This window comes from Triturus cristatus, chromosome 1_2 (assembly GCF_964204655.1).
Source record: "Triturus cristatus chromosome 1_2, aTriCri1.1, whole genome shotgun sequence".
NCBI classification, from domain to species: domain Eukaryota; kingdom Metazoa; phylum Chordata; class Amphibia; order Caudata; family Salamandridae; genus Triturus; species Triturus cristatus.
Genome location: NC_140580.1, coordinates 1041079529 through 1041151617, shown reverse-complemented (window position 1 = coordinate 1041151617; position 72089 = coordinate 1041079529).

Sequence of the window (72089 nt, the reverse complement as noted above, 5' to 3'; positions counted from 1 at the left end):
TATTGTCGAATTTCTCCCACAATGTACAGACAGAAGTTCTAAGACTTTATTGTTTGTAAGTTCAGATTCAGCCTTCCAGTGGTCTGGTCAGAGTTAAGTGGATTAGCCAGGCTGCCTTTCTTGAATAGGTGATAAAGAGCCCCTGGGGTTAACCAGCTCTGCTGGGAGGGCAGTGTACTGCTACACAGGAATGCCAGAGTAGGGGGAGGAGTCGTAAACCATGGTAGTCAAAGGGAAGGGGAAGGCCTCAGAGTCATTTACAACTCTTCTCTTTTGACCCAAAGTAAGAACTAGGATTAAAGAAAGAATGAGCAGATGCAAGAGGGAGAGTCTATGGAACATAGCCACCCAGCCAGAGCCAGGTTTAAAGAAAGAATGAGCAGATGCAAGGAGGAGAGTCTATGGAACGTAGCCATCCTAAGGGTGTATTTAGCCAGCTCTTACCTCCCTGCTGGAAAATCAGCCGTTATGAATTTGAAAGATTTGGTGCACTCTGGGACAAAGTAATGCCACAATCTACAGGATGTGGTCATATCCTTGGGGAGTTGCCCAGCTCCCATTGGTCAGGAGTGACCTCCTGCTTGACCCCGAGAACTTGGAATAAGTAACTGAGAGGGGCAGAGTCTCTCGGATCTGCTGCTTGAAACTTAAGAAAGCAAGACGTTGCCATGCTGAGAAGTTGGGGTGCAAATTCTAAGACCTGCCCTCTGAAGACTGCACCAGCTGAAACAACAGCCCTGTGGACTACCTTGCTGTAAAAGAACTAAAGAGTGGACTCCCTGCAAGCTACAGGTTATCAGAGCTCACCTCGAACACCACCACCAAGGATCCTCAACCTGGAGAACTACCAGTGGATTTGTAAGGGTTTTGTCCAAGTGGATTGTGGGAACTGAAATCCTCCACTTTCAAGGACCATCTTGGAGCTTTCAGACCCTTAGAGTGAGTTTGAGACACCTTGCGGCACTTTGGGGAACTTCAGGAAGAAGTTCCAGAAGTTTGGAGAACTTTGGAGCAACTTTGGAAAAAAGCTCCATGGGGGGCAGACTCAATCTGGCTAGCTAGGCCGTCTGCCTTCAACGGTGAGCTGGCCAAGCCATCCCGGTTTGTCCCGCTGAAAGCTCCGTGAATCCGACAACAGAGTTTGACCGGAAGTAGAAGAAATGCAAGGCTGGCGAACCCTCACCGAATCCGGCCTGGTGAAGAGCAGTGAGGGACCCCGTGAGAAAAAGCTCCAGAAAAGTTTCTAAGTCCGAAGGTAAAAACTGTGACCAAGACCTACTGTGAGGGGTAGCCGCTTATGGCTCCATCGCGGTCGGCCTGAAACTTTTACTTTGAGTCGGTCTATTGTGACCAGATATCCCAATATGGTGCTATAGGTTTCTAAGTGCTATATAAGGCTAAATCTTTGAAAAGTCATATCTCCCATTCCCTACATTGGATGTTTGTCGTGTTGGTGTCACTTTAAAGTTAAAAATATTTCCTATTTTTATAAATTGGTGTTGGATTTTTATTATGTGTTGTTTCTTAATTACTTACTGAATTGGTGTTTTTAAATGCTTTACATACCTGTCTTTGAAGTTAAGCATGCTTGCTCACAGCCTCTGTTACCAAGCGTTGAGCATAGGAATAATTTTTTAAGACCTATTCTGAGCCCTATACTGTGTTAGTGGCCTTATTGCCAGTGGCAGACCTACATTTGCCCCTACCAATAATCCACTTTCCAACAAGGGCCTGCTCTCACAGTGACTTATATGGAAGGTTTAGTCCTGGTGAAAGGTTTATTTTATCATGTCGAAATGGTAATTTAAAACTTGACAGAGAGGCTGCAACGGCAGACCTGAGGCATGTTTAATAAGGCTATTGAAGTGTGTGGCACAATAAGTGCTGCAGAGTCAGTTGTAGCTTTTAATTTACAGGCCCTGTGTACATACAGTACCACTTCACTAGGCACTTATATGTAAATTAAATGTGGCAACTGGGCATAAGATATTTTTTCCATGTTTAAAGAAGAGAGCTCAAGCACTTTAGCACTTGTTAGCAGTGTTAATGTGCGCAGAATCCTAAAAGCCAACAAAAATGGGTTCAAAAACCAGGAGAGGTGAAGGTAGAACATTTAGGAGTTGAACCTGCAGATAGACTCAAGTCCATCAAGTATGGAATGTTAAATTGGAAATACAGATAATAATAAAGAGAGACATGATTCCCTTGAGATTGGGTATACAAACAGTGTACAATCAATGTAAGGACTCTCTCATCATTTAACTTTTGTTATATTATTGATTTTAAAGCACTGAAAAGATCCCACATCATTTAATAATAATAAGGCATGGAAACGTTGTATATCGCAGAAATAACTCAATGAGAATAAGAAGTTCTTTAAAAATCAAAAGACAGCTGAAACATTTGCTAATTGTTGACAGTTGCATCCTGTATTTAGAAAAACAGTGAAATCTATTAATTGTATAAATCAAAAGAATACATATAGTCTGACACCTGTTTAAAAGAGAGTAGTAAAGGAGTGTGTGAACAGATGGAGATGGGCAAAGAATAAAGTACAACTAAAAATAAACTATTTACATTTAAAAAAAAAACTTTTCTAAACCGTGATGTTTGTTAAAATCAATGATGTAAGAAATACAAAGAAGATGTAAGCCATTTGAATAATTATTCTGTGAAGTAATCAAAGTTATGTAAATAGATTTATTATTAATATATGATCAGGAAAGGGGTATATCACATTCTATACCCCCTCAGTAACCATTTGGTATTAAAATAGACAAACTATGGATTGACATTCACTCATTCGAACATGTATTCATCTAAGGGAAACAACTTTTGATGAAAGACACTTTGGGCTGATTCACAGAACTAATCTGAGACAAATTCCCAAATTTAGGGGCATATTATCAAGCACGGTGTTAAAAGTATCGCCGCTTTGGCAGAAAACTGCCGCTAAAGTGGCGATAATGGGCTTGATAAGATGCCACAGAGAATTCCAATAGAAGCCCATGTTGACACCAGAACGTAGGCTTCTATGGGAATTCTCAAGGGCATATTATCAATCCCATTATCGCCGCTTTAGCGGCAGTTTTCTGCCGCTAAAGCTGCGATAATTTTAACGCCGTTTCTCAATAATATGCCCCTTACTTCTTATGGTATTCACAGAATCCACTTACGACTGCACTTATGACTACCAACTTTACGTCTGCACTCGGGCCGGACTTTCTGCACCCGGTGCGGAATTTCCACACCCAGAGTGGAATCCAGCACTTGTGCTGGAATCTCCGCTCCCAGGCAGGAATACTCACTTTATGGCCGGTTGAGCATTTTCCTCAATGCTAATCACCTGTCCAAGTGCCTACCATCCACACCATGCATCAGATATAGTCAATTAACACCAGATTGTGGGTATTCCGGCCTGGAAGCAGTGATTCCGGCTCAAGTGTGGAAATTCAGGCACAATTGCGGGATTTCCGCTCCGGGTGCGGAAATTCCACTCCGGTGCGGAAATTCCAGCCCAAGTGCAGAAGTAAAGTTAGTAGTCGTAAGTGCATTCTGTGAATACCATAAGTAGTAAGTTTAGGATTTTGTCTCAGATTAGGTCTGTGAATCGGCCCTTCCATCCTCATTTTTAAAGTGCTAACGTTAGCATCAGGCAAAGTGTCGGTGGAAGAAGGTTCCATGGGTTAAGTACAGAGGAACAGAGAAATCTAGATTAAAGAGTGGAAGCAAGTGAAATGTAATTTGTTACATAGTGATGACAATCTCAAATGTGTAGGAAGATGTAACGTTGAAATAAAAGTGTATTTATAATGGGACAAGAGACAGGAAATTTACATATCGGAATGCAATGTTTGATACATTATACTGAAACCGACAGTTTCAGGACAGTATGGAGAAATATACAGGGAATATGCCTCATCAGAATGGATACAGATAGAAAATTGTCAGTACAAAGGCCCACTTCCCTGAAGACAGCCATCAAAGTTGTCAGTAATTGGTCTACTTTTTGTGAGACATTTGAAGAGTGGTGCACTGGCTGTCTATGGGATCTGATGTAAGTAGCCCACCTCCTAAGCAAGGGCATTGCTGGGTAGCAGAATAAATAGGCAGGGTCGAGTGGTGTGGAGCATTAGTTTGTGGCACTGTCAATAAAACCCCTGTCAAAAGAAGTAAGTTAATCATAATATTCAGAAAAATATCTAGAAAGGATTCCATTTGCAGTGTGTGTTCAAAATAAAATCTAAAGACACAGCTCATGGCTACCTTAAAGGGCATTCTCTGTTCAAAGGTCTTCTGATATTGTCAGTTCTACACTCTTTTCTGTGTATTTCTCTGGCTAGCGATTTGATAATTAGACACCAAGAGGGTCGCTGAGGCCTAGAGTGAATTGGGGAAAAAGAGACATGCTAGTTGTGCTGAATATCTTTGTTTGTTTTTGCACCCAAAGGGGAGCAATGTAAGCAAAGGGGCTTTGTGGCATTCAAAGCGCAAATTATTTCTGCATTTTTAGTGAGTAAATGCCTGGGCAAACTGGGTATGAGGGCAATTAGCTCTCAGCTGGTGATAGGGGCTAGTGCCTAAACAAGGGGATGTCATTTTGCTCTCATGTTAGCTCTACCGCAATCTTGTGGGTTGCCATGTACTGTAGTCGAAGTTATTTATACTTAGGGATGTGTGACATTGCATTGTCCACAGATGTGCACTATTTTTTTTTAATTTGTAATATTTGCAAAACACAATGCTCAGAATTATAAACATTTTAGGGATAGCTTTAACAGCCCTTTGTGGAGAAGAGGAATCATTCCAGGTGCCTCAAGTGATTGGGAAAAAGTCCCTACACGCAACAAGCCCCATGCCTCACCCCACCCCTTCCCTTGCATCATCTTATTTCTTTCCTTCCAAGGTTACCGTGGGAAAGCTACCATACCCCCTGATCCTTCCCAGTCCTCTGCCATACCTTTGTGTCCCTGGCCTGGAGGCAAACTGCGCTGGTGAAACTATGGTGAAATTGCAAATTTTAACTCGGACTTGCAAAAAGAAAAGAAATTGTTGATAATCACCTGACATCATAAGTGATTTTTTTTACTTTGTCTTCAGAAATGTGTACTATCCTTCGAGAAAATTCCAAGTGATCTTAAGTCTACTTTTAAGATGAGGGTCATATTTTATTTTTTATTGCCCTTTACTTACCAATCTTAATTTTTTCGTTTTTTTCTCAGCTGGAATATTATTTCCTGCATTTTTACTTGTAAATAGGTTTTATTACCCTTAACATTAAGCTAAAGTATATGGAGGTCCAAGAGAGATTTTAATGGTATATATTCAGTTTTCACCATCTATTCTGTGTGCATTATGTCCAAAATGCAACTTTGGACCTCTAGTTAGTCCTCACCTGTATATTTGACTCTCACCATGATGTCTCATACGTTATTGGTTGGATTTATTGTATGCAACATATCACTTCAAACTACATCCGAATATTTGTTGCCATCTGAAAATCTTGCTAGTTTAGTAACAATGTATTTTCTGATGATAGGGAACGTAGGATCACAAATAATAGTGTTCACACTCCCTAAAGTTACATTAAGACAAACTAAACGGCTTTCAGAAACAAATACTTGCCTTACGAACTGCGGGGCATATCATCAACGGGCAGCGATAATTACCACTGGCCGTGCTTAGCGATAATTTTGTTATCGCAGGCTATCTCTGGAACTTATCGCCCTGGTAGCGCGTTATTAACAATGCGTTTCTCCAGGGCGATAAAAATTCCAGAGATAGCGAGGTTATCGCCGTTTTGCAGGGAACATCGCTGGTTTTCCAGCGATGTTCCCTGCAAAACGGCGATAACCTTGCTGATACGACCCACAGGGTCGTATCCGCATAATCCACCCCAATGTTAGGGATAGGTAAGTCTGCATGTTAGCAGACGTTAGTTTTTGGAGAAAACAGCGGTTTTCCCCAAAAACTAACGTGTGCTACAATGCTGGGGCAGCCTTGTAAATATCGCGATGTGAACATCAGCGATATTTACAAGGTTGTCCTGCCCAGTGACACCCGCTTTGCATCTCATTAGAGATGCAAAGAGAGGCGTTGGGTAAAATGGTGCTAACATGCGCTAATGCATGTTGGCACCCGCTTGTTAATAGGGCGATAGTTTTATCTCCGCTTTTTTGGCTTTAAAAGCCAAAAAAGCGGAGATAAGGCCCTTGTAAATATGCCCCTGTATTGGGAGACGTTCAGAACTTTCTTCGGGATGGAGGTGCAAGGAAGAGGTCACATTATAGATCTCTTTAAGCTTCCAGTTTTTCTCCAAAGTCTTGGTGGTTGACTCTATGAATCAATTAACAGCAACAAACAGCAAATCTGAGCACATTGACAGCAGTGTAGCCAGTGTGTGATGGGCTCTAGTGCAAGGAAGGAAATGGACCCCCTAGCTGCTGTTTGAATTATAAAATATAACAAAGATCAGGAATGAGTAAGGACCTGAAGCCTCTGGACCCCGGTATCACTTCACCTGCTGCACAAGTGAAAGCTACACATCGGCCAATTGGCTGTGGTATTTTGTCAAACTCTGATGTTGAGATGGCATAGACATATCTGACAAACTGCATGGTGAGTGAGGTGTTGAACCTAAAAGTGAAACTATAAAGATAACCAGCAAAGGTTTCCCAAAAATTGCTGTTAAATGATCACTCGATCTAAGTGCAAAGGTCATTCTACCACAAGATACTTGTTTCTTATGGAGCCCTGCAAGCAATGTTTGATATTATCCAAGGGGAAAGGATTGCTAAATTGACTACAGCAGCTTGGTGGCTGAATGGTGTGTAGGGCTTACTGTTTCATTGTGTCTGACGACAGATTACTACTCTGGTCAAATGTTTAGCATTTTAAACAACTACTTATGAACCACAGATCTTAACTATGATCCGGTGATCCAGCAAAACTGGTTACGGCCCCAGTGACGCCGATCACAGTACATAGAATTGATGTTGGACTAAAGAAGCTTCTGCCAATAACCCACTCTGACCCCCAAAGAGAACAAAGCAAAACCAAAGGGGATGATGGACGGAGTGTTGAACATTGCAAGCACTCACCCCCAGTCAACTGATCTGGGTTTAATCCATCATCATTCTTTAGCTCACTCTGCCACCCCAGTTCAGACATGGCCATATGCAAATCAGTCTGACCCTGTGCCTCATGCGAACAGTCCAGCCCGAACTGCCAAGCCATGTCTTCCCTGGACCGGAAACGAGCATCCTGGGACCGGTTTCTGGCTCATCAGCCAGGCTAGCCTGAATAACAGCCAGTTTCTCCGAATCTGTAATTGTACCTACCATAGGAAATCACGGATAGCTAAGTACAGTGGATATTTTTAGAGGATGCTGTTACCACAGCTTCTTTCTGGGGCTAAACTCTGTGGCCTCACACACTATGTTCAGAAAATAACGTTTTTCGAATGTTTTTAAATTAATTATATTCTTTGAGAAATACTGACCCGTTGACCTATGATCCTATGGGCAATACACAGCCCTAAGCAGGGTTAAACAAGGAGAGGCTCACTTTTCGTAGCATGGCCTGAGCCTCACAGGAAACCTCCGAGAAAGTGTGTGCAAATACAGTCCAAAATAATTCAATGTCACTGTAATGTAGAACAAAATAGATGCCACACCAAGTTGGTTTGAAAGTGTAATAAGCCAATATGAAGAAGATGGTTAAAGGGTTCAAAATTGATAGCAAAAAGAAGGGTAATACCAATAAGGAAACAATCTTACATACAAAATTCTTGAAAAATCAAAAATGTTGAAAGACATTACCAGCAAAAATAATGGTTAGAAATGCTAAATTAGGTTTCAGTGGAAAAGCCAAAAATAATTTAAAAAAATTGGCCAATAGGACATTAGTGACAAAATATTATGAGAAGGTTATCTGTTCGCCTCCAGAATCGAGAAACTTCTCCTTGGTGCAAAAAGGTGAATTTTGCAGATGAAGTTTAACATACTCTGCCAACTGGGCTTATTTCCAGCAAGAAGATATCCACTCCTCAAAGGATCATATCCTGGACTTGGGAGTGGCCATATATGGTACAGAAGGGCACTGGGATGGTACAAGGGGGACCAGGGTCAGTGGTGGGTTTAAGCTCTGTTAACCTTTCGTGGTTTGGAGTGGGAGGAGATGGAGAGAAAGGAACTTTCCTTAGGAGAGACTACCTCATGATGAAGTAGATGAAGTGGACAGTGGAGGCAGTGGCTTCGCAAAAGGGACCTGATGAGGTTGCAGCTTTGACATAGGAGAGTTACTGCAGGGGAGAAATCCACTTGTTGCCCCATGTGACCCTATATGGTATCAGGAATGGTTTCCCAGTAGAGGAAGGGATGCTGAAGTTTTTAGGGCCTTATTATGACTTTGGGGATGCGGGAGCAGGGCCACTACGCTGCCACCATGCCCCCAAACCGCCAAAGCTAAAACAGACCGCCTGCCAGATGACAACTTTTTAAGTCGCTGGTGAGCAGTTCTTTGGCTTTCCATGGAGGTGCCTTTGAAATAGGCACCGCAATGGGAAAGTCAAAGTATGTTCCTACGTGGACCAAAATACATAATGTTGTTCATTTCATTCCATGCAGGAACACGGGGGTGCATGCAGGCAGGGGGACACACCACCTCCCCCCTTGCATGCACCCCATGGTGCAGAGGCACAAGGGGACCCTGTAGGGCCTTATTTATTTCCTCATGCCACGACTGCCATGAAAACTATGGCGGTCAGGAAACTCCTAATATGCTTGGTGGTGAGCGGCAGCACTGCCAGCATTTTAGGGACCTCAGACTGCTGCCCCACCACCAGGGAGCAGCAGTGGTCCTGTGTTGGTCCAACCGCCACAGTGTAACATGGCTGGCGGACCAACAGTCTGGCGGTCTGCAGACTGCCACCATGGGTTCGGAGGTCCTTTAGACCGCCGAACTCATAATAAGGCCCTAAAGCTTCACACTTCACCAAACTTGACAGGTTTGAAAAAAAACCACTGTAAAGTTCTGGGTTGTCCGACTCCACAACTTTGCTCACTTCTGAAAAAACATACCACAAGGATTAAAAGATGGAAAAGACAACAATTAAGTTATATAACCAAAGTAAATTAAAAAAAAGTGTTAGGAAAGCAATGGAAAAGTTAAAACGGACTTCCATAAGGTTGTGCAAAAATCCAGTCTGGGCAGCACGAAACTGGATAGATCTAGGTGGTTAATTAGATCAGAAACAAATAACATCAAAAAGGTGTCCATGAGGCCAACCTACCAATTTTTACCTAAGCATGTCTTTAGGAATTCACAGTCAATACGTTGGTCCACAGACATCTGATAAAACAATGTTAAACTAGGTAAGGACATGTTTCTTCCTTTCAAATGGTTCTGACTGAATAGTCTCCAGACACTCACTGTCTATTTCCAGAAAACATTGCTGGGATGTTCCTTACCAAGAGCATGGTCTTTGCAGGATTAATCCTCACTAAACACGAGGCTGCTTTTGACTTTGCAATGCCAGCACCCCACTTAAGTATGGATCTAGCACAGTTTGGTGGTTTCCTCTGGACATACAGGAAATGTCCTAAGCCTCAGCTTTCATGGGTTCATAGATACATGCAGGCAGAGAGACGTTTCAAGAAGATATAGTCACAATGCGCTTGCAGTCTATTTCTGGAGACTGTCTTGAGGCAGGCCTGGTTCGAGTCATTTCAAGCAAGACTATTCAAGTGGTTGATCTTGCAAAGCTTAAGTATGTCCTCAAAAGGCACTGCAGGAATATTAACCCATTAACCATTACTGGTAGAAAATGTTGAGAGAGAGGAACCATAATCAATAATATACACTCCACTCCTGTGGTGTCTTTAAACTTGCATAATAGGGCTAGCCACTAATAAAGTAACCTTAGTGCCCCTATCTCAATCAAATGTTATTTCTTCACAACCCTTCTCATCCTTAAAATTGTGCCTAAATAAGAACTCTAGATGAGTCCACTCAGCACCATTTTTTTTCTGATAGCATCATTATCTACCAGAACCTGAAAAAAGAGGAGCACAAATTACTTCACCATTTAGAGATCTGTTTCTTGCCTCTAGACCCTGCTCCACTTCTTCAGGTGCATACCTGTATGGATAAGAAGGCAGTGCTGATATTGCATTTATAAAGAATCTCTCTTTCACCCTGCATGTATATATTCATATGTGTCTGCCAACGCATCAGACAAATCCCAGCCCCATGGTTCTGTGGTTCTGTGGCATTGAATGGTTTTCTTGACTAAAATTATTCCTGACCAAAGGTTATTCAGACTGGCTGATGGGGTTAGGCTTAATGACCTCCACTGCCTTTTGCCCCTGCCGGCAGATTCTGCCCCAGGCACTTCAGCATTAGCTAATGGTATTCTGTCCTCTTGCAGGGAAGCAACTATTATTTAGAATTTTTGTTTGCCTGGAAAAATGGCAGGCATTTTTAAATTGGTCGTATCATCAGAAACATATGTTGAAATTAAAATCTGTTTGACAAGTTTGAAAGGTTAGTGCAGTTTAGTACAACTACTTTATGATCAAAATATAAAATAATCAGCTGCTGCCATTAGAAGGTTAGAGACTTGGGTCCAGATTTACGAACCTTTCACACAACACAGAGCAGCCAGCACCCAAAGTTGCTGTGCTGCGTTGCATTGCAAGGAGAGAGGAGGAAAGCACCATATCTACAGAGGTATGGCACTCTCCTCCCCTCTTCTTAGCGCACCATACTACAGAGGTATGGCACTCTCCTTCCCTCTTCTTTGCGCACCATCCTCAGACGTATGGCACTCTCCTCCCCTCTTCTTAGCGCACCATACTACAGAGGTATGGCACTCTCCTCCCCTCTTCTTAGCGTACCATACTACAGAGGTATGGCACTTTCCTTCCCTCTTCTTAGCGCACCACACTACAGAGGTATGGCACTCTCCTCCCCTCTTCTTAGCGCACCATATCTACAGAGGTATGGCACTCTCCTCCCCTCTTCTATGCGCACCATACTACAGAGGTATGGCACTCTCCTTCCCTCTTCTTTGCGCATCATACTACAGAGGTATGGCACTCTCCTCCCCTCTTCTTTGCGCACCATACTACAGAGGGATGGCACTCTCCTTCCCTCTTCTTTGCGCACCATACTACAGAGGTATGGCACTCTCCTCCCCTCTTCTTAGAGCACCATGTCTACAAAGGTATGGCACTCTCCTTCCCTCTTCTTAGCGCACCATCCTCAGAGGTATGGCACTCTCCTCCCCTCTTCTTAGCGCACTATACTACAGAGGTATGGCACTCTCCTCCCCTCTTCTTAGCGCACCATCCTCATAGGTATGGCACTCTCCTTCCCTCTTCTTAGTGCCAGTGCACATTCAGGCTGCCGAGCTCCACGCACCCACCTTTGCACCATAGAGGTGTACGTGTGAGTCTAGCATAGGTCTTGTACTGGAAGGATACCCCTCCAGTACAAATCACTATTCCTACACAAACTGTTAAACGTTGTCTATTTTATATGTGCACTGTCCGATACAATACATTGGCAAAGACGAAAAAAAGGAGAAATAAAAGTATCTCTCCTTTTAACGACTGCTTCAAAGTGGCATTATTAGTTGGCGCAATACCCTGTGTGCTATTGTTAGTTGATAGGGCTTGGCGGCCAAGTATCATTGGAAGCAATATACCGATCTATCTCTGAGCATAGGTTAGAAACACGGGCAGAGAATCTAAAAACACACACCGCTTGTAGGAAGTTGCAAAATACAGTTAGGCGGTTGGCAAAAACCTGCAATGATTTTACTGAGCGAATGGCGGAAGCAGAGACTCGTATATCATTGCTTGAAGACCAGATGGCTACACAAAGGGATGCAGTGGCAGATATAAAAGCCAATAAGGATGATGTGCAGGACAAGTTTTGGAAAATCGTTTGCGCCACAACAATCTGCGCATTTTAGGTGTGCCGGAGGGACTTGAGGGGCAAGATGTCTGAAAATTTGTTGTTGAATTGTTTGAGGAGGCGCTCCCTGAGTTAAAGGAATGGAAGTGGGCACATGAAATCCAACGGGCACATAGATTTCCATCTCGGCAATGGACAGCAAGCAATGGGCAAGCGGTGCAGCAGCCGCGGGCTATTTTGATTTCTCTTAATAATTTCTTGGCCAGGCAGGCATTGTACGATTTGGTTAGGCCAGATAAGAAGAGAACTGGCAAGGGAACTCAATTCTTTGTGAGACCTAATTCCTGCCACTTTACAGTGGAAAAAAGATGACAGTTACGGCAGTTGATCACTCATTTCCAAGTAAAAGGCCTCCAAGTGTTCCTATTGCAGCCGGCCACCTTAAAGACGGTTAACAAGGGCCAGATACGTTTCTTCACTTCTCCAGTCCTGGCTAAAGAATATCTTCAATCTTTGGGATGAGGAGCACCATCTCAGTTCAAGGCAGCTAACGTTGGATTGTGTGGCGATTTAGAGGGGGGAAGGGGGGAAGGGAAGGGGGAAAGGAAGGTAAAAAGGGGAAAAGGAAAATATACAAGGTGTAGATTGTATTAATGTACTAATGTGGCATTGAACATTTCTCTTCTTTCCGTTTTTTGTTTTTTTTCTTTCTCTCTTTGTTGCATATCTTCAAAAAGGATATGGGAAGGGTGAGCACTAAGTGGGCTATTCACCGAGCATCACAGGGCGATCGGCCCTAAAGCCTCTATGATGGGGGAGGGTTTTGAGGGGTGGGGGGGCTCTTTTGGGTGGTGGTGGGGGGTGTAGAGGGTCACATGGGGGGTAAGGGGCCGGGTGGGTACTTCTTAAAGGGGAAAAACTCAGTACATAGTATGTGTTGTAGGAACGATAGGAATGATGGGACATATTTTTATATATTGATGGGCATAAGATTTTCAAATAGTAATGACAGATAGGAGGCTGCGTATATGTACATTTAATGTTTGCGGGTTGAATAATATCCTTAAAAGGAAACGTGTCATAGCAGATCTTCGGCTCATAAATCCAGATATTCTTTGCTTGCAAGAGACGCAAGTCCCCTGGTCCAACCGTAGGATATTATCCGAGTTGGGCTTCACTCTGTTAGCAACTTCCAGACAGTCTACTATGAATAGGGGGGTAGCGATTCTGACCCGTGGGATGGCAGGCACGAGTAGATAGAAGGTGGATAATCTGGGGATGTGGGCCATTACCGAGTGTATCCTAGGGGGCACCAAGATCGTGCTCTGTACAGTATATGGTTCAAATCTGGATGAGGTTGAGACTCTGGAGTTTTTGAATGTTGAGCTAGCACTTTGGGGGACCCCATTGATATTATCCGGAGACTTCAATATACATGGTGATGGCCAGACCTGGGATCCTTATTTTGTAAAGTATACTGGGCGTAAACCCAAGGTATTTAGGGCGCTACAACAGCTCTTGCAGAATCATGGTCTTGTTGATGGATGGACTGCTGTGAACCATGGCAATCCAGGGTACACATATTATTCATCCCCACACAATACATTTGTTCGGCTAGACTATATCTTTTTACCTCGGTCGATGACCGCTGGTGCAAAGATGCAGGTATGGCCCGTGTTACATCGGATCATGGACCTGTGATATTGGATCTCGCTAGCTTTAGTCTTTCAAGGGAGCAGCGATCCTTTACATTTATTAAAAAATTTCTACGAGATGAGGAATTTACCCGACACATTCGAACTTGGGTTACACTGTTTATGGAGAGCAACAGAGGGTCCGCTACCCTACTAATAGTCTGGGACACATTGAAAGCTGGTTTAAGGGGGGGAACACTCAGCTATGGATGGGCTAAGCAGAGACGACAGAAGGTTAGAATGCTTGGTTTGCTTGAGGACCTAAAGAAAGCTAAGCAGGAACTCATACAAGCGGTCAGTGCTAAAGTTGATAGCCAATAAGCACAAATTAAGACTGCACGCTGTAAGGCCAAGATCAATGGGGTGTGGAGTCAGGAAATTGCCATTCAATTTAAAATATATAAGGCAGAAAGATATGAATATGGGGAAGCAACTGGTAGATGTTTAGCCCAGAGAATGCGTGGTAGACAAGCCGCCCAGCGGATAGCAATCCTTGAAGATGGTAAAGGTGGCACAGTTGAGACTACGGCAGGAATATTGGATGTATTCCATTCTTATTAAAAGGAGTCATATACTCAAGATCCAGTCGAGCATGATAATATAGTGAGGTTTTTACAGAATCTCGACTTAACTGAGCTCGGGCAAGTAGAACGAGAAGCATTAGAAGCCCCCATTACTATGTTAGAACTTCAGACAGCATTGTATGGTTTAGCGCCAGGGAAAGCGACTGGTCCTGATAAACTTCCATTGGAGATATATTGGATCTAATTGTGGAAGGCGCCTCAAATGGCGTAAAGTTGCCCTAGATGAGGCAAAAGTTTGGGTTATAGGACAACTTGTGGATGCCTCGCTAAGTGAGATGGAGATGTACTCTTTAGAACATTCTGATCCCTCTAGAGTTACGTCACTGTTCCAGGAGACCCTAAAATCGGTAGGTAATCAATTTGTGGTGCATATACATGGGGGTAGGGTAACTGGGCACCAGAGGCCCAATGTGAAGCAGGGATGGTATACATTCAAATGTAGACAGAAGAAATCTGCCCTTATTGAGGCTGTCAAGGCGAAGTCACAACCCCTGATCCAGCAAGCCAGGAAAGAATATAACTGGGTGATTGCAAAAGCCAAAAAAGAGTGGGAGGATGCATATTGGCATACACTTAGAGAGGCTAGCGCTGGGCGGGATGCTGGTCGCTTTTGGAGCACTATAAGGGCAAGGAACAGGCCCAATAGCGAGCTCATTACTTGTAATATTACTGGGCAGACCTGGTTTGATCATTTTTCAAGCCTGTATTCTTGTCAGCTAGGAATCGCTATTACTTCCGCTCCTTGCAGCTCCCTAATACTACCTGAAGAAAACACCTCATTCCCATTTACAGTTAAGGAGGTTGAATACGCGATTAGCTGCATTGTCTCCCAAAAGGCAGCTGGCCCTGATGGCATCCCTGGGGATCTGCTTCGATCTAATCTGCCGGAATGGGGGAAGCTTATTCATACCCTACTCACTGCAATTGATAAAGGTGCCGCTAGCCCCGAATCCTGGAAGGGGGCTGAGGTCATCCCCATTTTTAAAAAGGGCCAGAGGGAGGACCCAGCCAATTATCGCCCTATAAGCTTATTAGATTCGACCCAGAAGGTTGTGGGGAAGGTGCTGCTTGAGAGAATCCTTCAATGGACTAATGATAATGAGATTCTCTCTGATTATCAAGCGGGTTTTAGGGCTGGCACCGGCACTATAGAGCAGGCTTTCAGGTTATTGTCGATTTATTGGAAAGTGGTTGTCATAGGCAAAGGCAGTCTTTATCTTGCATTCATCGACTTAAAGACTGCCTTTGACCTTGTGCCCAGAGGACAACTATGGAGTGTGCTGGCAGATATGGGGATTCCACCTAATATCTTGTCTATTCTAGTGAGGCTACATGAAGGTAACTTCGCGCAAGTGAGGTGGGGAACCGAGGGGCAGAAAACGAACAGGATACCGGTGGGGAGAGGGGTCCGCCAGGGATGTGTTCTTGCTCCAACCCTTTTCTCACTATATATGAATGGGGTTGTTGAGCATCTACTCGAAAAACCATCAGATGCACCATCCCTGGCAGGAGAGCGAATCCCCACTCTCTTATTCGCCGATGACACGCTCGTAATATCAAAGACTCTGGTAGGCCTCCAAGGCCTCCTAGATAAGTTTCAGGCCTTTTGTGACCAACGTGGCCTTGTCATAAATACTGACAAGACCAAGTTTCTAGTGCTAAATCCCCCGAAAAAACGTATCTTCCTTTATAATAGAAAAAACGATCCAATATATCAGTCAGTCAAAGGCTTTATTTCGATAAATCAAATCATAAAAGCCGTACTTAACAATGTATCCCTGGAGAGGGTCACTGTATTCGATTATTTAGATATCCGTATCTCAATAACCATGCAGTGGACCCCTCATCTCCATAAAATGCTGCTAAAACATAAGAGGGTTACAGGGGCGCTGTATAAGGAGCAGCGATCTGCCACGTCCCGACCTATTGCACCTGTTATTGACATTTATAAGGCTAAGGGTGTTAGTTCTGCTCTCTACGGTGCAGAGCTTTGGGGCACATCTAACACAGATCTATTGACAAGGTCTGAGAATAAATTTTTGAGGGGCATTATGTCACTTCCGCAGAGTACCCCAATGATACCGCTGTTGCTTGACCTAGGTTGCCAACCCATCAATGATCTGGCAAAACTCCGGCCGTTGATTCTATGGGCTAGACTGTGGCGAGTCCCAGAACTTGCCAAGTATGCGAAGGGCCTAGCAGAAGTAATGTCAGTGGTGGGATGGCATAAAATACAATGGCTTAAAGATGTTAAACATCTCCTTGGTAAGCTAGGTCTTAGTGAAGCCTGGGATAGTCTGTCCTCTCCCCCGAAAGCGACTATAAAGACCCTCTATTGGAACTGGGTTACCAATAGAGTTAGTACTGACCCAACTCTTGGCAGGCTAACGGGAGAGTTCCTAAGACATAAGGATGTTCCATCTCGGGAACTCTACCTAGATCTGGTATGGAAATCCCATGATAGGGCCCTATATTTTAGATTTAGGGTAGGGTCTCTTCCAGTGCGCGCTTTAACTGCCCATTGGAAGCCCCCGTCCCAGACAAGTCCTTTTTGTTCCTTTTGTCAAATTAGTGTAGAGACTGTACCGCATATTCTGTTTGTCTGTCCGGCCTATGTGCGCCCAAGGCAAGCGTGCCTCAAACCTATATGTCGGTGTATGGGCACTAGGCACTCAAGTGAGGCACTCCGTATTCTAACATCGGACACCCGGACATTGTACGTTTGTGGTCTTTCAAATTTTTTATCGTGGACATGGTCCATTAGAGCCAAAAGGCTAGCATCTAATGTTTAATTTGCTTTTTAATTGAAGGATCAACTTTAAATCTTAAATTTTTAACTTTGTTTTTATTCTCTTTGATATGTTTTGGAAAAAATGTCCATAATTAACGGTTAATTTAAATTTGTTTTTGTATAAATGTCTTTTTGTGCTAATGTGATGCTTTTATGATTTGATTTATCGAAATAAAGCCTTTGACTGACTAATATATTGGATCGTTTTTTGTATTATAAAGGAAGATATGTTGGCTACTTTCATAGTGGCCCAGCACGGGAACCCTCCACCGTCTTGGGACGACGCCAATAGTGTGATCTTCAAAAAGAAGGACAAGCCTCCTAGACTCCCAGCGTCCTATAGACCCATATCACTAATAAACGCAGACAGCAAGGTATATTCTAAAATTTGTGCAACTCGGCTGGCGCAGGTTATACCCCCATTGGTATCTAGATATCAGCATGGCTGTTTGCCCGGTAGGAGTACTGTTAATCATTTACATAGGGGGATTGTGCTATTAGATTATGCTACTGTACAGCAAAAGCAGATAGGCTTAATTTTCTTAGACGCTGAGAAAGCGTTTGACCGCGTATCGTGGTCATTTCTTTGGGATACAATGCAAAAGATGGGGTTTGGACCTCGTTTTTTGCAAGCGCTTCAAATCATGTATAAACGTCCACGGGCTAAAATCTGTACAATGGGTGTGGAAATATGGATTTTTCTGGTCAGTTATGTCCCCTATCTTGGACCCCAACGGTTCTATGTGCATGTTACAAGTACATGTATGTTCCCTCCAGTTCCAGTTATGAAGACGCAAATACATGTGCGTCCACCGTTAACATGTCCTCTGTTGATCCGCCATGAATGGGCCGGATATTCCATTCCTAAGTACGAAAGGCCACCGCCTTTATATGGTTCACTTATGCCATTTTACAGTCCAGGCAAGTAGGCCCTGATTCTGTCATCAAGCTTTTCTTGCTTTCTGTCTCTGAAGCTCCAGTCCGAGCCTGCATCTGTGACCATGAACTTTGTCTCATCCTCTGCGCGGCTCACGATGCCCGACATCAGCTTGCTGCCTGCCAAGAACTGTATTTCACCTTCGGAAATTATCTGCTCCGCTCCCTGCCCAATGCATTCCTGTCTAGTAGTTTAAGTAAACATTCTTCCAGCTACCGAGCAAAAGGCCCGGCTTCTCTGTCCTCATGCAAGTAATTCATAGCCCTGTTACCATGGAATATTCCTACCCCCTCGCATTTAGTGTAGACACTTAGACGCTTGTACACGCACTCACAGTCAGTATAGAATAGATTTTGTTCGAGAGACCTTTCTTTTTGGATAACACAGTTCTTTAAACATAGGAAATTAGATATGATTTGGGATTAGGTTGACATAACCCCAGACTTTTGTCTCCACATGTAGAGCTAAATGTCAAGTCCCTTTCTCCCTCTAGTTGCACGTCTATCACACGTCATGCGACTGCGCACGCATCTCTGCCAAATATTTCTGCTGACATTGCAGGATTCTCCAGGTATCCACCCACACATGACAAATTACCCATTATCATCAAGTGGACGCCCACATGGACGCCCACCTTCACGCCTACTTACACGCCCACATGCTCTTATCTCATTCTCTCTTGCTCTTTTGCTTACGTACAATTGAGAAATGTATATATACTGTACTCTGTGAATAATGTTTGGAGAATATTGAGAATACTTTTGAGCCCCTTTCCAGATCCAATTTTGGTGATGGAAATATTCTCCCTTTGACTCGAGTTATTGGAATAAATCCCTTTATGAACCTGATACCACAGACTCAGCCTCTTGCTTTATGCATGATCTTATTGATATTATGAAATTATGAGAGCGTGATATTTTATTTACCACAGAATGGCGCCCGAACAGTTTAATCTCTTTCCCCACACGCCGGAGATGAAGGTCCAGTTTTGCCCCCTTCCACAGCCGTGATGGACTTCAAGCGCGCATGTCGCGGGTCTTCCCGCCAACTCCCTCAGGCCAACGAAGGGGACAGACTGCGACCAGGCATCCATACGAGGCGGTGAGGAACGCAGATTGTCCTACCCAGAGCCCACCTGCGAGAGAGCTGTGTCCGAGGTATACAGAGGCCCACCAGATTCCGAAGTTTCCGAAGTTTTCGAGTCGAGTCCAGTCCAGTTCAGTTCAGTTCCGTTCCGAGGCCTTCCGTTCCGAGCTACCCGGTGAGTACCATTACTGGGGAGGCGTTCTGGCGTGCACATAAGTTGTGCCGATCCAGACGGGTTTGGGTACACAAATCCGGTCTGCACTGTTTCAGCAGTGTATCTGTACTGTTTAGCAGTATATCTAGTATATCAAGTATATAAATTCAGAATAATTCCGTTAATGTCGAGGATTATGTCTTGTGATTAAGTTTTCTTAGATCGTCATTATCATTGTTGCCCATTTAAAAACGTTAAATGGGCAAAGCCCGAGAAAACGTGTTAGTTGAGGAAGGTATCCGAGTAAAAGCAGAACAAGTAGATGGACAACGTAACGCTCTTATGAAAGAGAAAATGTAGACCAGCTTGGAAGGATGCCATTGAGTTTTGGCGCAAGGAGTCACATAGTAGGTCAGAGTAAGTGTTTCACGAAGCAGAGAGGAGTAGACTGGAGTCTGGAAAAGCCAAGGAACAGATGTTACAGGAGTAATTGGAGTAGGTAAAATGAGCGCAGGCTGACGGAGAAAGAAATACTGACGTTGCTGGTATTTATCCCGTCCTTTCAGAGGACCTAGCAAGAGTGGCCCCAGTAGAAAGACCAGTTAGAGTGCCACCGCAAGTACCGCGATACATTTAATAATGATATAGTAGCCCAAAGGTTCTTGAGCCACCCACCAAATGAACAGCGCATAGCTGGTGTTTACATGGTCCAACATTTGACTACGTTGTCAATAGGAAATTGAGAGGGGTGTAGCTAGAGAAGGAGCAACACCTGTGATTTGATGACACCCCTAATGTACAAAGTGCTAACGAAAAAGTAATTGTTGAAAAGTTTAGCTTGAAAAAAAAAAAAAAAAAAAAAGAATTGTGGGTATTTCGAATTTGCAAATTGTTCAAGAATACAGGTTTGTGTTCTTGGTGGTCCAGTGAGCCAATGTGCTGGGTCAAGTCGGTGAGATTATGACCCCCTGAGTGCAAATTGTATGTAAAAATAATTTTTCAATTGGGCGAATTATTGCAGTTTTTATGGAATTGAGTAGTCTTTTTGTCTTTGACAGCTTCAGAGTGAGGAGAAGGTGGGGGCTGTGTAGAGCAGTATGTGATACAGAAATCGGAGACAGATTCTGACCTTGTAGCCAGCGTAGGTGGGGGCCGGTGAGAGGAGCAGAACAGAGGCACTGCTTAGAAAGCTTCTCTGACATCGCATCTGTGTAATGCCTGCAGCCGGAACAACAAAAAAAAAAAGTTGGCTGGCAGCCCAGGCTCAGGCCGCGCTGAGGGGCTATTTTTAGCTTCTCTGATAAGACAGGGCAGCTGAGAAATGTAAGTCGAGAAAGATTCCCTTGTTCTATTCTGTGCAAAACGAGTGCCCCGAGGAAATGTCTATGGAGAAGATTTGTTTTATTTTTTAGAAAATGCTATATTGCTTCTGGCCAGAAAGTAAAATGTTGCTCTTGCTTGGAATTTTAAGGGCTATGTGCCTATATAAAAACGATTTTCAAATTCAGACATTTTTGAATTGTGGCCACAAGCTGCCACCAGTTGCATTGGATAAATGATCCAGTGGTTAAAAGTCTGTGAGGAGAGATGAGAGGTGCGTCTTCGTCTGGGACATTAGGGTACATTGTGTTGACGAAGATGCATAGCTCATTTTTATAAAAGAAAACAAACAGGTTCGTGTGTTCTTCGTTTTTGATTATTATTGCTGATTCTGTTTTTATAAAAGAAAACAAACAGGTTCGTGTGTTCTTCGTTTTTGATTATTATTGCTGATTCTGTGTGTCAGACTTGACACGGTGATTTCAGATGGGGGTGTATAGGGCAGGTAAATGAATTATTGATTATAAGCCTGACAAATTAAGCAGGCCAGAATGTTCGCCTCTGAGCTGTAGGTACTGTAATTGCGCATCGCTGCTCATTTATATATGTTAGTGCAATTGTCTATGCTTTCTGTGCTTGGTATACTGATGGCTTGGCATATGTATTTTATATATGTTTTGTTTTTGTGTTGTATTGACCAGTCTGTTTAGCGTTTAATACCAAGTTCTCCTGTGCAAGTACAGAGATAGTCGTGACGACGGCGATCTTTGCACAGCGCTTGGCTGGAACTTGTTCACAATTACTAAATTTCACAGACGTGATATTACCTTTATCATGCTGTCAAAATAGCAGACAACACGTTATCAGTGTATGTCTAATTGGTGTTGGAGATGAATGAAATAAAAGGAAAAATTATGCAAGACTAAAATATTTTTCACATGACTGCCTTTCTCTTATAGACAGGCAGCCTCGGTCATATGTTTCCAGATTGGACATTAAGGAACAATTATGATCTGTGCACTCGCATCTTAACTCTTGAAAGGCCTGTTTTAAATAAGGACTGCCACCACAGAGTGACAAATAAGGCTCGGTATTTAGGGTAATGAGAAAATATCTGACAGGATTTCCTTTTTAAAGTTTGCTTTAGTAAACTCATTCTTGTAAGTGGTGGCCCCAAAAGTTGACTTGTTTTTAAATTAGGCTATTTATTGTATAGGTGGAAATTATTGCAAAATGACTGATTTCTTTAGCAGATAAATTATTAATTATCAACATTAACAACTGTTCTTAAACTTGGTTTTCCGAATATTTAGGTAATTTAGCATTCCTATTAGGGCCTACTAGCATTAATATTGACTTCAGGTTGGTGTAGGTTCATGTAATAGGGACATTTGCATATGAGATGTCATTTGGCTAGCTTATGAGCTAACACAATGAGGTTTGTACATTAATTTGAAGGATTTCTCGCCGTTTCAAATACGCTGTGTATCTCCTATAATTTTGCTTACGCCCAGTAGCTACACACAGGGATTAATAGTGTTGACAAAACACAGGGTTTGATAGTGTTTGACAGCAGTGAAATCTGTTTCAGATTTCCTCCTGTCAAAAAGGGGGGGAAGGAGGAGAATATTGGCTTTCTGCTGGCCCCTGAGGAGGTTCGCTTCCCGCTAGCCCCTTAAGAAATTAAGCCCCTTAGAAATTAGCCCCCTTAGAAATTAAGTCGAGGAAATAGGTATGGTGCTTTCCCCTTTTTCTCATGTTTTATTGTGATCTTTCAGGGGAATTAGTTGTGGGCACCGGAACGTATTCAATTGATTTCTGGTTTTTCCCAGCCCAAGACACAAAAAGACTAAAGTCCTCAAGAACACACTGTGGCATTTGAAGAATTAAAGAGAGCTTTATGTCAAGCACCAGTTTTAGCAAACCCTGATTACAACAAATCGTTTATGTTTTTTGTGACAGAGCGGGATGGAACAGCACTATCTGTCCTAACACAAGATCATGCAGGAAAACACGAGCCCTGTGCTTATTTTTCTAGTACATTAGACCCAGTAGCACAGGCTTTGCCTGCGTGCCAAAAATCAGTTGCAGCAACGGCCTTAGCCATAAGACAAAGTGACTTGATAGTGCTGGGCCACCCTCTGACAGTACAAGTACCACACGCAGTAGAGGTTCTCTTGAACCGGACACAAACACAACACCTGACTGTAGCTAGACTGACAGGCTATGAGCCAACGTTATTTCAACCACACATAGAGATCAGACGATGCAACATACTGAATCCTGCTACCCTTTTGCCCTCCAGTACAGAAAGCGTTTCACCACACGACTGTGTTGAAGTAATACATACCGTGACTAAACCAAGACAAGACTTGACAGACGTTGCACTCCCAGACCCCGACCTAACACTATAAGTTGACGGCTCATGCATGAGGACAGGGGCGGGAGAATTAGTGGCAGCATATGCAGTGACTACTGATACTGTAATAATAGAGACTAAAAGAATAGACATATTGTCAGCACAAGCAGCAGAGCTCATCGCCCTGACACAAGCGTGCATAAGAGCTAAGCACCTGAGAGTAAACATTTACACCGATTCTCTGGCGAGAAAGAGGTTTCTTGACCTCTCATGGGGCCAAGATACAGCATGGCCCCCATATTCAAGCCCTACTGGAAGCAATACATTTACCAACAGCCATAGCTATCCTAAAATGTAAAGCACATACTAGAGCCACAGATACCATTTCCCAAGGCAATGATCTGGCAGACCGAACAGCTAAACAGACAGCTCAGACCCCACTAGACATGACAAAGTTACAGGTTCAATAAGTGTCCAAAGCCATGACAGTTAGGGATCCTTCCAAGGATGTACAAGACATACAGACACATGCTACTATGGACGAATTAAAGAAATGGTCGGAACAAGGAGGGGTACTGACTGATCAGGGTTTCTTCCTGATTCAATGGTACAAGTGATTATAAATACCGCACATAGTCCTGCACACTTAGGAGAGAAAGCAATGATAGATAGCTTACAGAATATATGGTTCAACAAGCACCTGCGTGCAGCAGCGAAACAAAAGGTCAGAACATGTATGATCTGTTGCCAATTCAATCCAGGTAAAGGCATTCCGATGGAACAAGGTGGATTCCATCCACCTGACCACCCTTTTGAAGTGCTCCAAATGGATTATATCCAAATGAACAGATGTAGAGGTTACAAATATGTCCTGGTACTAATGAAGCAGGTGTCCCTTCTGTTAGGGTATACCTGGAAATTCCATTGTGTGCGACATCCTGAAGCAGCAGGCCTTGTAGAAAGACATAATCAGATATTAAAATTTGCGCAGACAAAGGTGTCGATTGGATGGTAGCCCTGCCGGTTGCCCTCTTTTTCATGCGAATGGTAGCTCATTCTAGAACAGGCTTATCTCCCTATGAAGTGGTCTTTGGTAGACCACCAAATATGTGGGGCACTCCAATGCCTAAAAGATTATTGATGTTGATAATAACATGCTGACAGATTACCTGGCTTCCTTGATGTCTGCACTACTCTCTTGTTGTTCGCAGGTTGCTGCCGCCTTCCCTGACAACACCCAGGTCAAAGAATACTCCATCGCTCCTGGATGAAAGGCGCCAAAGTCAGTGCTCTGGACCACGGGGACGGCCGTTAAAGTCAAAGTGCACCTTCACCACTCTTTTACAAAGGAAAAAGACTTTAAACTTGGATTTTGGATTTTGAACACCATTTTCTAGAGGAGACTCCCCAGAAGTTTCCACAAAGCTAAACTTTGATCTAAGAAGTCAGAACCCGTTTGATCAATTAAGTCCACTAGGTGGTGAAGCGGTTGAACATGTATTCTGGCTTGCATAAGATCTTGGACAATAACATTGATATAAAAAAAAAAAAAAGAGCAAGATGTGCATCACGATAATATGTATCAGCTTAATACTACATGCTATTTTTCCTCCTATTGCCTCACTCTTATACTCCTCCACTAATGATACCATAAAGCACACATTTAGTGATCTGCCATCCTATGAGTTATCATATCGACTTGCCTTACGCAACAATACCTTTATTCAGATGCTGCACCATTCACATCAGACTAGCAATGCTACAGACTGCTGGGTCTGTGGCCGACTCCCCCCCTATCAGAACTATAAGGGAGTTTTGCCCCTCTTTCTCTATCCGTTCACACACAATGGCTCCTGTGGAGCATGGTTTAGTTTGATTAATTCCCTAGATTCGAATTCCGCAGTTTATCAAGACAACTGGGTATGGGGAAACCTGAACTTAGTTTTGCTTAAAGTCTGCTACCCTAACAAGGAGGGACTTCCCAAAAGAACAGGAACTGATCTAAGAAATGAAGTATATGGATTAGGTAATTTTACACTTAACCTCATGATCCTGAACGTTGAATCTGAAGCTACACCAATCTTGCCCGCCATGTCCGTATTCCCAGTAAAAGGGGAATTATGTATAAGAAAGAATGGCTCCATACACATGGGCCATAGTAAATGCACCACTGTAATAAAATTCAGTGATCAAGGCAAGTCTACATTTAGAGCTTCTCGTCATTCCTACTTTATATGTGGCCAGACCGCATATATACGCCTACCTCTAGATTGGGATGGTACCTGTTACATAGCATTCCTCCTACCACCTGTTTTCCTAGCTCCTCCTGATTATCATAGAAATACTCATTTAGTACACAATAGACAGCAGAGAGATCTCCCAATTGTCGATTACACTGAAACAGCATGGGAAAAATACACAGATTTCAATAAAGGTTTCTTTCCCTATATAGGTACAGTTACCAATAGTAAGCTGATACGTAGATTAACCAGAACCCTTGAAGCAGTAGTGAACAAAACTATTTCCGCCTTAGGCAATTTAACAGAAGAGCAGTCTGCTATGCGGATTGTTGTGCTTCAAAATAGTCTTGTCCTTGACGTTATCCTGGCCGATAGGGGCGGAGCTTGTAGGGTCATCGGATCAAGCTATTGCATTTTTCATACCAGAAAATTCGCCATCTGTATATAAAGCCATAACTCGCCTTCATAAGATTGTAAGCCAGATACACCAGAATCCAGGCACCTGGACTTGGTCCGGTTGGTTTTGGAGTGTATTATCTACCTTTGGATGGAGGGTCCTATCCTTCCTAGGTATTTGCTTTCTCATACTATTCAGTTGCTGCTTATGCCTACAATGTGGACCAGCGATTTGTGGTCTATGTGCCACATCGTGTATTCCACCACCAAGATTTCGTTCGTCCCAGAAGAAGAAAGAAGAACAAATGATGCTATATGAACAGATCAATGGATTAATGAAGATTGATATCTCTTGACGGGCAAGTAGGGGACAAGGAGGGAATGTGGAAATATGGATTTTTCTGGTCAGTTATGTCCCCTATCTTGGACCCCAACGGTTCTATGTGCATGTTACAAGTACATGTATGTTCCCTCCAGTTCCAGTTATGAAGACGCAAATACATGTGCGTCCACCGTTAACATGTCCTCTGTTGATCCGCCATGAATGGGCCGGATATTCCATTCCTAAGTACGAAAGGCCACCGCCTTTATATGGTTCACTTATGCCATTTTACAGTCCAGGCAAGTAGGCCCTGATTCTGTCATCAAGCTTTTCTTGCTTTCTGTCTCTGAAGCTCCAGTCCGAGCCTGCATCTGTGACCATGAACTTTGTCTCATCCTCTGCGCGGCTCACGATGCCCGACATCAGCTTGCTGCCTGCCAAGAACTGTATTTCACCTTCGGAAATTATCTGCTCCGCTCCCTGCCCAATGCATTCCTGTCTAGTAGTTTAAGTAAACATTCTTCCAGCTACCGAGCAAAAGGCCCGGCTTCTCTGTCCTCATGCAAGTAATTCATAGCCCTGTTACCATGGAATATTCCTACCCCCTCGCATTTAGTGTAGACACTTAGACGCTTGTACACGCACTCACAGTCAGTATAGAATAGATTTTGTTCGAGAGACCTTTCTTTTTGGATAACACAGTTCTTTAAACATAGGAAATTAGATATGATTTGGGATTAGGTTGACATAACCCCAGACTTTTGTCTCCACATGTAGAGCTAAATGTCAAGTCCCTTTCGCCCTCTAGTTGCACGTCTATCACACGTCATGCGACTGCGCACGCATCTCTGCCAAATATTTCTGCTGACATTGCAGGATTCTCCAGGTATCCACCCACACATGACAAATTACCCATTATCATCAAGTGGACGCCCACATGGACGCCCACCTTCACGCCTACTTACACGCCCACATGCTCTTATCTCATTCTCTCTTGCTCTTTTGCTTACGTACAATTGAGAAATGTATATATACTGTACTCTGTGAATAATGTTTGGAGAATATTGAGAATACTTTTGAGCCCCTTTCCAGATCCAATTTTGGTGATGGAAATATTCTCCCTTTGACTCGAGTTATTGGAATAAATCCCTTTATGAACCTGATACCACAGACTCAGCCTCTTGCTTTATGCATGATCTTATTGATATTATGAAATTATGAGAGCGTGATATTTTATTTACCACATGGGGACGGAGTCAGCTTTTGTATACATAACTAGGGGAACCCGGCAGGGATGCGCCTGTTCGCCGTTACTTTTTGCTATTTATATAAACCCATTGCTTCAAATACTGGAAACAACGAATGATATACAGTCAATGGCAGTGGGGGGGCACCAAGTGCGTGTCCTTGCTTACGCTGATGATATAGCGGTAATTACATCTGATCCCGAGCAGGCATTAAGGGAGATTGAGAACCAGACTCAATATTTCGGGGCAGTGGCCGAGTACAAGTTAAATATCTCTAAAACCCAGGTTGTATGCACTGAGGGACTTTGTCCTGGAGAAGTTTGTGTAACACCAGAAGCGAGATATCTGGGTATAAAGATTAGGATGTCACTCCAAGAGATCGTTGAAGTTAATTGGGCAGACATATTACTATCAACAAAAAGGCAACTGGAACAGGTTGAGTGTCTTCATTTATCAATGGTTGGGCGCTGTAATGATTTAAAAATGTGTATTCTCCCTAGAGCAATGTATTATTTTAGGACGGTACCGTTAGAGCTGACGCGATCGCAATTATCACAACTTCAGTCTCTGGCACATAGGTTTATATGGGGCCAGAAGAAAACACGGCGTGCTTCAAAATACTTTTGAACTCGAAGCCCTGCCTAATACGGGTGACTTGCTACTTGGTCAGAGGTTATTGCTGGTGCTTCTCCTACCTCCTTTCACAACCCTGCTGTCCCTCTTCAGGGCCGAAGACGCCGCCATCGCCGCATCACCTTCTCGCGGCCGGAGCAAACTACAGCTCCCAGCGGCCCTAGCGACCCGTGACGCTAGCCACGCGCCCGGAGGCGCTCAAAAGGACGCTGGTCTTCCGGGGGAGCGGGAACTTTTGAACTCGAAGCCCTGCCTAATACGGGTGACTTGCTACTTGGTCAGAGGTTATTGCTGGTGCTTCTCCTACCTCCTTTCACAACCCTGCTGTCCCTCTTCAGGGCCGAAGACGCCGCCATCGCCGCATTACCTTCTCGCGGCCGGAGCAAACTACAGCTCCCAGCGGCCCTAGCGACCCGTGACGCTAGCCACGCGCCCGGAGGCGCTCAAAAGGACGCTGGTCTTCCCGCGTCGCGGGACGCGCGTGGGCGGCGCCGGGCTAAGCCCGCGGGCCGTCTGTGGCCGTCGGAGGCCGAAGGAGGCTGGGCTGGGCCACGTCCCTAGGTTTGCTGATAATTCACTGATCATTTGTGCTGACTTTGTTATTGTGGTGCACTATCCAGTACTTTGTGTGATAGACGCAGGTGTGCTGGTTTGAGCCCTAGGCCATTTGTCCGATTTTCTAGCATTTGTACTGTATTGTTTGTATCGCGCTTATGGCCATGTTTACTCGCTCGGGAAAGGGAGGCGGGACTGGTGGGGGTTCTGTTAGTGGCACCTTGGACCATTTCATTATACGTGCCTGCTCAGTTCTAGAAAAGGAAATTGCCATAACTGAGCGCCGTTTATCTCTCGATCCCTCTATTAATAAACGCTCGTCATTGGGCAATATAGCCACGGCAGCTTCACCTGTTACAGAACCCACTCAGATTATTGTGAGTAGTTCGGGGAATCGTCAGAGCTCGGCGCCCAGTACCAGTACTGGTACCAGCTCTGATACCTCCTCTGGGTGTGGCCTTCTCCCACAATCAAATCTTCCCTGTCTTTCCCCATTGGCTACTCAAACACTGTCCTCCGTACTGACTGTAAATTTAGACTCCTCCCTTGTGTCTGTCCCTCCAATTGAGGCTACAAACATTGTTGGGTCTGAAACTGCTCCTAGTAAGAGAAAAAGAGCTGGTAGTGGTCATAAAGGGGGCCGCCAAAAGGCCCCCAAGAAATGCAAAACCAAGCAATCACATCCACCCATTGAACACTCTTCAAATTTGACCTCTCAATTAACATCAGTAGAGCAGTCACTCCTCAACTCAGGTTCCCCTGGTTCCCAGTCTAATTTGTCTCTTATAGAACAAATTGAACTTCTCATTAAATCCATCACACTTCCCTTGATCGAAAGGGTCAAGACCATGTCTGAGAGGCTTGAGAGATCTGAACAGGCCTCCCTAGACAATTTCTTCTCCCTTAAATCACTGATCAAGTTCCAATCGAAGAATGGTAAGGACAATTCTGTTACTGTAGCCCCCTCTACTAACATCTTAAGCGAGTCTACCTCACAACATACCCTACAAGAATTAAATACTAATTTAGGTGCAAGGTCCAAGCATGGTGCATCTACATCGCGCCCCAAATCTGCTACTTCCATATGTACTCGGACCCACAAACCCATGACTAACGAAGTTTTAGCATCAGGCCCAACTCCCAGTCCTGACATTATGGAAGTGCTGGTCTGTGAAGCAGATTCTAACAAGAACCAATATAAATCTCCCAATGTGTACACCACCCCAGTTCGCTTGGCTGACAAATCTGGCGATATCCAGCAATCCCTACCCCAAATAAATCTACCACCGGAATGTTCTTCTTACGTGGCTGTCTTAGCAGGTGTCCCTCGGCTTAAAGCTGGCAAATTTGAGTCTTTCACAGAGTTAAAAACAAAACAACCCACTGGCTGAATAACAATAGGCCGCTCCCAAGGGATTTGGACGGCCATGTTCTTCATGTCAGGAGGGTCTCTTGGGTGGGCAATAGACGCAAAAACTTACCTGGGGATTGCATTGTTGTAAACTTTAGGGATCCTCGGGTCCCACGACTCATTTGCAAGCATCACTTAGGTCCCATTTCGAATGGCATAGAATGCTACGACCTAAGACAATTTTACTCAGACTCTATATATTCTTACCATCTGCACTATTCCTTACTCTCAGAACATGACGGGTGTAAAAAGGGGGCACAGTTTACGGATGCCAACAACTTTGCCTCCTTTCCCCGCATCAGGCATCGGGAACCGCATTTCTTGTACGATTTTTATTGACATGGTAACCTTGCTGTCATTGATTCCTGTATTCCTGCGGGTAATGGCTATAGTGATGTAATAGGGGCTGGGGATTCTTTACCTTACACTCCCCCTCTCAATTCCCATTATCAGAGCCCACAGTCCGATATACGTCCCCAGCTTAGAAATTATTCCCCTTTGTCTTCCAAATCAAATCCACCTTATGGCATTCCTAATCCCGTTATCTCCCCAACTATTTACGATTCACCTCCAGATATCTCTCCCCTAAAGATTCTAAGCTGGAATGTTGCTGGCATCTCTGGCAAACTGGATCTTCCAACTTGGAATTCTTTGATAGATCCTTATTGCATTTGCATCTTTCAGGAGACTTGGAGTACAGCACCATACCATATGGTTGGCTATACCACCTTTTTCGAGCCGGCCATTCTATCCCCTTCTGGGAGAGGTCGCCCTTCGGGCGGTCTCCTCATTTGGGTTAGTATTTCTCTTGGGTGCTCTGTCAAACAGGCCTGCCATATTTCTCCTGATATCCTAAGGATTACTATCAAGGGAGCACAAGGAAGAAAGTCCCTCGACCTCTTAAATGTTTATGCTAGAGGCCTTAGTGGGGGAGCCGTGTCATCTACCCTCCTACTCCTTGAACGGGAATTGCATAAGTGCCAATGTGCATCACGTGTTTTGATAGCAGGAGATTTCAACTGCTCTTTTGAGCCCCTCTCATCGCTTGATCTTCCCGATCTTCTGGAGGATGACGCCAAGAGAGGCATCCCTCTACTATCTTTGCCCCCTATTAGGAGATGGTCTAAGTCGGTTGTATTTATGAACACCATGTCCCTCGAGTTCGGCCTAAGGGCGGCTAATGGCAGAACTCCTTCAGATCGTCATGGTGCTCATACCTATAACAGGTTGGATCACTCCTCTAGGATAGACTATATCCTTTTAGACCTCCATTTGTGGCCATATGTGTTGGATATGGAAGTAATTCCCACTATTGATAGCGACCACAATCTGCTATCTTTAAGTTTTCAATCATTTTGGGAGGGAAAGATTGGTCCTATGACCCCGGCAATGGGTACTCTTATGTCAACTCTTGAGGTACACCCCTCAAATTGTGAAAGACGCCTTAAATGGCGTAAAGTGGCTCTTGATGAGAAGAAAGTCCAGTCGATTGCTACTATATTGCATATAGCAGAAGCAGAGTTAGCCATGTCTAACACTGTCGAGATTGCTTATAGTAAGGTCCCAACTTGTTTCCAAAGTACTATTGAAGGTTTGGGGTCTCTATTTTTAGTAAGTGGTAAAGGAGGGCCTATGAGGGGCTGGGGAAATCAAAACTCTAAGGGAGGTTGGTATACACAAAAATGCAGACGGACGAAATCCGCCTTAATTATGGCCCTTAAGAGTAGAGTTACGTCTGAGATTCAGACGGCCAGGAGAGAGTATAGGAAGACTGTCTCAGATGCTAAAAAGGCCTGGGAAGAACTGTACTGGGAGACGTTAAAGGAGGCATCCCATAAGCGGGACTCTTCCCATTTCTGGAGTACAATCAGGTCTAAGAACAGACCTGACTGTGCTCTTATGACCTGTAACATCTCTAGTGTAGCTTGGTTTGATCACTTCTCCAAGATTTACTCTCTCCAACCAGAGAGTGAGGGGGAGCTTCCTCGTGTGGAGGTTTCGCCGTTTGTGGCCTTCTCGAACACGAACATAAACTTTTTTTACTGAAGGGGAAGTGGTTAATGCCATTAAGTCTATTGTTCCCCAGAAGGCAGCTGGCCCTGACGGCATTCCTGGGGATGTTCTCAAACTAGATCCAGTTAGATGGGGGAAGCTCCTTTCAACACTAATTAATGCCATTGTCAACGGCGCCCCAGTCCCCGATTCTTGGAAGGGGGCTGAGGTCGTCCCGATCTTTAAAAAGGGTGGTAGGGAAGATCCTGCAAACTACCGCCCTATCAGCCTGATTGACTCAACCCAAAAGGTTGTTGGGAAGGTGATCTTGGAGAGGATGCTGTCATGGATAAACGATAACAGTATTATTTATTTATTTATTTATGTAGCTTATAAAGCGCACAGCTACCCCCTAAGGGGTGTCCCGGCGCTAGAACCTGAGTCTTAGAGGGGAAAGAAGGCACAACAGGGGAAGCGGCATGCAAAATCAGAGTCTGGAAAAGAGCCAGGTTTTGAGTCTGGCCCGAAAGATAGATTCGGAAGGGCAGAATCTGAGATCGACTGGCAGAGAGTTCCATAGTTTTGCAGCAATGACACTGAATCCTCTGCCACCCATTCTGGATAGTCTAAAGCGGGGAGAGATCAGAAGGCGTAGGTCATTGGATCTCAGAGATCTGATGGACCAGGATATTGAAACTCGTTTTTTTAGGTAGTTTGGTCCGCGATCATTAATGGCTCGATGAGTCAGAGTGAGGATTTTAAACTGAATACGGCTGGCCACAGGTAGCCAGTGCAGTTCCTTACGATATGCGGCAACTGACTGACGATAAGAAATATTGCCAATCAGCCTCGCCGCCGCATTCTGGACAATCTGCAGCCGGTCAATCAGGTATTGGGGAGCTCCGGCATAGAGGCTATTGGCATAGTCCAGGTGGGACGTGATGAGAGCGTGGGTAACTGTCCGGCGGGAATCCAAAGGGAGGTAGGGGAGGATTTTCCTGATCATGCGTAGCTTCAGGAAGCAGGCAGAGGTCACTTTTTGAATCTGAGTCTTACATGATAGGGAGTCATTGAAATGGAAGCCCAGGTTACGGGCCGAATGGACGGGAAAGGGAGCAGGATCGAGTGCCGTGGGCCACCCCCAGGAGGAGGGGATGGAATTTTTCTGGTTAAAAAACAGCACCTCTGTTTTGTCTGCGTTGAGTCTTAGATGGTTTTCAGACATCCAATCACTGATGTTGTTAAGGCACCGGCGGAAGTTAGAGAACGCGGAGTCAGAGTGGCCTCTAAAGGAGAACACAAGCTGAGTATCATCAGCATAAGAGACCACCCTGACTCCGTAGGACTCCACCACGCCGGCCAGAGGGGCAAGATATATGTTGAAAAACAGAGGGCTGAGGGCCGAGCCCTGTGGCACACCGCAAGATAAGGGTTTTTCCTCCGATCTGAAAGGTCGCAACAGCACCCTTTGACTTCTTCCAGAGAGGAAGGACTCGATCCAACTGATGGCAGTGCCGCCAATGCCCATAAGCCGTAGTCGGTCAAGGAGGATGGAGTGGGATACCGTATCGAATGCCGCGGACAGGTCGAGGAGGACCAACATGGCCTCCTCGCCTCTGTCCACGCACTCCCGAATGGTCTCCGAGACCTCCAGCAGAGCCGTCTCCGTACTGTATCCCGCCCGAAATCCAGATTGCGAGTCGTGCAGTAGTAAGTTGTTCTCCAAGTACTCCGAGAGTTGCAACTGCACGGCTTTTTCCAAAACCTTAGCAGGTTTGGGGAGGAGGGAAATAGGGCGGTAGTTGGAGAAAACAGTGGGATCGGCATCTGCCTTTTTTAGAATTGGGATCACCAAAGCTTCCTTCCAGGTGGTAGGGAAAAAGCCATGGTGCAGAGAGGCATTCCAGACGGAGAGGAAAGGGTCGGCTAGCAAGGGGGCCAGATCACCCATAATTTTGGCCGGAACGGGGTCAGAGGGTGCACCAGACTTGCAATGAATGAGTAGTCTGATAGCATCCTCCTGGGCAAGTTTATCGAAGGCAAGGAGGGACGGAGAGGTAGGGGGATCGGTAGAGGGAGGCCGAGGCATTGGCCCTTTAGGGAAGGAAACGCAGAGTCTATCGATCTTATCGAGGAAAAAGTCCGAGAGTCCTTCACATAGTTTCTGGCTAGCTAAGACCTGAGTGGTCCTGGCCGGAGGGGTAATGAAATCTTTAACGATGGAGAAGAGAGTTTTTGAAGAGTTTTTGGCTTTGGAAATTTGGAGCGAGAAGTGATCTTTCATGGCTGTTTTTTTATGTTTGAGAAATTTTTTCAAGGCCGTCTTATAGGCAAGCTTAGCTTCAAGATCGTAATTTAGTCTCCACTTCCGTTCGAGTGCTTTACAGCTACTTTTTTCCTCGCGGAGGGAGGTGGAGAACCAGGGAGCGGAAGGACGGCATCTAGTGGAAGTGATGAGTTTCTGGGGGGCAATGTGGTCAATAGCGTTGATGAGGGCGGAGTTGAGCTTGGCGATATTAGAGTCGATATCCGGGGATAGATGGTCCGTCTGGAAATGGAAGATCGGGTCCAGGGAAGCGCAAGTGACTTTGTGCCACTTCCTTCGCAGCTCTTTCCTGGGCACAGGAGGGATAGGTTTACGGTCTAAGGCCATAGAAAAAGGGATAAGGTAATGATCGGACCAGGTAAGCGGAAGGGAGGGGGAGAGGGTGATAGCGGGGAAATTAGCGAAAATAAGGTCCAGGGTGTGACCCGCCACATGAGTAGGACCAGTGACAAGTTGAGTAAAATTAAGGCTTTCCATGATTTCCAGTAAATTATTCGCTTTTGAGCAGAGGGAATTATCGACATGAAGGTTAAAATCACCTAGAGTTAAAAAGTATTGATGTTTCAAGGCTAGATCAGCTAACTGGTGAGTGAGAGCGGTAAGAGAAAGGGAAGCCGCCGAGGGGGGGTTGTAGACTAGGGATCCAGCAAGAATAACAGCCGCGGAGTCGGAAACTGAGAAATAGAGGGCTTCAATGATACCAATGTTGGTGAGTTTGGTAATGGTCAGCTGAAAATAAGATTTAAAGATAATTGCTAATCCGCCTCCCGATTTTCCCCCTGAGCGATTAACACATTTTATGTCATAGCCTGATGGAATGGCTAAATAGATGTCCGGAGAAGAGGAGTCAGTCATCCAAGACTCAGTGAGGAATAAAATGTCCCACTCCTCGGAGGAAATCAACAACCAGATGTCGTTGGCATGACGGGGGAGAGACCGGCAGTTGACTAAGCCTGCTTTCAGTGTCCGATGATTAGGGGTTGAGAGCTGCGGCATGGGATAAGGTAGTGAATGGGAAAGGAAGGGCGGGAGAGTGAAGTTGCATTGAGGGCAGTGAAATGGAGCTGATTCGAGATGGATAGGGTTACAGGAGGAAGTGGCCGTACAGAGGGAAGGATTAAGAGAGTGGAGTTGGGAGTTAGTCCAGCACATACGTGCGGAATCAGCAGCATGGACAGGGGGACAGGCCCTGGGCCCGGTCCAGGCCCGGACGGGCCCAGACGGGCTTGCCTTTGGCGCGCCTTCGGCGCGCAGACGGCGCGCCCGCTGCGCCCGTCCGCTGCGCTTCCTGGCGAGGCACATGAATTATACCTAAGAGGGAGGGCGTCACGGGGGCGTGGCCAGCTGAGGGGGCGTGTCTCAGGACGCGCCTCGCCCTCTGTGATGGCGATGAAGGAGTCGTTGCAGCGCTGAGAACGCTGTTCAAGAGCAGGGGTGAGTAGATCTTAGTTAAAAACACAAATCAACTTTTTTTTAAAAAGCGTAGGAATTCACTCCCGGCTTCCGCCTCAGGAGACTCACAGTTCTATAATGCCGCGCTGTCAGCTGTGCGCGCTCTTTAAGTGATATCAGGGGGCGTGGCCAGCTGAGGGGGCGTGTCTCAGGACGCGCCTCGCCCTCTGTGATGGCGATGAAGGAGTCGTTGCAGCGCTGAGAACGCTGTTCAAGAGCAGGGGTGAGTAGATCTTAGTTAAAAACACAAATCAACTTTTTTTTAAAAAGCGTAGGAATTCACTCCCGGCTTCCGCCTCAGGAGACTCACAGTTCTATAATGCCGCGCTGTCAGCTGTGCGCGCTCTTTAAGTGATATCAGGGGGCGTGGCCAGCTGAGGGGGCGTGTCTCAGGACGCGCCTCGCCCTCTGTGATGGCGATGAAGGAGTCGTTGCAGCGCTGAGAACGCTGTTCAAGAGCAGGGGTGAGTAGATCTTAGTTAAAAACACAAATCAACTTTTTTTTAAAAAGCGTAGGAATTCACTCCCGGCTTCCGCCTCAGGAGACTCACAGTTCTATAATGCCGCGCTGTCAGCTGTGCGCGCTCTTTAAGTGATATCAGGGGGCGTGGCCAGCTGAGGGGGCGTGTCTCAGGACGCGCCTCGCCCTCTGTGATGGCGATGAAGGAGTCGTTGCAGCGCTGAGAACGCTGTTCAAGAGCAGGGGTGAGTAGATCTTAGTTAAAAACACAAAATCAACTTTTTTTTAAAAAGCGTAGGAATTCACTCCCGGCTTCCGCCTCAGGAGACTCACAGTTCTATAATGCCGCGCTGTCAGCTGTGCGCGCTCTTTAAGTGATATCAGGGGGCGTGGCCAGCTGAGGGGGCGTGTCTCAGGACGCGCCTCGCCCTCTGTGATGGCGATGAAGGAGTCGTTGCAGCGCTGAGAACGCTGTTCAAGAGCAGGGGTGAGTAGATCTTAGTTAAAAACACAAAATCAACTTTTTTTTAAAAAGCGTAGGAATTCACTCCCGGCTTCCGCCTCAGGAGACTCACAGTTCTATAATGTATCCTCTCGGATTACCAGGCAGGCTTTAGAACAGGGACAGGAACTATAGAGCAAGTATTCAGATTGCTCCTTATTTACTGGAAGGTTGTTCTTATTGGCAAAGGTAGCCTCTACCTTGCCTTTATAGACCTCAAAACAGCCTTCGATCTGGTTCCCCGTTCTACTTTGTGGAACGTACTTGCCAGTATGAAGATTCCAACCTATCTACTGACCCTCCTAATAAAATTACATGCGGATAATTTCGCACAGGTGCGCTGGGGTTCTCAGGGGCAAAAAACAGAGAGAATTCCAGTGAATAGGGGTGTTCGCCAGGGATGTGTCCTTGCCCCTACCCTTTTTTCACTTTATGTGAATGGAGTAGTGGAGCATTTGTCACAATTTCCTTCGGACGCACCATCCCTGGCGGGCGTACGTATCCCAACTCTCCTATTCGCTGATGATACTCTGTTACTCTCTAAAACCCCGAAGGGTCTCCAAACTCTTCTTGATAGCTTCCAAGCTTTCTGTGATAGTAGAGGGCTCGTAATAAACACCACCAAAACCAAATATTTAATTCTGAACCCCCCCAAAAAGTTAGGTCGGCCTACCGTTTTGAACGCAGTCAATCTGGATAGAGTAAATTAATTTGATTATTTGGGCATACGTCTTTCAGACTCAATGCACTGGTCAACCCATATACAAAAAATGCTCATAAATCACAAGCGGGTTACCGGTGCCCTCCTTAGAGAGCATCGCTCCTCCTCGTCTAGACCGATAGCACCAGCCCTTGAGATATACAAAGCAAGAGGTCTTAGTTCGGCACTTTACGGTGCCGAATTATGGGGCCTAAATAACATCGATGCTCTTGCCAAATCCGACTCCAATTTTTATAAGGAATTGATGGCTCTCCCTCAGAGCACACCTACGGTTCCTTTGTTGTTGGACTTAGGGTGTCAATCACTGAAAGATATGGCAAGAGTTCGCCCCCTTCTCTTATGGGCTCGGTTGTGGCGTACACCGGAGTTAGCAAAGTATGCCGAGGGATTGTCTAAGATACTTTCTATGTCCTCCTGGTACAAAATCAAATGGCTAAAGGATGTCAAGACCTTGTTATTTGATCTTGGCCTAAACGAAGTTTGGGAGAATAGAACCCCACCCCCAAAAGATGAATTAAAGAAAATTTATTGGAGGTGGGTTACAGCGAAGAGGAACTCTAGTCCCCATGGCTCAAAATGCACTATTGAGTTTTTAAGACTTAAAGATGAAATGTGCTTTGAGCCTTATCTTGATATAATTCAAAAGCCTTTCGATCGAGCACTTTATTTTAAATTTAGGATTGGTACCCTCCCAGTGCGTGAATTAACAGCACGTTGGAAACCCCCACTGCAAACATCACCATTTTGCCCTTTTCGTGAGTCCAGGGTCGAATCAATTGCTCATGTCTTATTTGCATGTCCTGAGAACAAAATCCCTAGGTTACATTGGTTGAAACCCTTGTGTAATGCTCTTGGAACAAGAGATTATATTGTAGCTCTACGCATTTTTAAATCTGACTCCAGAACTTTGTATGTCTGTGCACTATCCAAGTTCTTGAAATGGGCTTGGCTGCTAAGATCTAAAGCCCTTGCTGCTTAATATAATCCAGATTCTCTTTCTTGTCATACTGATGTTATATTATTGTCTTTTAAGATTGTCCTATTTATACGTTTACATGTATTTTTTAACTTTCATCTGTTTTAGGATTATCGGTGATGCTTTTTATTCTTGTGCATAATCATGTGATCTTAAAAAGGCTTGTAATATTATAACTGTATTGCTTTCAAGATATTTTATATCGAAATAAAGCTTATTTTCATTTCATTTCTTATGTCGTTACCACTGGGTCGTGGGGGATGGGGGGTCACGAATTTTACATTTTATTATTTAGTTTGTCTATTACAGAATATGCAGTATTTGGTGACCGAGATGGAAGTGCGACCATTTGAAGCTCCCAATAGATATCAAATGCTAATGGGGACTCAGGCGAGTGAGGCTTTATTCAAGTTTTATGAACCAAGCTACTTCAAAAAAACGTGATTTAAAATATTCTGAGCTGCACGCAAGTCTTGGAAGGCGATATGTAAAATTATATCTATAAGTCGTATAGGTTATTATTCTTTTTTTTTTTCAATTGTTCTTTATTTCGGTCGCTTGGACCATAAAAGAATTACAGCATAAAAGAAATTCATATCATTGGAATACAATAAAATTTACAGTTAATTTAACAATTTGTAAAACCATCATTCGTTCAATAACTTAATACACTGGGTGCGTCTGCGCCACATTGAAGTTAAAAATTTTGCCAGTGCAAAAACAATTGGGGCAGACAGATCACTTTTCAAGATCCTGTAGGCTGGATGATAGTGCCTAAAACCCAGATTCCTCAGTATTGGAACAAGCCAGTAGTTTCTTGCTTTCCTGTATGCTGGACAGAAGAATATTATGTGTAAGTCGCATTCCCTCCAATAGTCGCACGCTGGGCATTGGAGTGAGCTCTCAACATTTGTCCATCGTGCAGTGTGCGCTTTAAGAGGAAGGGTGCCATACCGCCACTGCAGAAAAAGTTTCCTGGAAATTGGGGGCGCAATATTGTCAAGAACATCCTCCTGCATATATAAGTCTTTTACCTCCAAGAATTTGCCAGTCAAAGATCTCTCCTCTGCATTGGTTGTGTTAATGCGCAGTTGAAATTCATAATAGACTTTTGAGAGAGACTTTCGTGAAATTCCGGGGCAGATATTTTCTGGGTCGGACCATAGATTTTGCCTGCCCAATGCCTCACATATTTGCTTGACATGTCTGAGCCAAGGAAACCGTACAGGATTGCTCAGTTTCATTATTTCCTGAAGCTCGGCTCTGAAATTAGACAGTTCTGGTACCGACCATAGTCTCTGCCAATACAATAGCGGTTTCAAACTTAATTCTTCCAAAATCGGTCTTAGGCCTAAGTCCAGTCTCAGTGGTAAAAGAGGGGTGCTAGACGGGAGCCCTGCTAGTTGTCTGATAAAATTGTTCTCAGTGACCTGGAGAGTATGGGTGGCAGAATGCCCCCATAATTCAGAACCATAAATCACTGCCCCTTTAGCTTGCATCCTGTAGATCTGTAGCCGAGAAGAAAGTGGCTGATATGTCAAACCACGGGACATCCTTGCCAGACCACCTGTCATTTGGGTTAGTTTGAGTCTAGCCTTAGTGCAATGGGAGTCCCAAGTCATAGACTCATCATTTAGTGTTATCCCAAGGTATTCAAATTTGGAGACCCTTTCCAGCCTGATGGGTCCTAGTGTGGGGTTGGGACGTAATTTCTTGGGGGGGTTGAAGATCATGTACTTGGTCTTCGAAGCATTGATCTCCAACCCCCGGATCGCACAGAAATTTGCGAATCCATCAAGGATCCGCTGGATGCCCATTGGAGACTTTGAGAGCAACAGGGTGTTATCTGCAAAGAGAATAGCAGGTACCCCTGTGCCTCCGAGTCTAGGAGCATCAATGTTTTCCAGCGCATTTAAATGATCGATCACCCCGTTGACAAAGAGGCAGAACAGAGTCGGCGCCAGCACACAGCCCTGTCTAACCCCCCTGTCAACGGGGAAGCGGTCAGTCAAGGTGCCCCCCCTTCCAAACCTCACCCTTGCATAATTCCCCGAGTGGAGTCTTTTTAAGATGACTAATATATCGTTGGGAACCCTCATGTCATCCAGAACGCCCCAAAGTTTGTCCCGAGGGACTAAATCAAATGCGGCACGTAAGTCAACGAAAATAGTATACAAAGTGCCACCTTCTATTAAAACAGTTTTCCAATGAATACAATTTAATCTAAAAATCTGATCAATGGTGGAGACTTTCCTCCTAAAGCCAGCCTGATATGTGCTCAAGATGTTTGATTCATCTATCCACTCTTGTAAGTGATTGAGAATCAGTCTCCCAAATAATTTTTGGGAGACGTCTATGAGACTAATTGGTCTGTAGTTGGCTGGGAGCAGAGGCGAACCCATTTTGAAAATTGGGACGATCTCTGCTCCCAGCCAAGTATCAGGAAGCTTCATGCCCTTTAGAATAGAATTAAATAAAAACACAAAATATGGTGCCCATACTTCAGGTTCCTGTTTAAACAGGTCTCCCGGAAGGCGATCCAAACCCGGTGCCTTTCATGACGCCAGACCCATAATGGCTACTTTGACTTCTTTAAGTGAGAGGGATAGGGACGAACTCAAGGGTATACTTGTTTGTGCCTGGACAGGATCGATCACCGTCCCCTCTGATGGCATATATAGGGACTGGAAATGGTCCTGCCAGGATTTAGCTGAAATGTTGGGTTCGACCCCAGAGACCAGCTCTTCTGAGCCTGTGTTTACACAGCGCCAACATTTCCTTAAGTCTCTGCACGCCAGATGTTTTGTTAATTTCTCCCACTTTTCCTGTTCCCATTCTAGCTTTGCATTCTTAATTAAGAATTTGTATGCCTTCCTTTGTTCGCTAATTTCGTCCCGGTCATGTCCATTCTTTATTAGAAATAGGAGGTCACTTTTGGCCTTCCTACATTATACGCCTTTCAACTCTATGGAAATATTCCCCTCGTTATTTTGGGATCTAAAGATGGATATTTGGCGGGTTAAGGAGATACGACGTCTAGGGGACATCTATATGGCAGGGATAATTGTTTCTTTCTCAGATTTGGTTGAACAATATGAGTTACCTAAGAAAGATTTTTTTCAATTTTTTTGCAAATTCGCAATTTTATTTTCAAACATTGTACATACACGCCTATGACACCCAATGATTTAATAGAGGCCCTAATTAAACGAGCTAAGATCGGGGTACTGTATCACATATTGTTGGAGTCTCAACGGGATGATATTGAGATGCATGAGGCAAAGTGGCCCGAGCGATTTGGGAACACTGGTTCCTAAGTGCAACAATCAATAAATATGGCCACTGCTGCTGCCTTCGGCTCGGGCCTTTAACGCTGCAGCGGGCCTTTAATAGCCGGTATAGCCCGCTACGGCGGGCTTTAAGGCTATATTACAGGGGTTAATGTGTGTATATCTAGAGAGATAATGTTAGTAGGTGTGGGTGAGGGTTCTGAACCCACTCAGAGTTGTTATCCTTTTCGTTATCTTTTATTTATTGCGTTTGCTGTTGCTCGATTATGTGTCGCTTCTATGTGGCTCCAATCAGAGGCGCCATCATATGAAATGTGGCGTGCAAAGTTTTATAATATATTTAATTTGGAATTCAGATTGTAGCGTATAAAATCGATGAGGAAGAAACAATTAGGGATCCAAATTTGGCAGCCTATGCTTCAACATATGGAGTTGTCGATGTGAAATTTATTGTTTTTCGCTTATTTGTGTTCCCCTTTTTTCCTACATGCTATGTACTGAACAATAAAGTATTTTTTTTTAAAAAGATGGGGTTTGGCGGCCAAAAGCATAAATGATTGCATGGAACTACTTATGTACCACCCATGTAATGCCCTCCTGATGAAGATGAAGAATAATGCAAAGCAGCACTTTGAGCTGCTGTGCACTACTTTTAGGCAACTTTGCAGCACAACATATGTTTTGCACTGGAAAGTAAATATAACAAAAAATGTTTTGCGCTGACTTTTGCCACTTTTGTGATGCAAACTCAGAGCATAACGCTTGTAAATCTGGTCCATGGGACCCGGTTCACAAAGTTATTTTCTGCTTTAACCGTATGTTTATGGCTGAATATATCTTATTTAAACCTGCCAGGGATTCACAGAAGCATTCCTGGTTGACATAAGGGTTCGGTTCTGAAACTTTATCCGACAAATGAGCAGAAATCTCCAGTATTAACCTGCACAAGTCTTGGTTTGCTCTTTAAGATTGTAAACACCCGCAAATGTACATTTCTGTTCAATCACAAAATGAAGTCCAACCCTTCCCCCTCTTAAAATAGTGGGGGTGTTACTCCATTTTTCCAGGATGGAAAGTTGAATAGATTATCCCTACATTTGTGGGGGTGGAGAGGGCAGGAGAAGGGCCTTCTTCATGGCGAAAATGTTTTCCACATAGAGAAAAAAAAGAAAACAGTATGCTTTTTGAACAATTGGCTGCCCTTCCCCTATGCCGTATTGTAATCATTGTACAATTCTGCACCTGAAGTGATGTGTTGGGTGTATTATTATACCTGTTTTGCGAATGACAAAGAAGCATAGAAGTACACTCAAGTAGAGTAGAAGTATTCCATCTTAAATGTATACTTTTCTACATGAATTGGGCATTTGAGGTTTTTAAATTAATTCTTGGAGATATGAGCCACACTACTGCAAATGTTGTGCTTTACCACAAGATATTTAGCATCACCCAAACATCTTTGAGAACTAGGGGTTAATATACTTCTCCTTAGTATCATAACTGTACATATTTGGAACTAGACAACCTTCATGCACTCCAGCAGTTAACGTGGCATTTCACCCAAATATTAACTTAAAAATATTGTCATGACTTAAAAAGATAGCATGGACAAAAAAATCGAAGTAAGTGTATCATTTTAAGAAAAACATTTTACAATGATATCAAAGTTAAAAATATTTTTTACGATAATATAGGGCCCAATTGCGTTGACGGTGGGACCGCCGTTGACAGAGGTGGCGGTCCCACTGCCATCGCAACAATGTTTTCCGCCCGCCACATTAATATGGCAGGCGGTCGGAGAGACCGACTGCTACGGATTCGATGGGCTCAAGGAGCCCGTTGGACTCTCGGAGGGACATCCAATCCCTACAGTGGTTGCGGTGCCTCCCAGGCACTGCAATAGGGATTATGATGTCCCTTTCCACCCACCTTTTTATGGCGGTTTACCTGCCATGAAAAGGCTGGCATAAAAGGGACATTGGGGGCCCGTAACGGGCTCCCCTTCCCTCCAGGCCCTAAGCTGTGGGTTTTGAGGTGCACCTATGGTGCCCCCCTACATATCCCTGCATCATGTGAGAGGCACCGCTTGGTGCCATCACATAGTGCAGGGATATGTAAAATGTCCCCATTTTGCATTGCGGAATGTGCTGCAGCCAGCAGCACCCGCCGCAATGCAAAACATAGGCATTGCAACTGCCGTGGTGGTTGTCGCATCCCAATGCCTCTGTTGGGACTATCGACAGCCTGCCGGGAGGTCCTGTTTACGATAGGGTGTCCGCCAGCCATCCGAATCAGCGCCTAAGTCTTGAATTATGTTGTTTCATTGTATGGTATTATGCTTTATTTCATTATTTATGTTAATTGTGATTTACACCTGTTTCAAAAAATACTATAGTAGCGTGTTTTGGGATTTTTGGGTATATAAGGGGTACAGGGTAGTGGTGATAAAAAAAATATATGCTGTTATTCTTAATTAGTTTATTATCAATTTGTTATATGTTTATTCATCTTTTTTAAGTAGGCAATTCGAGGAGTAGTATTTTAAATGTAATTATATAAAACTTGATAATTAATTAATTCAATGGGAAATATTTTGCATAGGTTTAATTATTTACACGTTATAAAACTGTAGCTCATATATTTTTAGAAAATGGTTTTATTACTTTTTCATGGGTTGTAAGTGTATTTAGGTTTCAGAAGGTATATGTGTCATAATTTATCAATATTTACTTCTTTTTATTTTTGGAATGCAGGGTTTATTGGAATTGGATTGGCAGCCGTATAAATACAACAGGCTGACTATCCAAACCCACAATTAACCCGGCATCCCCAAAATAAAAATAAGTAAATATTGATAAATTATGACACATGTACCTTCCTAAACCTCAATACACCTACAACCCATGAAAAAGTATTACATTTTCTAAAAATATATGAGCTATAGTCTTATATTACTGCGAAATAGCATGGTAAAGCAAGCTCGAAAGAAGAGATCTGATTGGCTGGTGTGGTAATCCCTCAGTTCTACCACATTACCATGAGGTCCACACATGTTATCTGATTGGCTGGCCACAACATGAAGAGAAAGTTACGACTGCCATTTATAACTCAGGGACTCTGTCGGCGTGTCATAGAAAATAATTAAATATAAAGATTAGAGGGACAGGGTAAGTGTAGCCTGACAGCTGGCTCTTGTGTGGGGAGTACAGATGAGCAATTCATGGGGTCAAATAAAAAGGTGTTTTTTGTGGTGCCAGTGTACTGTGGTACTAATAGGGGTGGGCGGAATTTGCGTAGTCGCGCTATGCAAAGCTCCGCAAAACGGTAAAAAATCTCCACGAAAGCAGAAATTCTGTGAACACGCGGAATTGCTTGTTGGCTATGCTTTTTTCCTGTTCGCGAACGCTGTTTGCGTGCTCAGGGGGAAATATCTCGCGAACACGCATTTTGAGAATGCGAACAGGCAAGAAATTCCCGGAATGCGAATTTACCCAAATTTCTCGAGCGGAACGGAATTTTCTGCCCAGGCCTAGTACTAATGACACTCAGTGTGATTCCCGTGTAATTTTGCAATAGTACAGTGGGGAAAAAAGAGTGTGCCTCGTGTGCTACAAGACCCTAGCAGTAGGCCTGAAGCAGGATCTTGACCGCCAGCGGGCGACTGGTCGTGTGTGGTGGGTAGTTTGCCACCTGCAAGTGGTTTGAAAGACCTGGCTATAGGCTAGGGCCTGCACCCAACCCCATGCGGTGCACAAGCAAAAGACTGTGTGCAGCGGGGGATTGGTTGCCTGTAGGGGGTCAGGTGCAGTTACTATCACTCGTACCCAATCCATGCACAGTGTTGTCATCAATGATGTAATTTCAAATGTTGCAGCGATGTTTTCAATGAGTTCATAGAATATCTTATGAGTAATGCAATAGGTGAGGTAATTAGCAGTGCATGGCAGGGGCGTGAGTTATAGTTACTTTAGGGCACGATTTATAGCTGCTTGAGATAAATATAACTTGTGAATTTCAGTGTTTTTGTTAGTTTAAAATGTTTAGTATTAACTGACATTTTCACCTAACTATAACATCCCTTTAACCTTAGTTTTTTGCAGTGATCCTCAGTGTTTATTTTTTTACTGGGACCTCCGGCACTCCTTCCACCAGGTTACAAGGCAGAACATCCTTACCTTGATCTCTATATGCTTTTTATATTCTGTTTACATGACAGGAGACTGAGTCCCTAAGTCCTAAAATGGCTGTTGCCACGACTTTGTTGATGTGGTGGCATCTACTAAAATATTAGCTTTTTAATTGTTGGATCTGTGAAGGATACATGTCTCAATTTCTCTGAAATTACTGAATAGATTTACACTAAATTACAAAAAGCACGCTTTCTGGCCCATGAACTAGCTTTCTGCCAAATTTGGTGTAATTCAGATTAGTCATTTTTGCAGTATTGCCATTCATTTTTCCAATGGAATTCTGCATGGGGAAACCAAATCTTGCTAATGTCTTTCTGCCTGTGTCAGTATCCGCAACATATTCCCTGAACTCTTGTTGCTAAGAGAGCGATGTTGTATGTCCTCTTTTTTTAATATTCCGCGTTCTCCTCTCAGTTTAATTGCATCCCTGTCTGTCTAGCCACATGACTTTTTTCTCTTTTCCTCTTTTTCTGCTGTCAGTTCTTCATCCTTTTCTAAACCGACCCTCTTTTCTGATGCTCCCAGAAGAATGATCCTCAGTTGGACTCCACTCCCAGGTAAGTCTAACGATTTTCTGCTGCAGGGTACTTATAGTATTTGCATTTAGGTAATCATATGCCTCCCCAATGCTTGTTGGGCTGGATGTTGAATACTAAATTCCACCCTCCCACTTTTCCCAGTGTTTGTTGGACTGGAGGTAGCTTAGTAAATCTACTCCTACATCCTAACATATACAATTTACCAGTCTTAATTTGACTTCCTCCCATTAAGGTATTCATTATTTTTACAGTTAGGACATTTAATCTGAACCCTCCAATATATGCGCTTTGTCCAATGTTCATTGGGCTGGAATTAGGATAGTAACTCTACCCAATGTAATCACTAGCCCAATGTTTGTTACACTGGAGTTAGACTAGTAAACATGAGCCTTCCCCAATGTATCTGATTTCACCAATGTTTGCTAGATTGAATTGAACCTGACCCTAAATTCACCTACCTCACAATGTATGCATTACCCCGATATCTGAAGGATTGTAGTTAAAGTAGTGTATTTGAATTATTTGTGTTTGCTTATTTTGTTAAGGATTTTAGGTTACTAGCGTTGCTTAATTCTGGAACATTTTGAGAAACTTTGAGCATATTTGATTTTAAAGTACATGTAAACAATATTTTATTAGTTTTAACTATGTTTCTATTATGTTTTTTTTAAAATCAATTTATTTTTGTTGTGTTTTTAAGTATTTTAATATTTTATAAATATTTTGAAACAATATTTATACTTTTTAATAAATGTAAAATATGTGTATATATTTATAACAATATTAAAACGTCTGTAGTCATATCATTTTTGTAATTGAATATTATTGATAATAGTCTATTTTTATTTGTTAGTTAAATTTAGTTCTAAAATAAATTTATTGTAAATTAAAATTAAATATATGTTTATTAAAAGGTAAAAGTAATTTCTGTTTTAATTTTTTTTTAATTCTAAATTAATGAATATATGGTATTTGTAATGTGTGTGTGTATATATATATCTATATAGACATATATATCTAACGATAATTTCCAACTTCACAGCTCCTTCGTATATGGAAACTTCAAAGAAGAGAAAACAGACTCCAGTTTCTTCGTCCATTGGTTTATTGAGTGCAAAATGCTGCCATGACGCGTTTCGGGCTTTGCAGCCCTTGATCACCTGACATGTTGTGAGTTTTTTTTCCCTTTTTAAAGTGCCAGTGCCAGAGACGCCATAGAAAACAGACATTTGTTCTGTTTCTAATGTTTCAATTTAACAGCAAATTCAAATGGTACATTCAATCCTATACTGTACAATTAATTTTATACCATTGTTTAAAAAAAAATCATTTGAAAATATTTGTTTAAATACACGACATCAATCAACCTCCGGACAGATATGTACAAAGGAGTCCTCTTTGTGGTTCATAGAGTGCAGTTATTAGGGATGCTAGATAATTTCAGCACATCAAGTTTCTCCTCATAGCATACATTTCTAGTATCTACACATTATTGTATTCATTTAAAACAATTACTTAACCATCATTAATAAAGCCATAATGGCATACATTGCATGCTGCTCGTAATCAATATTGTATCACAGAGTCGTCTAAAAACCACGTGTTAAATTTGCTGTGCAAGTGCTCAAAAGTGCATTCAGTGCAACAACTAAAAACCATTTCAATGGCTTAATAGTGATAAATTTAAAATATAGGAATAAAATATTATTGATATTGGGATTATTTGCAGATGATAAAATATGTAGCCTGTTATGATTGAATAAGATTAATCCTCAACACTATTACCTTACTATAGGTAGGCTGCATATAATAAACTAAACACCAGTTTATTGGACCCCTAGTTTTGTGCTATTATCCAATAGTGCCAATTTGAACTGAAAACTGGATTTTCTCAACCTTAGTTTTAGAGCCATGTGTATAAGTCCTCTGTTGTATTCAGTCCATTAGGAATCTTACTATCGAAGTCCAAAATGTACTGAGTGTCCAATTTTCTACGATTAGCCTCCATATCACCTCCACGTCTCAAGGGTGGTATAGAATCCACAACAAAATATGATAGTGTGAAAGTATGATGTTGTGTAGTTCTTTAAAGTGGCGGGCAACAGGGTAGCTTGGATCACAGTTGCTAATGGCTCTTATGTGTTGGAGAATTCTCTTGTGGACAGGCAGTTTTGTACTCCTAATATATTTGAGTCCACAAGAGCATTCCAACACATAAACCGCGTATTCGGGTTTACAAGTCAAAGACTTGGAGATCATGGTGGGGTAGATCTGAAAGGTGTCATGTATGAGTTTTTATTAATACCTTATTTACAGGCTTTACAAGACCAACATTTTCTAAAACTTTTCAATCCTGATAGCCAATTTTTGTTGGAGGTAATTTCTGGGCTACTTGTCACTAGATAATCACAGGTAGAATTTGACCTCCTATATGTAACGACAGGATTTCTGGGACAGAGTTGTCCTATTGACGGATCGTTACATACTATTTGCCAGTTTTTTCTTACTATCCGGCAAATATCCTCCCTCTATTTGCTGTATGTTAAAATCAGTCTTGGGTTGTTGGATTCAGAAATGGTCTTTGTATTTGCTCCAGACAACAGATCTTCCCTACTTAGTTGATTTGTTTTTCTAATTGCGGCATCAATATTGGAAGCTGAATAACCCCTGGCAAGGAAACGTTGTTTACACTGTTTCTGTGCCAATATTAGGTCCTCTTCCCTGCTGCATATCCTGCGCATCCGAAGCATTTCCCCATAGGGGACACTGTTTATTGGATGCTTTGGATGGAAACTGGATGCATGCAGAAGGGTGTTGCCTGCCGTGGGCTTGTGAAATAATCGTGTTTCTAAACAGTTATTGATCACCAAAATCTCCACATTTAAAAAATAGACAGACTGTTCACTGATATTGTAGGTAAAATGTAAATTGATGTTGTTATTATTCAAATTGGTGATAAAGGCTTCAGCACTTTTTCTATCACCTCGCCATATCAGGAATAAGTCATCTATAAATCTGACCCATTTGATTACATGATTTGATAGGATATCACCATACAGTGCCTTAACAATCGCCTCCTCCCACCATCCCATATGGAGGCAAGCATAACTAGGAGAAAAGCTTGCCCCCATAGCCACCCCTCTCACTTGTTGGTAAATTTGGGTCTGGAAGAGGAAGTAGTTGTTATTCAAACAAAATTCAGTTAGGCTAATCAACATCTTATTGTGATTGTGAAACTGTATGGGCCGCCTATCCAGGAAATGCTTCAGAGCTCTTATCCCATCCTTATGATGTATACAGGTGTATACGTTTGATACATCTATGGTTATTAAAAGATAATCTTTACACTATTGACACTCATGTAGTCTTAAAAAAAAATCTGTAGTGTCCTCAACAAAAGACGGGAGAGTTCTCACAAAATCCTGTAGAAATGAGTCCACGTATATCGATACATTTTCTAACAAGCTTTGTTTGGCCGAAAATATCGGTCTTCCTGGTGGCTTGTTGATGTTTTTATGTATTTTCGGGATGAAAAAAATCACAGGTGCGACTGGCTAATCCTTTTTAAGGAAATTATACTCCTCTTTGTTTAGTAGGCCTGCACTTTTCCACGCCAACAAACGTTTGAATAGTTCATTTTGTGCTGCAATTGTTGTTATCTTGTTACTGATTTTATAGCACGTCCTGTCATTAAGTTGCGTGAGTGCTTCCTCCAAGTATAGTTTCCTGGGCCAGAGCACCACATTGCCCCCTTTATCTGAATTTCTTATCACCAGGGAGTCATTTGATTGCAATCTTTTTGTTTTAATAAGTTGGGGATATTGATGTTGGCGCGCTTTTTGATGTTTAATTGTCACCTGTGTTTTTTAATTCAATTTTTTCAATTCCGTCAACACAATTTCATTAAATGTATCGATGGAGTCTCTTGGAAGAATTGGGACAAAAGTTGACTTAGGTTTAAAACCTGTACTGATCGTGGCATTCATTTGCATTGATTGATTTGCCAATATTTGATCCGTAATTTGTGAATCAGGAGATATTGTGACATCGTTTTGTAAGGCCTGCATATCGCATAGCAAGTTAACATCAGATACTGTTAGAGAACACGCAGTGTCTTGCATTGTTGGACTGGAAACAGGCAAGTCTGTTTTTGTTGATCTCAAACTGTGACATTTTTGTAATTTAAGTTTCCTTATGTATTTGTAAATATCCACCCTTGTTTGTATATAATCAAAATTGGATTCAGAGCAATACGATAAACCAAGCGATAGGAGTTGTTTCTCTGCTTGACTCAACGTTACTTCGGAGAGATTAATGATGGTATTGGCGTTATCGTCAATTAGATCTATTTTTGACGCCAATTCCTTCTTGTCGGTTTCTTGCTGTTGCTGGTTACCTGAGGACGCGACATTCCGCTGGTGCCTTGCTCTGCATCTCTCACGACATTTAACATTCGTCCTTTGCCTCCTCTGATGTTGGTAATTCGGGGGCGCAAGGTTAAACGTCGTTCTTCTTGTAAAAAAACAATTTCATCTCCAATCGTGTGTTTTGATATGTGGAAGGCAGTGTTCTCAACTGTGCCTGTTATTTGCTCTCCTTCAGACCCACTTTCCACAGCCGAGCTTAAGTCTGACATCGATGAAGTTGTAGGAATTTCAATGTTTACCCCTTCTCGGTTGTCACGGTTCTGAGCGAGTCATGCTGCTTTCGGGATGGATTTCACTGCGTCATATTTGCGCGCAAAGGTAAATATTTGGCATTTTTCGTAATCAACTTTATCTCGCTGGAACTTAAATGTTTAGCGTTTTTTGATTATGTCCTCTTCCTTCTTTAGACGTGCTAGCATTTCTTCTCTTAGCTTGGAAGAGTTGGTGTCATTTTCTAATAAAGCAATTTGTTCATTCAGTTGGTCAATTTTATGTTGCAGTATATATATATATATATATACATATACATATATATATATTGAGATGTCATCAGTGATGTCATGAGTGATGTCACTGACCATGTCATGAGTGATGTAATATGTGACGTCATCAGCAGTGGATTGCGGGCGTGTGAGTTATAGTTAGCTGAACTAACTATAACGGGGGAATTTCATTGGTTTTTTACGAGTGAAATGTCCAGCTAACTATAACATGCGTGAAACCTATGGTTTTATCAGTGAATTTGCAAGGTTTTTTAAATGCTAATTCCTAACTATAACGTGTGTGAAAGCTATGGTTTTTTCAGTGAATTTGCAAGGTTTTTTAAATTCTAATTCCTAACTATAACGTGTGTGAAACCTATGGTTTTTTTAGTGAATTTGCAAGGTTTTTTAAATGCTAATTCCTAACTATAACGTGTGTGAAACCTATGGTTTTTTAAGTGAATTTGGAAGGTTTTTTAAATGCTAATTTATGAATGTATTATTATATGTTTTAAATATTTATTTTACAATAAGCTACCTATATATATAGTTATAGATTAACTTTATCCTGTAATATGGAATGGCTCCGTTTTTTTTTTTTATTTGGATAGAGTTGAACAGCATAGTTAATATCTTCTATAAACTTATAAACACTTTTAATTTTTTCTTTTTTGTTTTTTGTAAGTGTTTTTGACCGTGTGCGCACGGTGCGTGCACGCATGCGTACGTGCTCCGTGTGTGCATGCGTATGTGCTCCACGTGCGCATGGGTACGTCGTGCATGCTCCGTACGCACGTACTCCGTACGCGCATGCGCGCGTGCTCCGTACGCGCGTGCTCCGTACGCTCATGCGCACGTGCTCCGTACGCGCATGCGTGCGTGCTCAGTGCGCATGCGCATGCTCCGTACGCGCGTGCGTGCTCCGTGCGCGCACGGTGCGTGCACGGCAACTCATGTGATTTAGAAACAACACTTTTCATTGGTTTATGGTAGTTTCAGGTCATGTGATTAAGAAACAACACTTTTCATTGGTTTATAGTAGTTTCAGTTCCAGAAACTTCCAACACCACACCCACTCCCCTCATTATTACTTCTGATTCCCTGGGAGAAGGAGCTGAGCAGCTTTTCCAGTACTCCAGTACTTGAGAATGGCAGAGCAGCAGTCATCTTCTGGGAGTGAGCAGGAGACCCTTGTGCCACAGAGACAGAGGAAACAGAAAAACTCTTTTATATGGCAATTTTTCACTTTTTCAGAGGGGCAGAAGAAGGTGAATGCTCCAAAAGTCACCTGCACTCTTTGTGGTGGTGTCTTATCAAGAGGAGATCCTAAAAAGAAATTATCTTTTAGTATCTTCACTATGATCAGGCACGTTAGAGATGTACATCCCGTGGCTTATGCTCGAGCTGCTAGAGAAAACCCTCCAGCAGCTCAGCCGAGCACATCCGCAGCAGCTCAGCCAAGCACATCATCGGCAGCTCAGCCAAGCACTTCATCTGCTGCGGCAGCTTCCCCTGCTTCTGTTCCTCTGGATATACACCCTCTGTTTAAGAGGGTGCATATACGGTGCAATGCGTGCAATGCTCTTCTCTCTTATGGGGACACCAGCATTCCTCTAATAGAGAGCAAGATACAGCAGCACACGTGCGGCACCCTATAATTTTTGTCATTTTTTTGTTCCTCTGTTCCTCAATTAACACAACGGCTCTTTTTAGAGCCACCTAACTTCTAAACACTTAAATTAGATTTTTAATTCTATTTTTTTATGATTTTTTTTCCGCCGTGCATGCACCGTGCGCGCACCGTGCACGCACCCCGCGATTTAAAAAAAATAAATAATTTTTTTTCACCCTTCATGGTCCTTCAGGGACCCCCTGACAAAAGCTAGGGGTCAGGAACTCTGTACCCTGCCCCCTTTTCACGTTCTCCACCTTTCTTTTTCACTGTCACACACAAAATGGCAGACAACACTTCCTGATTTCGACCAATTCGAATGTTGCCACCAATCAGAATTACGCTCGCGCACAGCACCGTGTGCGCACGGTGCGCGCCTATAGATATTTATGTACTTTTAACTGCAATTTTCTCAGGAACTACTGAACAGATTGACACCATATATGCAAAAGGCACATCCCTGACCTGAGGACTACCTCTTTGCCAAATTTCAAGTAATTCTGTTCAGCCGTTCGGGCTGTACCTTCGACTAAAGGTCCTATGGGAAAATGCATGGGGAAAACGCGTTTTGGGACCCCCCTTTTTTCTCAGCCCCCGCTTGACGAATTACCCCGAGACTTCCAGGGTAGGAGCTGAGCGGAGCGCCCCATTAGTTTTGAAAATTTCGCAAGGATCCGTCAACCAGCGCCAAAGTTATTCAAAATAGAATTTTCAGATTTCCTATGGAAACACGGTCCTAACATAACTATCTACTGGCGACCGCCAGTAGATAATATATATATATAGATATTACCTACTGGCGATCGCCAGTAGGTAGTTATAGAATGGACCTATTATCCATAGGAAATTCGTAACATTCTTTTCCCAATACCTTTGGCGCCGGATGACGAATCTTTGCAAAATTTTCAAAACAGGTGGGGCGCTCCGGTCAGCTCCTATCCTGAAAGTTTGGGGGTGATTCGTTAAGCGGGGGCCGACAAAAAAGGGGGGTCCCAAAACGCGTTTTCTCCATGTTATTTCCCATAGGAAATTTTGGAACAGGCTACAGCCTGAACTGCTGAACGGAATTACACCACATTTTGCAAAAAGGTAGCCCTTGGTTCAGAAAGAGACCTTTTTTTTAAATGGTGTAAATCCGTTCAGTAGTTCCTGAGAAAATAAAAAAATAGAGGTACAAAAATCGAGCTCCCATAGGAAACTTTAGACACAGTTATAGCAAAAACTGCTGAACGGAATTACACCAACTTTGGCAAAAAGGTACTGCTTGGCTCAGAAAGCGAGCTTTTAAAAAATAGTGTAAATCCGTTCAGTAGTTTTTGAGAAATTAAGAAATAAATATAGTGCTGTCTATGGCCGCAGTGGATCCGCGCACCCTCCAGATCACGAGCTTCATGCTAATTGGCTGTCAATACTCCAAACCAGGAAGTGTTAGCAGCCATCTTGTGCCTCGGTAGAACTAAAACACAAGAAAACAGAAAAACAAAAGCGCAAAACAGGAAAAGGGGGCAGGGTAGAAACACCCTGACCCGCTAGGCCTGCTCAGGGGGTCCCAGAAGGACCCCCAGGGCCCCAAAAAGCTTTTTTTTTTTTTAAATCGTGGGATGCGCGGAGGATCCGCGGATCCGGCTGATTTTTTTTTTTTTTTAAACGAAGCGCGGGCTCCTGCGCTTTGTGTTAATAAAGCCCAAGGGTGGGCCAGTTCCCGGGGGCAGTTAAAAAAAGTGGGGGGGGCCGCAATCACCCCCATACTTGCCCCAGGGACCGCCACCTCCGGGGCTTGATGAAATAGGCGCGGGGGCATGCAGCCCCCCTGCGGCCCCGGGGACGCAGTTTCCTGGCGCATACTGGAGGTACAGGATGGGCTAGTTGACCCCCAGGGACCCTCAGGATTGAAGAGGAATTAATTCCCCAAATTAAAATGCGCCACAGGGTGTGTTTGCACACACCACTCAGCAACGTAGCTCTGTGGTGTTTACTGGATGTAAGTGGTGGGCTAGTTGGCCCCCAGGGACCTCAGAACTTAAGGGGACTTAATCCCCCAATTTACAACGCATCAGTGGGTGCGTTTGCGCAGTGGTGCAGGGAGGGGGCGTAGCCTGATGTCACAAGTGCACAAACGCGCCTGTGGTGCATTTTGAGTTGGAGAATTTAGTCCCCTTGAACCGTGAAGGGTCCCTGGGGGCCAACTAACCCACCAGGTACGTCCAATAAGTGCCACAGAGTTGCATTGCAGAGAGATGTAAAATGGGGCATGGCCATGGACCACCTCTCTGCAGCGTAGCTCTTTGGTGCTTACTGGAGGTACGTGGTGCGCTAGTTGGACCCAGGGACAATCAGGATTCAAGGGGACCTAATCCCCCAACTTAAAACGTGCCACAGGGCGCCTTTGCACAGTGGTAAAGGGAGGGGGCGAGGCCAGAGGTGACATGTGCAAACACGGCCTGTGGCGCATTTTAAGTTGGGGAATTAAGTCCCCTTCAATCCTGAGGACCCCTGGGGGCCAACTAGGCCAACAGGTACCTCCAGTAAGTGCCACAGGGCTTCGTTGCAGAGAGGTGGTCCAGGCCATGCCCCTTTTTACAATTCTGTGCAACGCAGCTCTGTGGCGCTTACTGGAGGTACCTGGTGTGCTAGTTGGACCCCAGGGACCCTCAGGATTCAAGGGGACTTAATCTCCCAACTTAAAACGGCCACAGGGTGTGTTTGCACACGTATCACCTCAGAATAACACTGGTTCTAGGCCTGGTTAGTCAGAGTCAGTTATCACCAGTTCCCGTTTGAAAAAGTTGTGGGCAAAGGATGATTTTGCAACAAAGCCTCTTTCTGCTCCTCTGTCGGTTCTTTCTGCACGTCTTCCCTCTTCCTGCACTTTTCTTCGTCTTGGTGGACTTCAGTTGCTTCTTTCGGCATTTCTTTTGCTTCTTTCTGTGCTTTTTTTCTCCTTTCTTCACATGTCCTACCTCTGTAGGCATAGTTAGAAACTAGGATTTAAAAAACCTTTGAAATTCACTGTAAAAACCATAGGTTTCAGGCACGTTATAGTTAGAAATTAGCATTTAAAAAACCTTTGAAATTCACTGAAAAAAACATAGGTTTTAGGGAAAGTTATAGTTAGTTGGACATTGCACTCATACAAAACCATAGAAATTCCCCCGTTATAGTTAGTTCAGCTAACTATAACTCGCGCCCCCGCAATACACTGCTGATGACGTCACATGTTACATCACTCATGACATGGTCAGTGACTTCACGGATGACATCAATGATATATATATATATATATATATATATATAAATACAAAATAATGTAACTTTTTAAATACATTAATATAAACCGATATTTTGGGGGTCGATATTTTTGCACATCATGGTGCTGATTCCGATCCTGTAAAACCCGGGTATGAATGGTCGTACGGAGCGTATTCTCCGTACGACTCGTACCCGGGAAATCCACCTTACAAACCAGCAAGTACGATTCGTACAGAAATACCATTTCGTACGAATCGTAAAAAACACCGTACGGCTAAAAAATACCTACTATTCTGATCCTGGACAGCGTGTCCGCGACGTCCGCACGGAGTCAGGCAGCGTTTTACGGACCAGCAAGTACGATTCGTACCTACAGCACTCCGCATGGCTATTTTTTCACAGGAGCCAAAACGTGCCGGAAAAGCTAAGTACGCTGCGATGCACGACAAAAAGGGGGCCCGGTACGCGACATACACGCCATCAACCACATCGTACGTGTCATCATGTACGGTGCGTACCCCAACATTGCATATGTACGGTGCGTACATACGCGCTGTTGGGGTACGCACCGTACATAGGCCAACAGTGCGTATGTACGGTGCGTATGTTTGCACCGTACCCCCCACCCGTGTATGTCTGCACCGTACCCCCACACCCACGTATGTCCGCACCGTACCCCAGGCGTACCCCAATCCTCGCGTATGTACGGACCGTACATACGGAGGAGGGGTACGGTGCGGACATACGCGGGTGGGGGGTACGGTGCGGACATACACGGGTGTGGGGGTGCGGACATACGTGGGTGGGGGTACGATGCAGACATATGCGGGTGGGGGGTGCGGTGCGGACATACGCGGGTGGGGTGGAGGCTGAGGGGGGCGTACGACTCGTACCCCGGGCACAAGTGTACCCGGGGTAGGGGTCGTACAAAGTTCACTCCGTACGGGACGTTTTCCATACGCTTGTGTATTCGGAATGCCGATACGGATCGGACTTGTGCGCTCAGACTTCAGTTTTACGACTCGTACGTAAAACTGTCCGGGGACGTCTCGTAGACCTTTTCCCGATACGATTCGTATGTATTTTTTAAAGTACGAATCGTACTTAACCGGTTGTACGGGACTTGTACGATTCGTACGTAAAAAAATACGGATACGAGTCGTACGGTAAGTTTTTTTTTAACGGATCGGAATCGGCACCTATATGTATGTAAATTCGATGTTTTTGTTGTTCAAACTTTTGACAACAATCTTTTGGTACCATAATTTTTTTGCAGTCAGTATTTCGACATGTGTCCATTGCCTTACAATATTTCAGTGCCAGCTTAATGTTGTGATTTATGGTCAAAACATGTTCACGCCAGCAGGGCCTGCATGGAAATTGAAAGACATGTCCTTTCAATGCAAAACATGCAGGGTGCAAGTATGCTAGAACCTCGATGATCCTCTAAGTTCAAATCCCAGGGTCAACAAAGCAAAAACACCTGGGGGGGCTTTCAGGTCAGATGAAGAGTCTTACATTCTTCCACCTGCCTGAATCCATATGGACCTGGGCTCCATAAAACCAGCATTTTAACAGGATCTCTATTGTATTCTCACTTTCCGGAATTTGGTAATAACTGGTAATAAACTATTGATTCTTTACAGGACCGCTGGAATTATGTGATTATGCGGCCGCGGCAATTTCCGCATAAACAGATTTTTTACATTTGTCACATAATCCATCATCTGCTGCAAAATGTGCAGATTTTAACAAAAAAAATGTTCTAGGTCAAACGGTTTTCAAGCTACTGAAAATGCAGCGAAGCGTTTTGCAGCACAGCGGAAGGCCCTCTGCAAAGGCTGACTATTTACTTTTGTATTGCTTATTGCTGTATTTGGGTGTTAAACTGGTACAACTGAGGTGCAACCAATGCCCAAACAATGTTAGCAATGTTGAAAATGATAAAATAATGAAGTAATACTATCACAAAATGTACTCCATTATGCCACATAATTTGGCTTTTCTTGCCACATAATTTACTCAACACTGGCATATAATTTGGTCCTCTCCTGCTGCATAATTCAAGTGGTCCCGATTATTTGGTACCTACTTTGTAAACAACTCACTTAATATGCACAAAATACCCAGCATGTTTGTGTAGTAAGCAGCATTACTGGCTGATATTCTTGCACATGGTAATACATCAATTCTCTATCGGCCAGGAGCACCTTAATAATGAGGATTATTATAGCACTTTAATAGGTGAGCGCTTTTTCATAACCCTGGCATGCATCATAGGTTGATTTGACACTTAATAATTGAAGACCTTGCTTCCCCATAGCACTTTGTAATCATTGTATCTCTCTGGAATTGATTAATGTTACTGTGAAAGGCTAAGCCGTATGCATTTATATAAACAAAGTAATAATTAAAAAATCCACCAGAGAGTAACCAGTGAACTACAATATTCACAACGATAAGACGTTTTGAAAGTCTGCATTCAGTACTTTTCCCCTCCAAAGGGAAACCCCCGTGCCGAGAGGTTCCACTGATATATATGAACGGTAAGAGCAGTTCAAGGGTACACTAGGTCCTCCGCGTGCATCTCTTCCAAATACCACGAATTTCAGGTTAGACACAGGGTATTACAATTTTATGTAATCCACGCATTACAGCAGAGTCTGAAACATTTCACCCTTATCAGCTGATCATGTGTTTGTTCAGAATTCCAGTATAATGTGACACATGTATTTGATGTTGCACTGCCTTTATGTAAAGTATTCCTTAGCCACCAAGCAGCGCCATACCCCCTCACCAGAGAACCCACCAGGCTGCGCCATACCACCTCACCAGAGAACCCACCAGCCTGCACCATAGCCCCTCACCAGAGAATGTTTGTGAGCTGCAGCTCGAAGCTCCTGTGGAGAGTCCTACCCCTCCATCAGGTCTGGAGATGTCATCCTTCAGCTCCACTGTGACCACCTGGGAAGAGTTCTGCTGCATCTGAATGCAAGGAGCAACTCTCTTCATAGCTGTGCAGACACGTGTGGTGCAAGGGCTGGCTTTCGGATACCAGTCGCAGCCGGCATGACTTGTGGGTGGGGGAGAGTTGGGTGGGGGGGGCTTAATTTCAAATAAAAAATATATGAAAACGTAACTTCGGCGGTCTGGTCCTGCGTTGCGTCGTCCTCACAGGAAGCAGCAGCAGGCAACCTCCCTCCCCTCCCCTAAGCCACATGATTGACTGAGATGCCGACCGCACAGGCGTGCATGGGGAGGCCCTTTTCTCCATGTAGGTAGCAAGCAGCCTACATGGAGAAAAGGGACAGTGTGCATGAACAGTTTGGTCGGCACTGGGGCCAACCAAACACTTAGCACCCACGACATTGGGCTAGCCACTTCTCCCCTGGACTCCAGCAGACCCGCCTGCCCCCAACCAAACCCTTCTTCGTCTTTCTCGCAGTTCGAGAAGCAGAAACATAAAATGGTATGAATACTATTTTATGTTTCTGCTTCTCGCACTGCAAGAAAGCAGTGGGGCGACACTCCTCTGCCCACATGGAAGAACCGCCCCTGTTTGGTACAGGTGAGCTGGGCCCAGGCCGCCAATCTGTAGTGGGGCTCATGCAGCTCTTTACACTAAGGTCCTGCGCATAGTCATGTCCCTCTACCTTAGTTCCTGTGGTACTACTCATTTTTAACGTGTCACAATCACTGTATCTAACACTCTGTGGGCACCCTTCCTTGCCCTGCCATCTACCTTTCACCCCCTGCTGCCATACACCAACATCCTCCTCCACACCACTGAACAACTTGGCACCAGCCTGATGCAGTTAAGTGTGGATGGTTCAGGTGAGTTGAGAGAGGTGCAAGATGTTTCTAATCAGATCCCTGCTTTGATGTAGCCAGTCAGGGACTGACCTGTGAGAAGTGACTCCCTGCTGCCTCATTTTACACCAACAGCAGCAAGGGTGGCAAATTTCTTTCCACCTAGGGTGCACTTCGAGCAAGGGCTGGCTTTGTGAGTCGTTGTCTCTTATGTTCAGACACAAGAGTGTGAGACTGTCTACTGTGGCACCATGACTCTAAAGAAGGCTCTCTGTAGCCATGTCAAGGTGAAGAGACCATCAACTGTATACGTCGCTGGTGCAGAACTGAGCCTGGTCTCAGCCAGCATACAAACAGCTCATGTTTGGGATCAGGGCTGAGAGAGGCCTTATTTCCCACAGTGGCAACTAACTGAATGAGTTGGAGCAGGGCTTCAGGTTTTGCACCCAGTACATAGTGTAGGACTAGTGCAGGACTAGTACTTGCCTCAGTCTGTAGACACCACTCTTGTTGGAGCCAGGACTAGCCTTGTTATTAACAGAAGCACCTTTGTGTATGAGCTGGGTGCATGGATTCAGTCTGAGTGCCCAGTGGATAATGTTAGGCTGGTGTTGGGCTGGTGCAAACTGGGAATGGAATCAGTCTGTATACAGAACTTGTATTACGGTACAAGGGTAGGACAGGCCTTATGAATTATAGAGACGCCTGGCTGTGTAAGCTGAGCACAAGGCTGCAGAATATAAACACAGTGGATTGTGTGGGATTGTGACTGGCCTCACTCTACACATACAGCTTGTGTTAATGTGCAGGGGTAGAACAGGTCTTACAAACAAAAGCAACACTGTTAAATTGAAGATGGATACTTGTAAGTTATAAGATGTAGGTTTATCTAGCTTAGTTACGGATTACAGATAATGCCCCACCAGGAGCAGCATCCATGCTGCTCAGACCACTCTCATCGACTGACTCTCCAAGCACAAACATTCATCAACATTCCAATGACCTCACACGCTGGCTGAGCAGCATAGAACATAGAACTATGAAGGATGCATAGTAGCCAAAACAAGTCACAGCAGACTGCTGGATCAGTGAGCTTGAGCACAAGACTGTAGAATAAACACACAGTGGATTGTGGGGGCTGTGACTGGCCTCAATCTGCACACATAGCTTGCGTTGGGGTGCAGGTGTTAGACGAGCCTTATGAACTACAGTGACACCTGGCTCAGTGAGCTGGGTGCGAGTCTGCGGTATGTCCACAAAGCAGATTCTTTGGGGCTGGTGGCTGGCTACAGACTGCTTGCAGAGGTCATGTTAGGATGCAGTGCTGAGACAGACCTGAGTAACGTCGTATAAACTCAATGCTTAATTTGAGCTGGTACTTAATTGGTTTCCTGTGCTCTGCACCGGCACTAAATTGGCAACACCACACTTAGGTCAGTCTGCCACATGGTGGTGCTGCATATCTAATTTAGAGATGAGCAGAACAACAATTGTTTATGAATACAATATGCATAAAAAAATTCCTAATACCTGCCTCTCCAGCCATTCCTTTAGGTTTGGGGACCTGGAATAATCTGAACTGTTGCAATTACAGGTGAAAGAGATGGTTAGTAGTCGTTTCAGCAGAAATGACAGAGGCGATGGGTGGTGCAAGCTGCAGTGGCCTCTTGGTCAGGGCCCTAACACTTATTATTTTAAAATATGCCTGGACCTGAAAATGTGAATTTGGGAAAGAATGCATTCTGTAAGTAGCTGTTTTTTCTTATGTTGTTGTTGCTGCAGTTTCCTTTCTACTAAGAACAGTCTAGACACAACTCCATATATCCTTAGATTAGGAGGGACTGCTCTCCAGGACAGTCTAGGAAACAGGACAAACTTGAGAGAGCTCAGACTCCAGGGCAATACTGCTTCCCCTGAGATACTGTTCGCCTGGACAGGCTGAGAGACAATTCCACATGGCCTGAGATTTGTACAACTCAAAGAAAACCTGCTTCTCAGAATTGGTTCAGAGAGTGCATAAAGGGAGAGTGGGATCCCACGTAGGTGGTGGTCTCCAAGCAGAATAAGTGGCTCCTCTGCAGTACAGTTTAAGAAACAGCACAAATTGTTTTAAGTCTCATTCAAAGGACAGACTGGCCTATGTAGAGGGATTTCAGTGATGTAACGTAAAAAGATGGCCACTCCCTCCAAATTATGATGAACAGCTCCATAGCCTCCCACAACTCACAGGTATTTATTGGCTTTAGGCTGAATGGGGGGGCTCTTGAAGGGTTGTGTGGACCCCTGAGCTGCAGAGGATGCAGGGGCCTGTGACAGGTTATAGGCAGCTGTGAAGGGGAACCTCAAGGCTGAAGCCTTGAGCAGGCTGGGCTAAGCAGCTGGAGTCCTGCATCCTTTTACAATGTGCCTTACAGCCTGGGTTCCAGTGAACAACAAGTGCCAACCTCCAGGGTCCAGCAGGGTGTTTGTTACATCCATGCCTAAGCTCTACAGATCACTCGCCCTCTCCCTCTCTGTCTCTCTCTCTCTCTCGTTCATTCTCTGTCTCTCTGTGTGACAGTAAGAGCCATGAGACACCTTTGTGTTGGGTCTATCTTAAAAAGCAATATCCAATCAACAATGTAGCAAATTTGTAACATTCTGCTCTGAAAAACACTGTTCTCTTCCCTGAGAGTTTTACCATAACCTCAAGCATCCTGTAGAGAAGAATGGCGGAGTGAGGGGCAAGCTTAAGGATGGGGTAACCTGCCCCTCCCACGCTCCGAGGGGGCTGAAGGACCCTGTGTTATGACCCTGGGGGACATCATAACATAATACATTTGGAGGCAATTTTCCCAGGATAGGCTCAGAGACCGCACAATTCAACTGAGATCACGGGGAGAGACTGCTCCATTGAAAAGAATGAGGCTTGGTGTGAAATATATTGAGATCACAACTGAAGAAGAGGCAGCTCCCTGGAACATGGTCAGAGACTGCACGATAGCGAGTGGAATCACAACATAGAGGCAACTCCCTCGGTCATTCTGAGAGACATGAACAACAGAGAGTGACATCAAACAAACAGTGCTTCCCAGGACACTCAAAGAGGCCATACAATACTGACTACGCAACACCCTTTCCCCCACTCTTGTCTTTTCAGGCAGTGTCATGACAGTTTGTAAGCCACAACTTTTGAGCATAAGCACTACATTCTAATATTTATCTCATTACATGAAAATAACTTCTTTGTTGTACTTTCAGCAAAGTGTGGCTCAAAGTCACACAAGGCATTGATACGTCATGCTGAAGCACCAAGAAAACATGGAAATGTCTCACATAAGGACAATGAAATCTTAGAAGCTATACTCGTGCTGCCCTGTATTTCAATGAACATGACTCATGCCCCTGGCTTCTTTTATCCTATTGGCAGGCAGTGCACTGTAACACTCCTTCAGGAGATCCTTCTCCTACATCGTGTCTGACCTTGAACTCTCTACACTTCCTAGGAGGGTGTTTAATATCTTGGGGGCATATTATCAAGCACGGCGTTAAAATTATCGCCGCTTTAGCGGCAGAAAACTGCTGCTAAAGCGGCGATAATGGGCTTGATAATATGCCGCAGAGAATTCCAATAGAAGCCCATGTTGACACCAGAACATGGGCTTCTATGGGAATTCTCGAGGGCATATTATCAAGCCCATTATCGCCGCTTTAGCAGCAGTTTTCTGCCGCTAAAACGGCGATAATTTTAATGCTGTTTCTTGATAATATGCCCCTTGGTTTCATTTACTGTCTCTTGCTACAAGAGATAACCTCAGATTTATTGGAACAGCCACTGAGCCCTAGCATCGATATTTTTAATTTCAAATTGTTTTGCCACACACTTTCACCAAACAAATGAGAATTTCACTAAAATGCCATCCTGCCTTTAACAGGCAATCTTGATCTTTATAGTAATAGTGCGTGGTTATAGATCTGCAGTGCACCCGCCATCTTGCAAGCTAGTTGGTCATTGCAAGCAGCGGTCGAAGTACATAAGTATGGGAACTGTGATGCTGCATTCAATGGGGCAGGGTTAGTGTGTGTGAGCGAAATAAAAAGTGTGGCTAAAAAATCTATTCAGTAATTATTGTTGGTCTTTTACCATCAGGTAGCTACCTATAAAATAATGAGCAGCTTAGTGAAAAAAAAAGTTCTCAGTATAAAATGCACTATAGCACATTATGAAACCTCTGCTAGTTAATGCACTGCAGAGATCTGTGTGTAAGTAGAGAGCCACCGATTGAAATCTTGGTTGGTGCAGTGGAGAATAGTGACGTGTATTTTTATTGCAACGAGGTCCCAGCCTGTGACTAAGCACTGTGAATATGTAAGTCTTTATTTTAAACTTGCATTACACACAGTATAAGATAGACTGCAACAAACTGCGGAGAAGGTTTAGGATAAAATGGTGCTGCCAAAATATAGAATTTAGTAATACCCAGACTGTACATAGTTCAATGTTTTTACACAATATCCCTTCAAGACCTCCTCAGGGGTAGTAATCGCTATATAAATATAATTACGATTATAAGTACGCACTTCACAGATCAGTTGTTAACTCTTTGCACTACCACTCAAAAAAGAAAAAGATCTTTGTCTTCACTAAGTTTCCAGTGATTCAATCAATTAAAGCCAGTACTGGCTCCCAAGCATCCTTTACATTTGCAGATTAACTCGTAGCACACATTTGCATTTCTTCAAGGCATGGAGGCACCCTGGTAGGAAGGCTTGGTTAGCTGTCTGCCCAACTTTGGTTTCACAGCACAGGACACTCATTGAATAACACTTCATCGGAAATAACTGTCCCGGGACAGTTGACTTTTTGCAAAAAGTAGGGTAACGTTTTACATAAATCAAAAAAGTAGGAGCATGTCGTGCCCCTCCGATCCCGCCCACTGTGACCTCTGGTTGCTAGTTTCTGCCGTTGGTCATGTTGAGTGAGAGAAAGTGAAGGAAGGGAGAACAGCTTATCCTGCTTTTAGTCCTCACACATGATTAAAGAAACTCAGAAATGATATTAGGCTGTCCATGATTACTTATGATTTCAGATGTTGATTATGTAAGGCCATCTATCAGTATGTTTTAGTTTCTTTGCAGGCATGATTTAAAGGCATGCCACCAGGTCCCCTAAAGAGTCGCCTGGCTCCCAAAGCTCCATTCACAAGAGTGATAGCATCTGTTTGTTTGTATTTTGACGGTGTCTATGTATTTGTGATCTTCGCACTCTTTTTAATGATCTGACTTGCAAGAGAACATTCCATTAGTTGAGCTACATAAATTGTCTATTTAGACAGGTGTGAAGTCAGCATGGAAGTAAAGTGATGTTGTCACATCCCTACCACCCACAAACGAACAGCGGGTGTCCTGCAACGCTCCCACCAAGACAAGCTGTGACTACAAGCTTCCATTCCATGGTGATTAAGAGTTAAAGACAGTAAAATTAAAGAAATGTGGAAACCATTTTTCTTTCCCAGGATTAATAAAGAAAAATGTGCATTCCATACATCTTATCAGTAGTTTCAGCTGCACATGGGAAAATTATTTACATGGAACAGAAAACCGATTAGGTTAAATAAAAAACAATTAACGGATCAGTGTGTATGAAGATAGGTATGGAGCCGATATGGCAACTTCGGGAATGCTTATGTGTAACCTGCACTACTCTGATTTGAATTCAAGCAGGTCAAGGCAGCATTTCAGTTTTTTTTCTTTGGCTGCTAAAATGGATATCAATGAGTTGAATAAATTGATCACTTGGGGCCCGATTCACAGAACTAACTTAAGGCAAAATCCTAAACTTACTATCATTTTCGTATTCACAGAAGGCACTTACTCATTTCGGTATTCACAGAAGTTAGGAGTCCTAACTTTAGGACTCCTAAATGTCTTCTGTGAATACCGAAAGTCTTAAAATTAGGATTTTTCTCAGTTTAGGAGTCCTAAAGTTAGGACTCCTAACTTTACTACTACTAAACTGAGAAAAATCCTAATTTTAAGACTTTTGGTATTCACAGAAGGCATTTAGGAGTCCTAAAGTTAGGACTCCTAACTTCTGTGAATACCGAAATGAGTAAGCGCCTTCTGTGAATACCAAAATGGTAGTAAGTTTAGGATTTTGTCTTAAGTTAGTTCTGTGAATCGGGCCCTTTGTATTGGCAAAGCTACAAAATGGCAAAAATGAGCTGCAGGAAGCAGTACATAAAAAAAGTTATTATGTATGTGTTTATTGAAAGTAACAAACAATTCAGCCATAATTAACTCCTTCAATGCCCATATGTTTGGCAACCAAAGATTAAAGTAATACAGCTAGTATACTAACATGAATTAGAAAAAACTGAGCTAGAGAAATACATGTGTAAAGAATGTTTTATAAAATAGAAAAGAAACCAATATACAGTCTGAATATATGTTAATTGCAGTATTTGAATTTTTGAGAAGGTCCATTTCCATGTTTCTTTTTTCCTGGAGTTTTATATAGTGCGAACTTGACCCAAAGGTATCAGAGCGCTTTACATGAGCACCAGTTGCGTTACAGACAGACACATTCATTTTTGGTTAGGCACAGGGAGATTACCTGATTTGCCCAGAATCACAGGATGTTGAGCGTCCCTGCAGCGACTCGAACGTGGTTCCCCAACGTCCAGGTCGACCCCTATAGCCATGAGGCCACAACCTCTCCCAAGGATTTGGGAGAGGATTTCAGATAGTTTATTAACTGGACGTTGTATTAGGGTGTTTAATAAACACACATTTCATTTTAGGATTTCAGATAGTTAGTGAAGTGGACGTTGTATTTGGGTGTTTATTAAACACACATTTCATTTTAACCGGATAGTAACCCAACTTTCACAATTTTTTTCAGCTACTCACTGGCATGAATGTGTTCTTTCTGTGAAGCACTATACTTTAGATAAGCTTTGAACATCTGAAAGCTTTTTTCCCGAATGCAGAAGGCAGATTGTTGCTATTTATTAATGTAGATGCCAGCCAAGTAGATTATATCTGCATATAAAGTTTGGTGAAATTTGATGCAAATATCTTTTAAGATTCATATAGATGATTTATGAAGACATCCATGATATGATAGTGCTCATAAATTGACTTTAAAACATGTTTTCAATAGGCCAAGGTGATATTTGCATTACACTGGTGTTATCTCACACAGTTTTGCCTATTTCATGTAAAGCTTGTTTTGGGAAATTCAAGAAAAATTGCTATTACATCACATTGCTTAATTATACTCTGATACTGGCAAAAACTTAGCGCAAGCGCGACTGGAATTCCTTGATTTTTTTAACCAAAATTTGTGTCTAAGCATATGTCCATCCCAGGAAGCTATTCAAGATTTGGTGAACGTTCGTCAATTATTTCAAATGTTTATCGAAAATGGATATTGTATTTTCCATGGAAAATGTTATTTAAGTGTTAGAAATGGGGTTTCTCATTGTCTAAGGTATGCACCAAAGCCAGGCAGAACCCACCACTCTTGTTAGGGAAGCTAGATACACAACTGAGATTCCCTGTGCTCACCCTCTGATAGCCTGGTGCAGGGCTGGTAGGCTTATCAAAAGAGGCAATGTTAAAAGCATTAGTGCAAGCCACACACACACAGTAAAACACACCACAAAAAGACGCTTACTTGGTGCTTCGCAGTGTGAAACACCCTTCTCTCCTGGCAGAACTCCTTGAGCTGGGCCACTGTATAGGTTTTCAGATTGGCCCATTCAAATTCTGCACCAGGCAGGTCAAAAGAGGAAATGTGTGAAGTATTTGTCAACACACACACACATTAAAACACTGAATACACCTTAAAAGTCCACACGTGGTTATAAAAATAACTCTTTGTATTAGCAGTAAAATACGACCGAAACATTATAAACCCAATGAATACGTTTCAAGTAAGGACTTAGAATGTGTAATAGTAAACACAGTTCTATTGCAATTACAGGTTGCAAGATAAAATGTTGCAGATCCAAGCAGTGGATCATTTAGATGGGGTTCCTCAGATACTCCTGCATAGGACAGGGTTCAACATGCACCGAGTCTATGCTGCGTTGGACTCTAGGGACCAAACTGTGCAGGAGAGCTCTGCTGCTCACGAACTTTCAGCGCAACTACACAGACCTTGCGGATCCGGCTGACAGAACACAGTACCTCACTGGAAGACATCGCTGAAGTCAGCAAGCCCATGACAGGACTAACGTAGATTCTGGGAAATGAAGATATTGGCATTGAACATCCTATGGTGATCCTGGGGGCGGGCTAAAGAGACCCAGCAATTTGGATCACCGGCACGCCCCTGGTCAGTGAGGCAACAGAATGTTTGAGGGCCACACATCAAGGGGTGGCAGCGGCACAGGCAGAGGCAATGTTTATCACAAACACACACACTAAAAGTTGCAGCGCTTCTCCGAATTGGGAGCACTGACACCGGACAAAGTTGAAGTGCACTCTCTGCAGTCAGGCAAAGTGCAAGTTGATGAATATAGCAAGCTGGCTATCCAGCATGCTTAACTTCGGCTGTAGAGTTTAGGTGCCGGACACACAATGCCTATGAAGTCTTTGATGGCGTTGAGACTTCAGGAACAGGTGGCAAGCCCTTGGAGAACTCTTGAGTAAAACACAGCAGTAGGCAGCAGGCCAGCAACACAAGGCAGGTAGGAAAGTGAGAGGGAGAGAAAAAAGACAGATAGAGAGCTATAGATATATAGGTATTCGAAGAATTGATCACTGACAATATTGTGGTAAAAAATATAAATGATAAACATATAGAGGGTTATTCTGATGGCAGTTGGACCGCATCCAATGGCTCGTTAAATGCGGTCCGACCGCCATCTGTTGCTGAGGTCTTGATGTTGGAGGTAGCAGTCACACGCTTTCAGACCATTGGAGGGTCAGTAATCCCTACAGTAAGGGTGGTGCCTGCTCAGGCACCGCCGTAGGGATTACAATGTTCCTTTCCACCTGCCCTTTCATGGTGGTTCAGCTGCCATGAAAAGGCAGGCGGAAAGTGAATTTTGGGTCCCTTGCCCTCCGCTATGGGGCCTGGCGGGCACCTATGGTGTCCGGCCGAACCTCCATGCACCATGTGGCAGGCAACATGCATGGATGTTTTTGAAGTGTACATTTTCTATTGCAGCGCATGCTGCAGCACAAGCCGCAATGGAAAATATTCACTTTGCGGCTGTTGTGAAAGCGGTCGTATTGTAATTAGGGCAGCTGGATCACCGACTCCTCGTCGGGATGTCCCGCTTCTGCTTATCTGACCTGCATCGTAATGTTGCCTATAGTATCAAAAATATTATTTACCACAAAATCATGCTCCTATACTTTTAATGGTAAGTACCAAAATATTTTAAAAAAAATATTGTTGACACTAGTATCGTCAACATTATTTACAAAATATTGATTTTGTTATGTAAATAGAATTTAAAGTAGTAAATGTTAAATAATTTAATATATAGAATTAATATAATGTAAATTAAATAAATGTCACTAAAATGTAATACTATATATAAATATGTTCTCATATAAACACGCAAACACATATACATATAAATGTGCTTGTGATTATATACATGAATATATAAATATAAAATGTAACATAATTAGAAATATATTTTTGCATCATTTAATGTTTTAGTTTTTTAATGTATTACTATGTGTATATATATATATATATATATATATATATATAAATTTGTATGTTCATGAATATACACAACACGCCCATAAAAACAAACAGTTCAAAAAGAAAAATATACCAATTCATGTAGACGATAATTAAAAATTAAAAAACACTTTTACTAAAAATACTATAAACATTCAAATACATTTAAAACTAAAAACAAATAATATAAAATAAGATAAAACAATGCTATAAAATCTATGTAACCAATATTATGAAAACTTTTGGTGTCTAAGAATATTAAATATAGTATTGGCACTCTAGTTTTTGTAGACAGTAAATAAAATGTTGGACTTCGGAGGGGTTAGATTTACCTTTCCTACTCCAGCCTGTGCAGCAGCAGGAAAAGCGTTGTGTTTTCGACAGGTTACATTTCCTATTCCCACTCCAAACAGCATAACAGTAGGGAAAGATTTCAGATGGGTAACATTTAGTACTCTCACTCCAGTCTGTGCAACAGTTAGGAAAGTGTTAGACTACGAAGTGGTTAAATTTACTATTCCTACTTCAAACAGTGCAACAGTTGGGAAAGTGTTAGACTGAGGAGTGGTAACATTTACTATTCCCACTCCAGTCTGTGCATCAGTATGGAAAACTATGGACTTTAGACGAGTTCAGTTTAGCATTCCCACAACAAACAGCACAACAGTAGGGAAAGTGTTGGACTTCAGAGGGGTAAAATGTACTATTCCCAGTCCAGTAAGTATTACATAATTTATATTGAAAATCAATGAAATAATTAACAATTACTAATTATTTGTTAATAAATATTACTTAATTACCTTCCCACCTAAGAACCTGCAAACCTAGCGGGCAACAACTAAAAAATATTTAAAATAAATAAGTATTCCATAATTTACATATTTTGTATCATTATAAGAGCATCTTATATAGCATTCAGCTACCCACGTGGGTTTTCCTGACACCTTGGTGGAAGGTAGAGTCCAGGCCCCACTGACTCGAAACATCCAGGTCTTTAGCTGTTTTCGAAAGATGGTCAGTGAGGTGCAGGTTCTCAAAGGTTCTAGTAAGGCATTCCACAGGTATGCGAAAGACTGGCCTCCCATGCATGTCTGTTTGACTCTGGGAAAAGTGCACAGGGATAAGTCGCTGGAATGTAGGGGAAAAGCCGGCTGAGGTAGTCTTACCATTTCATGAAGATATTGAGGGTGACCCCTGATCTTGCTCTGTGCACATAACACAAGGCTTTGAATTTAATCTGTTTCTTCACGGTGAGCCAGTGACGCTCCTAGAGGAGGGATGAGGCCGATGCACTTTTAGCTAGCCAGTAGAGCAACCTAGTGGCCAAATTCTGGACCCCTCGCAACCGTCACATGCAAGAATTGTCCACCCCCAGGGGGAGTACATTGCAATAGCCAAGTCTCAACAAAATAAGTGCATGGATAACCGTCCTTGGAGCAGGGCACAGTAGTATCCAGATGATTTTCCGCAGCCATTTCAGGATGGCGAAGCAGGTGGCCACCACCTGGGGCTTAATGGACAGCTTTTCATCCAACAGAAAACCAAGGTTCTTAACCTTGTGAGCTGGAACAGGAAGAGTGCCCAGTTTTCTGCCCAGTGCTGTGGACCCCATTGTAACGGGTTCTTTCCCAGTACCAGTACCTCAGTCTTGTCTCCATTACGTTTAAGTGAGTTATTATTCATCAATGTGGCCACCAAACCCAGGCAGTAGTTCAGGGCCTCAGGGTTGTGGTCATGGGTAGCGGTCAGAGAGAAGATGATATGCGCATCATCCACGTAGAGATTAAAGTGAGGCCACAGCTTTCCATCAAGTCCGTCAATGGTCGGACACAGATGTTAAATAGCTCCTGGCTTAAGACTGATCCTTGGGGAACTTCTACAGTAAGGGCATGCCTTGTGGAAGAGGCACTGGCTGAGGAAACCAGTAAAGTGCGATCTTTTAAGAAGGATGCCATCCAGCAAAAGACTGTTCCTTGGAGGCCAAGATTGGCCAACCTCAAAGTGTCGAAGGTAGCGCTGAGATCGAGTATGATCAGGATACCATCTTGCCATCACCCAGGAGCTGTCTGAGGTGTTCTGTAACTCCTAGAAGGGGGAATTCGGTACTGTGTCCCACTCTGAACCCTGATTGAGAGGGATGTAAAGAAGTTTGGGACTACACAAAGATGTTTCTCCATCATTTTAGACAGAATGGGGAGCATAGTAATCGGTCTATTTGGTTAGTTGGAAGGATCCAAATTAGGTCAAGAGGGGCAGGGCCATGGCATGCTTCCATAGCTGTGGAATATGCCCCTCCTGTAAGGAGGAGTCCCACCAAAAGCTGCATGATATATCCTGGTCCAAGGTGCTGAGCTTAGCTGAGGGGAGAGGATCTTTAGGGGAACCGGATCTTATAGATTGCACTAGCGAAAAAAACAGAGGCAGATCCAGAGTGGCCCACAAATTCAATTTCTAGCGGGCTGTGGTGACTGAGATGTTCAGGTCCTCGGAGACAGGCGACAGCAGGCTGATGCTGGACTGGAAGACATCCCTCCCATATGCCTTCAGTGAGAGTTGGACGTCCTGCACCTTTTTAACAACAAAAAAACACACCAGTTCCTCGCACTGAGACTGGGATGGTGCTGGTGCGATGTTTAATTTAAAATTCAATTAAATCATT